The 56,398-nt window shown below is 37.3% G+C and overlaps 2 protein-coding genes across 4 annotated transcripts; one reads left to right on the plus strand and one right to left on the minus strand.

The window, feature by feature from the left end:
- Positions 1 to 21,117: 21,117 nt before the first annotated feature.
- Positions 21,118 to 25,470, minus strand: dusp12 (dual specificity phosphatase 12). Of its 3 annotated transcripts, XM_067363364.1 has the most exons (7): positions 25,352 to 25,443; positions 24,937 to 25,205; positions 24,510 to 24,623; positions 24,308 to 24,426; positions 24,065 to 24,152; positions 22,009 to 22,192; positions 21,118 to 21,760 (listed from the first exon to the last, which is right to left on the minus strand). In XM_067363364.1, exons 2-7 carry the CDS (start codon positions 25,197 to 25,199, stop codon positions 21,611 to 21,613), a joined length of 918 nt encoding a protein of 305 aa, XP_067219465.1. In that variant the 5' UTR covers positions 25,200 to 25,205; positions 25,352 to 25,443; the 3' UTR covers positions 21,118 to 21,610. The 3 variants fall into 3 exon arrangements, with proteins under 3 accessions (XP_067219465.1, XP_067219464.1, XP_067219463.1); XM_067363363.1 differs by having other exon boundaries at positions 21,626 to 22,192; positions 25,422 to 25,470; XM_067363362.1 differs by having other exon boundaries at positions 21,626 to 22,192.
- Positions 25,471 to 34,563: 9,093 nt separating this feature from the next.
- On the plus strand, positions 34,564 to 55,839 carry rxrga (retinoid x receptor, gamma a). Its single transcript, XM_067362637.1, has 10 exons — positions 34,564 to 34,717; positions 43,531 to 43,736; positions 48,743 to 48,881; positions 49,011 to 49,190; positions 49,294 to 49,454; positions 51,440 to 51,569; positions 52,386 to 52,518; positions 52,952 to 53,043; positions 55,117 to 55,222; positions 55,383 to 55,839. Exons 1-10 carry the CDS (start codon positions 34,687 to 34,689, stop codon positions 55,528 to 55,530), a joined length of 1,326 nt encoding a protein of 441 aa, XP_067218738.1. The 5' UTR covers positions 34,564 to 34,686; the 3' UTR covers positions 55,531 to 55,839.
- Positions 55,840 to 56,398: the final 559 nt, after the last annotated feature.

Genomic DNA, 56,398 nt, shown 5'->3' on the forward strand with positions numbered 1-56,398 from the left:
TCCTTAGGAGTCCTTTGGGTCAGAGTTGCTATAGGCAGTACACTATGCGTCCCATGCTCCTCTTTTACCACCCTCTCCTATTTGTTTTGGAGTTTAAGTAGGGCTAAGAGCGTTCCACTGCATATTTATTTCCTCAGGGTTGAGGCAAGGCAGATGAGTTATTATGGACAGTCCGTGCAGTGTCCCTCTTTTCATTTGCCTCCGTCCCCAACTGTTGTTTGGTTTTAATTAGGGCTGTGCGCTCCCCTTTGGCTGGGTCACCTGGTAAAGGAGTTGCATTGGACAAAACGTCATGTGTCCCATCTTCTTCCTTTACCACCCTCTCTAATTTCTGGGTTGGAATTGATAGTTAGTATCATGGTGGGCAGTATATATTGTGTCCCTCTACTCCATTTTTCTCCCTCCCCAACTATGGTTGGGGCTTGAAGTAGGGACCTTTATCCCCTTGGGATGGGTGTTATTATCAATGAAGCCTGGTGATAAGGGTTGTCATGAGCAGAACATAAGCATCCCATACTCCTCTTTTACCACCCTCTGCAGTTATATACTGGAGTTTCAAGTAGGGCTAATGACTTCCTTCTCGTCATATTCTTCCTTAGAGGTGATACAAGGCAAATGGAACTGTGTTGGACAGTCTGCAGAGCATCCCTCTATTCCATTTATCTCACTGCCTAACCTTTTTTGGGCTTCAAATAAGGATATAAGCTCCCCCTTTGGATGGGTTGTTTGGTAGTATGACTCATAGTTGGAACACTATGCATCCCTTCCTACCCTTTTCTGCCCTCTTCGATTATTCAGAATTTAATAGGGCTAAAAGCTTCCCTTTTAGAAAAATGCCTCCTTAGGGCCGATATAGGTAGATATCACACTGCACAGCTGTGGTGGATGCAGAAAGTGGATCATGGCTAGGCCTCTAAAAGTGTGGGTGGGCCGGAATAATCCACATCACCCCATGTTTTTCAACCGGCTTAATATGGAAGAAAAAAAATTGATGCACTGGTCCCTGCTTGATACTATAAACGCCCATGACTTAAAGGTGAAGCATGTAATATAAAGATTAAACAGGTCATGAACAAGTCAAAGCAAATGGAGCATTGCATTGCAACGCGCTACAGTGAACGCTACAACATCATCATGAAAGACATGTTCCGGTTTATAAGTTTCATTTGATGTTTCCAGTGTGAACAACCCAAATAGTTGTGGCACATTATGCCAAAAAAATGCTCCCAGTGCAGATAAGTTGGGTGGATTTATTATAAGCGAAATGCTTGCTTTCACTCTAGACAGAGACAGAGTTGCCTACTTAGCTGCTTACACATTACACATAGCAACACAGCTGTGACGAGCAGGGCGGGCGAGAGCCGTGAGGGAACGGCGCGAGGCCGGTGACGCGAGTGATAATGAACGCCACCTGCGAGGCGTGCCGGCCTCGAGTCCCTCACAGAGGAGCTCCGGAGGCATAAAAGGAGGAGCGACTACAGTGAAGGACGAAAGAGGACCAGGCCTGGACTTTATTTTAGGTTTTATTATGTTTGTGTGGCCGGCAGACGTCCGCGAGGGTCTGCCGGCCCGCCTCCTTCTTCCCATATCTACTGACCTCGTTACATTGGGGCCGAAACCCGGGAGGAAGGAGGGACATGCTGTCGGAGAGCCCTCGCTGCTGAGGGGGATCGCGGTGTTGCGGAGTTCGGGCAGCGCGGAAGTGAAGACCGCGAGAGGCTGCCTGAGACGGTACTGGAGCCTAGTGAAAGGTGGGACGGAGACCCGGATGCCGTGCTCCTGGGACGAGGTGGGGTGGCTGCCGTCCAGGAGGGAGTGGAGGAGTCACCGCTGTCCGCTGTGGGCCGGAGCCTGCTGCCGTCCGCCATGAAGGGGAGGAGCAGGGGACGGGGGACTCGCTGCCGGCTGCCCTCAGCCGGAGGAGCCATCGCCGGCCACCAGGAGGCGGTCGAGGTTCGGGCCGTCCACCACGCGTCCAGTGCCATCGCATGTGGCACCGTGAGGAAGAGCCTCTTGGCAGGCTGAGGACCGAGTGGCAGTGTGTCGGGGAACCGGACCAAGATTTTTTTTTTCTCTCTCTCTTTCTTTTTCCTCTCTTCCCTCTCTCGTCCTGTCACTCCCCTTGCTTCCGTCTCCTTTCTCTCGTCTCGTCTGTCCTTACCCCCAGGTGCTGCGGCCGCCGAGACAGGCCCCGGGGGGGGAGTAAGCGCAGTCGCGGGAGTACCCCCCGGCCTGCGAAGGGCGTTGGGGGTATGTGACGAGAGCCGTGAGGGAACGGCATGAGGCCGGTGACGCGAGTGATAATGAGCGTCACCTGCGAGGCGTGCCGGCCTCGAGTCCCTCACAGAGGAGCTCCGGAGGCATAAAAGGAGGAGCGACTACAGTGAAGGACGAGAGAGGACCAGGCCTGGACTTTATTTAATGTTTTATTATGTTTGTGTGGCCAGCAGACGTCCGTGAGGGTCTGCCGGCATTACTTGCGTTTTGTTCTTTGTTTATTTTACATTAAAGTTTGTTTGAACGTTCGCCGGTTCCCGCCTCCTTCTTCCCATATCTACTGACCTCGTTACAACAGCTAAAAGTATTCCTCATATGTTGGACCTTTCATTGTCTTTTAATATAGTCTACTTCTATCTGTTGAGACATGCCTTCTCAACCCACCGTACAAGCTGTGTTTGTGTTGTTTGTTCAGTTGGGAGAGGCTAATGCGCGATGCACGGAAGGGCCATTTGAAAGGTTGCAACATCTCCTTCAGACAAGAGTTGTGTAACTCAGGCAACCTTAATACTCTTGGGCTTCGGCATGTGATGTCATAGACTGCCGTCTGCCAATGGTTACACGTGCTCAGACATCGGTCACGATGAGGGTCTCGTTCTCCTTCTCTGGGAACTGGGTTGCATTCACAACCTGAAACGTTACTGTCCAAAAATAAAGATACTCAAGTCTCTAAATATAATTATATTTATATTATTAGTTGCATTATTATATCTAAAATTTGTAAGTCAGGGCACATATGGGTGCAGCTGAATCAACACATGGTCACTGATCTGCAGAAATCAGGGCTCATCACGTCCAGGATTTCCACCGACATTCCATGACCCTCTCAGGACTCTCCCGTTACACAGAAGAGGGGGATTCTTCTGCCTGTAGCCAGTGCAGAATGATGTGAAGTGAGAACTACAGTGTGTGTAGGGTGATTAATGAAGTCATGGCAGGTGGAGGAAAAGACTCCCATGTAGAGGAGAGGAGGTCTTTGGCTCTGAAGGGCGATAATTCTTCAATCCCAAGATCGTCTGACATAGAAAGCTCTTACAGTCTGTTTAAAATGAGGCAAAATCTATCTGATAGAAGTGAAAGAGTTCTGCGGGCCAGCTGTGTGACACTTCACCGGTATCTACTGCCTGAATGCATGATTTTGCTATATATTATGGTTGCATTCCTGCTGGGGCTCATGGGAATGTTTAGCACGGATAGGAGTGTTTTTCAAGCTTGTCTGAGATTTGAAGAACCACATGTGCATAAGATTTTTCTTTCTCTCCGCTCCTGACCTCGTCCAAAATGCAATGTTTATGCTGATTTACAAAACTCCAGAGAGAAACTCGCCAAGCCTGTGCTTTACAGAGCATTTCATTGAGCTCAATGGGGTGTTACAGTTGAGGACTAAAACTAATATAGCTAATAAAATATTCGTTAAAGTCATTTACAGGATAAACTTCACACCTGTAAACTGTAACTAGGGAATTCAAATTAAATTACACAAATTAATTTCCAACAAATTAGTGGAAAGGCTGGAATGAGGTAAGAAGAATAAATGTCAGATGTGTAATTCACACAACAAAGTTGACATTTCATACAGCTAGAAAAAAAGACAAATGCACGGCTGATGCATTGAGCAGTGGTGCTTTTGGTGCCTACAAAAAATAAAAGAACAAAAATTAATTTTGAGATTCAAGAACAAAAAAGCTAACATTAACATTAAAAGTGCCCTAGAATTAAAAATTGAATTTATCTTGGCATAGTTAAATAACAAGAGTTCAGTACATGGAAATGACATACAGTGAGTCTCAAACTCCAATGTTTCCTCCTTCTTATATAAATCTCATTTGTTTAAAAGACCTCCGACGAACAAGCGAATCTCAACATAACACCGACTGTTACGTAACAGTCGGGGTGTACGCCCCAATATTTGCATATGCCAGCCCATGTCCAAGCCATTAGACAAGGGCAAAACGTCTGGATGTGCACAGCTGAATCATCAGACTAGGTAAGCAAGCAAGAACAACATCGAAAAATGGCAGATGGAGCAATAATAACTGACATGTAACTTGTCTTTCTAAATGTTTCATTAGCATGTTGCTAATGTACTGTTAAATGTGGTTAAAGTTACCATCATTTATTACTGTATTCGCAGAGACAAGAGCCGTCGCTATTTTCATTTTTAAACACTTGCAGTCTGTATAATTCACAACTTCATTCTTTATAAATCTCTCCAACAGTGTAGCATTAGCCGTTAGCCACGGAGCACAGCCTTAAACTCATTCAGAATCAAATGGATGTTTGCATTTGATTCTGAATTCTGAATACTATACTATAATCGATGTATGCATGATGAACACTTTGTAAAGATCCATTTTGAGGGTTATATTAGCTGTGTGAACTTTGTGTTTGCTGTTTAAGGCAGTTGAGAGTTCGCGGGGGCGGGGGGATGGGATATTTAAAGGGGCCGCACGCTTAATCGGTGCATATGTAATAATGGCTCAAAATAGGCAGTTAAAAAATAATAATAAAAAAAAATCTATGGGGTATTTTGAGCTGAAACTTCACAGACATGTTCAGGGGAGAACTTAGACTTATATTACACCTTTTGAAAAGGGATTCTAGGGCACCTTTAAGAGATCATTACTTGCTAAACAATTCCGATAAGAAGTCATGACTATAAACAATAAACTGCGGCTGCAGTTGCATAAACTGCTTAGACTAGTCATGATGGTTATCTGATTTTTTTCCCCTAAGACTGATCATACCATTTTTAATTTAGTTACATAAAAACATAGGTTGAATTTGAACCTTGAAAGGTATAATTACCCCATGGCTAACTGCTAGTTGGTCAGATAAGCTCTTAAGACAGTCTTCACACAGTGGCTGTTTATGCAGCTGGACTTCTTGCACCAAAGTCTACAGTAAATAATAAAAATATAATTTAATTATTGCGGTTCAAAGGTTTTTAGGGATTTTCACTAAGTTAATAAGTGGTTTTGACAGATTAGATTTGTCTATTTATGTCTATTTAACACAAATTAATGGTATTCCTTTTTTTCAATCGCTTAAACTTAGCATAGTGCTATGAGTTTGGAAAAGAACTGCTGTGCTAATGAATATCCACCAAACTTTTTGATTTGTATATAAGGCAGAAAGAGAAGCATAAAAACCAGGCCAAAAGGCTTCTCTGCAGTTCTGAGAACATTGTGTGCTGAGATTAGACTGACAGATGATGTCATTACCCAACAGAGATCTGTTTACTGCTGCTTGACAGTATGCTTATTTATTCACTGGTGTGCAGAGAGCTGCTTACATGCTCTGAACAGTGCTATAAAAACACATCAAAATAATAAAAGGGTTCCTAAGAAAAATGGATCCAAAAGTAAATGGACTGGTATAACCACACTTCTGTATGAGGTTTCTTAAACAATACAGTTAACAGGGAAGATTTACACTGATACCTCTTGCAGCCATTTCCACTGTTAAATTTAGCTCCATAATTGACAAATCAAACAATTGTGGTTTTGAACAATAGATCTCATTGAATAAACAAGAAAGAACTGTTTACCAAAAAAAATTCACTACTAAGCTTAAAGGGTTAGTTCACCCAAAAATGAAAATAATGTCATTTATTACTCACCCTCATGTCGTTCTACAGCCGTAAACTCAAATTAATATATTGTTAATGAAATCCGATGGCTCAGTGAGGCCTCCATAGACAGCAATGCCATTCAAACTCTCAAGGTCCATTAAGGTACTAAAAACATATTTGAAAAAGTTCATGTGACTACAGTCGTTCAATCTTAATATTATAAAGCGACAAGAATACATTTTGTGCACCAAAAGAACAAAATAACGACTTTTTTAACAATATCTATATGGGCCGATTTCAAAACACTGCTTTCGAGCTTTACGAATCAAATCAGTGAATCGGAGCGCCAAACTCACACGATTTTTCAGCAGTTTAGCCATTTGATAGGAGATCCAAATCACTAATTCGAAACAAAATATTCATAAAGCTCAGAAGCTTCATGAAGCGGTGTTTTGAAATCGGCCCATATAGATAATGTTGAAAAGTTGTTACTTTGGGGGTTTTTTGGTGCACAAAAAGTATTCTTGTCACTTTATAATATTAAGATTGAACCACTGAACTCACATAAACTGTTTCAAATATGTTTTTAGTACCTTTATGGACCTTGAGAGTTTGAATGGCATTACTGTCTATGGAGGCCTCACTGAGCCATCGGATTTTATCAACAATATCTTAATTTGTGTTCTGAAGATGAACGAAGGTCTTACGGCTATAGAAAGACATGATGGTGAGTAATAATGACATTATTTTCATTTTTGGGTGAACTAACCCTTTAACCTGAAGCAGTTTGGTGATGAAAAAGAGGAAAAAAGCAACGAGTCAAGGTGACGTTGTGACTTAAAAAATTGCTATCATTGAGATCCCTGTACAGTACGTCTGCCGTAGTTGTGGAGTCATTTTGTGCAGCTCTACAGCAGAAGGGCTGCCAAAACTAGAAAGCTGGGTCATAACTCAGTGAGAGACTCACATTGGTTATATAAGCAGGTCCTGCTTTTAATGTGTTCTGCACACTCCACTTCTCCATCACCCGCGCTCACACAGACCAACTGCATTACAATCTTCATATGTCACCATGATGCTCAGCAAATGCACCCACCGACAGTTAGCACACAGAGATTTACCGAATGTCTCAATGCTGAGAGAAGAAAGGCAAATACTGCTTTAAAATAGGAGATCTTTAAATGGTGTTTGTGAAGTTATTTCATAACAGATTATAGCCTTAAAATGGTGTTAATGACTAATTAAATTGACATTTACAATGTACAAAAATATTAAGAACAACATCTGTTTTCAACATTGATAATAACAAGAAATGAATAGAAAACAGTTATGTTAAATTAAAATCTATCTATCTTACATTTTGATCATATTAACTAAAAGGGTATTTATTGATGTGTAAGCTGTCTATACAGGTGTACCATAAGTCAGGCCCTGTCTGGTGTTTCCTGCTCTGTTTTGAATGAGCGTGAGGTCCAGCAGATGTCTGCTGTTATCCAGACTGTCTATGTCCAGACCATTTGAAGAACTCTTCAATGTGAGGGGTGTAATTTCAGAGAAACCCCACCAGGGAATTGAATGCACAGGCAACACTGACTTTCAACTTATTCAAGTAAAATTCCACATATCCTCATATCCTGTGGAAAAATATGGTTTTAGTCCCAGTTTGTTAAGATAAAGCCAACAGATGAGTGGTAAGGAACAGTACATTAATATAATATTAGTTATATTATTGATGTACAAAAAGGTCCCATTAGCTAGCGTTAGTTGATGCATTAACTAACAATGAACAATACATATGTTTCATCTTTGCTAACATTAAAACAACTGTTCGTTGTTAGTTCATTTTAATTTTAATTTTAATATTAAAATTGAAATTAATATTAAATAAGATTTATAAATGTATTTTTCTATTGTTAGTTTGTGTTAACTAATGTAGTTAATTAATATTAACAAATGGAACCTTATTGTAAATGGAACCCAATTTTCTAAACAATAGGTCTAAATGATAACATTTAAAATGAACTTTGTTTTCTTTTAACATGATAAATCTTACTTTTTAATTTGCTGAAATAAGCCTCTAAATATATCTGCTCATTTAAGTGAAAACAAAAGAACATGTAACAAGATTTTTACACTAGTTTTTTTCAGTGACGAAGTGTTTCACTTAAAGGGTTAGTTCACCCAAAAATGAAAATGATGTCATTAATGACTCACCCTCATGTCGTTAAAAACCCGTAAGACCTCCGTTCATCTTCAGAACACAGTTTAAGATATTTTAGATTCAGTCCGAGAGCTTTCTGTCCCTACGTTGAAAATGTATGTACGGTAGACTGTCCATGTCCAGAAAGGTAATAAAAACATCATCAAAAGTAGTCCATGTGACATCAGTGGGTTAGTTAGAATTTGTTGAAGCATTGAAAATACATTTTGGTCCAAAAAGTAACAAAAACTACAACTTTATTCAGCATTGTCTTCTCTTCCGGGTCTGTTGTCAATCCGCGTTCACAACTCCGCAGTGACGCTGCTGACGTGTTATCTGGTGTGTCCGAGCTTCGTTTACAGTCTGAGCATACTGTAAACAAAACAACCTTCGCAAACATGTCTAAGGATTTCGACATAGAGGAAGACTTGCATTTTTTTGCTCAGCCATATTTATTTGAACCCGAATACACGGACGAAGAACTAAGAGCGATGGAAGAAGCTCCTACAGAGCAGCAAACGCTGTCACAAGCAGCATCACTGCAGAGTCGTGAACGCGGATTGACAACAGACCCGGAAGAGAAGGCAATGCTGAATAAAGTCGTAGTTTTTGTTATTTTTGGACCAAAATGTATTTTCGATGCTTCAACAAATTCTAACTAACCCACTGATGTCACATGGACTACTTTGATGATGTTTTTATTACCTTTCTGGACATGGACAGTCTACCGTACATACATTTTCAATGGAGGGACAGAAAGCTCTCGGACTAAATCTAAAATATCTTAAACTGTGTTCCGAAGATGAACGGAGGTCTTACGGGTTTGGAACGACATGAGAGCGAGTCATTAATGACATAATTTTCATTTTTAGGTGAACTAACCCTTTAACGACCATTTATAAATTAAGAAAAACATGTCTACATGCTTTAGCTAAATGTAATGTGTATGTTCTGTTTTGGTTTAATTCTAGTTCCTGTTTCCTTTGTTCTCATTTTCCCACCCCTAGTTTGTTTCTACTGTATATGGATATGGTTGTTAATTCTCTACACCTGTTCTGTTTCTTCATTGATTACCCTGTTTGTATAAGCCCTGAGTTCTCCCTAGCTCTTTGTCCTGTATTGTCTGAGTTGTGTTTTTTGTTTTCTCATGGTGATTTAATAAAGACTGTTTATTTTTGGATTCTCTATTGTCATGAGCTTCTGACCACCTTTCAGCAATTTTGAAAGACAAGATGCTAGGTTTGCTTTACACAAAGAGCTACACAGTGTTCGGCAAGCTACTTGGAAAATGTAGTGAGCTAAGCTAGCAGTTAATTAAATGAAGCTTTACTACACTGAAGCTACACCCCCTGGGAAATGTAGCAACATGCCAAATGTTGTTTACTACACCAACTTCATTCCAAGTCAATGCTTTCTCAGTTATCAATAAAACTGTCAGTCCAACAGATTTCTCGCGTGTCAGCCCAAGGAAAACACGAAGAAGAAGAAGTCACCATCATACAGAAGTACTACTGTTGGCTACACAGGTTCATGTATGGCGGTGGTGTCACTTACCAATCTTTAGCAGTTGTATTTCCAATTTGAGATTGAGCTTCAGAAATGATTGGGAAAATATAGCTTGTGTGGACACTACCGCACTACTTGATCAACAAAAGAGCTTTGCTACCCTGTTGAAAAAAACAGCATATGCTGGTTAGGTATGTTTTGAAGCATGGCAGCTGGTTTGAGCTGGTTTATGCTAGTCCTTAGTTGGTAATGAGTTGGTCCTGAACTGGTCCTTAGCTGGTCATGAGCTGGTTTAAGCTGGTCAAATGCTGGTCCTAAGCTGGTTCTAAGCTGGTCCTAAGTAACGCCAACTCATGATGACCAACTAAGGACCAGCATAAACCAGCTCAAACCAGCTGCCATGATTCAAAACATACCTTACCAGCATATGCTGTTTTTTTTTTCAACAGGGTACTGAAAAGCTATTTGATTCAGAAAACAGCGACGCTACCACCACGCTATTGAGAAATGTAGTTAAACTAGTAATGTCACTACCTGTAGCAATGCTACTGCCCAACACTGGAGCTAAACAACACCAGAGCACATCTTCTCTAGCTGTACATATTAGTTTCGCATAGCCAGACCTTCAGACTGACGGCAGAAGGTCTGAACTCCATAGCTGACTGATATGTAAAGCAACAATTATTTCCTTTAGCATCGCTGCGTACGAAATCGAATACTTCTTTAGTATAAAATATACGAAAAAAGTGTTTAGTTGATTGTGATAAGCGCTCATTGTCACAGTTGTAAAAACAATGGCTTTCTTCTTTGTCATCACAAAAGCTTTGTGTGCAGGTGGACCATTAAAGAACATGACACGCATGTCTCCCAGAAATCCTAGAGAATTCAACCAGATTCAATTCAGATGACTTCAAAAATCTCAGACGTTCACGTTCGTGGACGTGATGTCTGAAGCTGAGACTATATATACAGAAGTCAAATGACTGAGCTTTGGCTTTGAAGTAATCAAAAACACTCTTCTATTTGCCTGGGGTACTTAGCAAAACTTCTAATGGTAAACTCTGCAAGGTTTTGTTAATAAGCAAATACTTGGCAGGCAACGATGAGAGCCAAACAACAGCACTTGCCGATTAGCAGCACAGCCAGGAAAAGCTTACAGTACATTCGTTCTCTCATTGTAGTTTATTTAACAAACACTGGAGATGGATTGGAATGGAAGTGGTAGCTTGGGCTCGACTGAGCACTTTAGTTCTAGCCCTAGTTGACGTCTCAGCGTTCCGAGAAGCCTCAGCGCCTGGAAAGTCAGAGCAGCCCAGAGCACCGGTGGGCCAAATTTCCAGAGCGTCCATCAAAATCTGTTGTTTCAAAGGTGGCTTTTCCACACATTTGTGAGAAGAAAGAAATGAAAATATGAACTTAACTCAAGCAGTTTGTTCACGGAACAATGAACGACATGCGGCATTGAGCATCTCTCGTTCATTCACATCATGACTGGAGCAGACTCTATCAAGAAACCAAAGTCAGACTTGCTTGGACTTTTTTCAGGGTTTCCACTCTTTCATTCCATTAGCATTAGCATTCCTGGCACAGGACCCCCGGAAATATGCCATTTGAAATCTGCCATATTTGCTCATGGAACTACAGATGTTTTTGATCAAATCACCTGAGATGCCATGTGACCTATCTTTAATGGAGCAACATGAAAATGACATAATGACAATGTTAAGAGGATGACACCATAAGAATGCACAGACTCAAACTCTACACTAGCAACTTTACTGAGCTGTGACACTGTGGCTAACTGTCGGTGGTGCGTTTCACATATTTAACCCTGCAAAGCCCAACATATGAAAAGTCTATTGAAACATTTTAGACAAATTATAAATTTAAAAAATCCCTAAAAAGGTTTTTGCATATGAAATATGCAATTTATAGGGTTAAGGTAAACATACAATTATGTAATTATATTATGTTGTTTGCAAAAAAAAAAAAAAAAAATATATATATATATATATATATATATATATATATATATATATATATATATATATATATTTTTTTTTTTTCATGTCATAAAACAAGGCTTCCTTGCAAACAAATTTTGGAGAATATCAGAGTTAAGCAGGACATTTTAATTATTTCATTTTCCATGATTGTAAAACTGTAACTCTTTTCTCTGGGTCAGGTAGCTCAGTGGCTTGTGAAAGGAGGAAATGTAACACCAGCTCACAATGTTCCACAATGTTCTCTATGTCATCTGGTTGTCAAGCCTCATTACAAACAATCAGGTTGCATTAAAAAGTTTCTGTTTTATTTTAGCTATGAATATTGCATTGGTGACAGAATCTCAAAGGCCATTTACGGTTCGTTTCATCTTGTCAATGTTCTCAGTTAGGGGTCTGTGCTTGATGCAAAAGACTCCTGTTAACTGGTTGATTACAAGAGACTTGAAGAATAAAGCCATGCACACAAATCAAAATCAGCTTGTAATGCAGGAATATGCACAGCAAGTGGGACTGACGGGTGGTTTCGACAATTTCACTGATTACAGAATCTGAGCCTCCTGTATGATATGATGTGTGGCAGCGGACTCAACTCACAACACTCCAAAGCAATCAAACACATGACATTTGCATTTTGAAATTTAAAAAACAACAACAACAAAAAATCGAAGTGGGTTTGAAGTCAAAGTAAGTTGGAAATTTAAGTCATGGTGTCATGGATTTCATGTTGTCATTTTCTATTCCGGCAGATCTCCAGACTGACCCTGAAAACTGTGGCCAGACAGTAGCTAAATGTCATTCAGCTGGTTAATGCAACTGTCTATATTTTGCAATGTCTTTACTTTGCATAGGTGTCAGAATATCAGAGTGAAACCAAAAATTTTGTGACCCAACAAACTACTATCATCCTACTAACATGTGGTATGACAGGTAGCAGTACTGTATATTATAGCCCAACACATGTGCAGTGATTTGTGTTCCAGCTGCTGCCGCCCACTGTACCGCACAGCTGAGAAAAACAACACCTAATAAACAGGTGCAGCTGCAGCAATGGAAAGAATGACATGCAGTCATTAAATATAGCTTAATTACCACAGACTGTCGAAAAATAAGTAAAGTTTCCAGGTATTATAGATGCTAGTCTCAGCCTCTGACGTCACGCCCATGGTCCGTTGGCTGAACGTCTGATGCATACAGCACACTTAACTGGAAACACTTCGAAGTCGTCATCTGGTTGGTTAAATTCTACAGGATGATGTCTGGAAGACTTGTGTGTCGCGTTCTTTAACGGTCCGCCTGGAAACAAATGCTGTGACGCCAAAACCACTCATGGAAGAAGAACGCCGTTGTAACTAAATGCTGGATTTTCAAAAGTATGTAAAGTTCACAGCTCCATTGTTGCAGTAAACTTGCACAACGTTCTTGAATGAATAATTTATTAGATACATGCTGGTTTGTTATCGTAGGGACATCAACATCATGACAACCAGGACAACATCATCAACAAAACAAACTGTGACTGGTTGCTTGACATGTCAGTCAAACGTCCTCTTGGGCGGTCTTTGGCCAATGAAAGCTGCGATAGAGTCCAGACCTTCTGCCGTCAGTCTGAAGGTCTGGCTGGCTTTATTTTTGGTTTATCACACCATATTGTATTGTGTCTAACATTTGAATGAACTGATAAAGGCAGCTGTTAAGAATTTTTGTTGAAGTACAATGTCATTTTGACCATAATAATGTACCAAATCTAACTCGTATAAATATTACAGTTGTATAGAAAAATACTATACATACATTTATAGGTAAAATCGAATTCCTAACCTACTGTACCTATTCTGTGACGTCAAAGAACTTCCCTGTGCAAAGGATCGTGGGGGCCCGAAGTGTCCCTTCAAAATCCTTCATTCTGAAGGGCCCTTTGAAGTGGGCAGTTTTGAGCACTTCGATCGGTTTGAAATGACCCTTCAATATGGCGGCCATGATTATTTTCACTACGAAGTGCCCTTCGGAATACAATATAATCCCGTTTGGAACGCACCATATGCTAACAAGCATTATAGCTGTCATAGACAGAGGTAATTTGATGTATTGCCCAAATGGTTATCTAATACTGTAAAGTGTAGATAGAAGTAGATGGGGGCAGAGAATGTTAATGTGTTCCTGTCATACATGAAAATAACTACACATATAGTAAATATTGGAAATACAATGTAGCTTACCATTCATAATTTTGGGGTTGGTATGATTTATGATTTTAGAAGAAGTCTCTTATGCTCACCAAATCTGCATTTATTTAATCAAAAACACAGTTAAACAGTAACATTGTAAAATATTATGAAAAGAGTTATTTAAAAATAAATATTCATGCATTTTAAAATGACATTTATTCCTGTGTTGACAAAGCTGAATTTTCAGCATAATTACTCCAGTCTTCAGTGTCACATGATCCTTCAGAAATCATTCTAATACGCTGCTCAAAAACATTTATTTTTATTATCAAAGTTGATGAATAGAAAGTTTAAAATAACATTTAATAGAAATCTTTTGAAACAATGCACAAAAAAAACTTTTGAACAGTCATGTACAGTATAGAACTCAATAGAGGCAAATCTGCATGCAAATTTCACTATGGAGTGAACTGGGTTTCTCTCAACAGTGAATGGAGAGCAACAAAGGAATGGGAAATGGAAAACCTAGAGTGAGGAGATTACATAACACTCTGGGAGGGGAGGACAAATTGCTGGTGCTCCATTTTACTTGCATGCTTTTGTGCAGAGGACAAAAAGAAAAGGATTTAAACATTAAATTCTGTCTAAGCACTGGACTAGAAGAATCCATAATTCATATAACTAGTGCTTCAGTGGTCCCCACTGTCCTGTCTATCTCATCACACACATGAAAAAGTCACAAGAGAATGTCCTCAATGTCCTGCTGTAGCAGAAAACCCTCAGTCAGCTCATCTTCAGACCTGCTCTAGGGTCAGTTTGTGTAGGCCATCCAATAGCTTTGGCTTTAAAGCAGTTTAGGTTCCAACCACAATGTTGTATTTGGTTTCCAAAGAAACCTTTTCAAATCTGGGAGCATGGCCATCTGTGAGCTCCGTAGGAAAAAGAAAAAAAAAAAACTTTCTGGAATTGGAATAAAGGACAGATATGTATGAGGAAAAACCCTGAGCGATCGTGCTCGGCAAAAAACCTACCCACTGTCAGTACGGCAAAGATGGAGACAGGAACCTTATTCTTCCGATGATGCTTCTGTAATTACGGAGATTAACAAAATCTATGCTGTCCAAGGCATAATTGCATTTTTAATGCTAATTTGAGGTTGTGCAAGATTGTGGGTCTATTTGTTTCTTCTGTGTTCTGCTTACTGGAGCAAAACTTTTTAAAGAACCAATCCTCAATTGAACATTGCAAATCTCCAATGACCTGAAATGACCAATGACACAAGACAATTTGTACAGGATGTCTCCTTAGCCATTTAAACAAATGCCAGTTAGCTAAATATTTAGACATAACACTTGTTCTTTATAAGGGGGAAACAGTAGACCATCCTAAAGAACCCTTTTTATACATTTTATACGAATATACTGTAGTAGCACAATAACTGAAATGTCATGGCCATGGAGCCAACATTTGTGTCAGAAGAAAATCCATCCTTTAGAAGAGAGATTTATTTCAAGACTTTCACTTCTCCTCAATAACCACAGCAACAAATCTTTGGTTTCAAAGAGTAAGATGCTGTAAATTTGGTCGGGGGTGATCTGAGAGCTTTTTTCACTGACCACATCCTCAATTAAAGATCAAACAGTCCTTAACAAAAACTGCAGACTGGACTACAAGATTATACTATAATACGCCAAGTAAACAAATCCAGTACCAAAGGCAAAAATACACAAAGCCAAAAAGTTTCACTCAAATTACATGAATGAGCATTGGTTTAGAGTTACTGATGAATTTTTATGTAGTATTTGCATACATAAACACCACATTTACACAAAAAAAACTGCTATTTTTGAAAGAAAACCTAGGATGCATTTAATTGAAAAAAAAAAAGATGTAAAAAATGCAGTTCTTTTGAATTTTCTGTGCATCAAAGAATCCTGAACATGTAAATTAATGAAATACTGGCCTGTGATACAACTATATTGCATATCCGCTCATCCACAAAATAGAAGACAAAGAAAGAAGCTTCTCATGGCAGATAATGCTAAAGATAGAGGTGATGGATCAACTGTAAAATATGTGCTTTGATTCAATTTTCTGCAGCTGCTATGTGGCCACTTACAGTATGTGTCTTTTGATGAAAGAGTTGCTGTGACACATCTTAAAGGGAGTATTTGGAGACATGGCACAGAAGAGGTCTATCCCCCTGAAATCAATTAAAACTTGTCCACAGTTGTTTTAGTTCAGACCGTGTCAAATATTTAGACATGCCATGTTTTTAATTCAAACTGCAAAGGAAAGCTGGCTATAGACACGTGGACAAAATGAAATGTGTTAGACATATTTGAGAATCAGCTCTACTATTCTCTAGTTCAGCTGGATAAGCCGATTAGAAAAATCAACATCATAGCATTTAATATGTTAAAGGAATAAACTGTTAAATCAAAATGCAAGTTGGCTCAAAGGAATAATTCACCAAAAAAAAAAAAAAAAAAAAAAATTCTGACATCATTTACTCACCCTAAAGTTGCTCTAAACCTGTATGAGTTTCTTTGTTCTGTTGAACACAAAAGGAGATATTTTGAAGAATCTTGGTAACCAAAGAGTTGCTGGCCCCATTGACTTTCATAGTGTGAAAATAGTACTATGGAAGTCAGTGGGGACCAGAAACTGTTTGGTTACCAAGGTTCTTCAAAATATCTTATTTTGTGTTCAACAGAACAAATAAACTCATACAGGTTTAGAACAACTTGAGGGTGAGTAAATGATGACATTTTTTAAACAAAAATTATTTAAAATAATCTACATCTCTGAAGACGGCCAAAGACGTTGTTTGAGCTGTTAAGTCCATACATGTGATCAACATCTGATCCATAGAAATCTGTGGTTTACTACTGACCGATCTAGATATTAGTAAAACTGGAAACGAGGGTAAAGCTGATATGACAGGAGATGCAATGACACGGTCCGTGTCCTGGTTAAAATCTATCCCTGCATCCCAATATCCATACTATCCATCCTAAATAGTATGTGAAATTAAACTAAGTGTGTCCCAAAGCATAGTATGTTGAAAAGAGTATGTCAAAAGTTCCCGGATAGTCTACTATTTCCGGTAGATTTTCAAAGTGTGGATCCGTGCACACTATAAAGGCTAATATTGCCCACAACCCATTGCGCGTTGGACGAGGATTCAGTTTAGAACTACAAACACGAGTAAAACGTTTTAAAAAAACTACAAAACATGGCGGATATGTGCGATCGACGCTGAGAGGTTTGAGTGACTAATAATCGGTTCAAATTGATAGAAAATATTTATTGTAATCTGTGTTATTTTTCATCTGTAAATACCAATGTGGACTTTTATAAAGATCCGACTGGCAATTAACTTTTAAATGTATCATTATGCATTAATATGAGGAGAGTTCTCCACATGAAAGACCCGCGATTGCAGATCAACATGCTGCATTTCTCTCCGATATGGCAGGAAATTAGCTAAATGAAATGTGGAGGAGGATGTAAGATGATTGACAGGTCAGTTTACAGTGACAGGATGCGACAGAGAGCAAAGACGTGATTGTATGACGTGATAGTATGTCCCAAAGCTTGTGTACTATTTTGCTACACACTCAAAAGTAAGTACTTTTTGTTCATATAAGAGTACATACTTTTAGGGCGTAGTATAAGTAGGCGAAATGGGACGCAGCAAAAGACCATAGAATAACACAAGACGTGTCACTCGTATTATTTTGAATGGGAGAAAATGTAACGCGCAATATGGCGGAATAAGTCCCGCCTTCTAAATAAGAGCCAATCGCCGACTGGTAAAGTCATCGCGTCACTGCAGCAGCCGTTAGAAGCACCGGTTTCTATAGAAACAGTCAGACGCGCGCCTCTGAAACATGGCAGAAGAGATCAGGAAGAGACGCGCATTTAGTTCTGCGCATGCGTATTAGCTTGATCCAGCCTAAAAAATACCGTTTTTTGTCATGATTCGAGCATTTGGATAAAACATTTATAAGACAGCTGTTGTCAGATTTTATTGGTGATTTCAAATTTGAAATGTAATCGTAAGGTTGGCGAACAGTTTTGGAGAATTTGATGTTTCCCCATTCAAAGAGATAGGGCATGATGCCCAGGATGCCCGAGAGGCGTTTCAAAGATGGCCGCCGAGTGAAATGACTTGTCTTAAAGGGACTTTTCGTGTGTCTCAATCAGCTCCCTAGTTCAGTAGCCAGGGCACTGATCAGGGTATCAGCCACATTCACTTTCATTATATAGCTACTGATTCACGACATAGGGAGCTAGGGAGCTGGTTGAGACGCAAGGTTTGTTAAAATTGCTGATTTCTCTGGATTTAAAGGTGCTAAATAGGATGTTTTGTTTTATACATTTTTGCAATATTACTTGAAACTGTCTTTACTAACTGATAAAAGACTATTTATTAGGTGCACTGAAATGAATAATATTAATATACATCATCTTTGCACGAGGTAGGGCCTTAAAAACATCAGCCAATCATCGATCATCGCGTAAACAATTGGCCCTCTGGCTTGTCAATTAGGCCTACTGCTGCGACGTTCCTTGTGAGAGACATGCGCGGCTGTGTGCTCCAGTAACTTTACACACTCCACAGGCGCCGCATGCAATGTTTTTGTCAGGAGACAGGAGTAACAGCTGCAGATTATGAGTTACCTGCGGTGAGTCCGACATAATGAATCCAAAAAACACGACACAGCGAATGCCGGTGGTAAACACTCGTGTTCCAGTACTCTTGCACGAGTTTTGGGAGGCGTTCCCTTGAAATGAGCTGTGAAGGAGGGGGGGTTGTTCTTTCGCATGCGTTCATTTAAAAAACTCAGTAACAGTCTTTGGATTCTCAGTCGACGAAAAAATCCTCTCTATCACCTTTAAACATTGTTGGAAATAACAATACAAGTAGCTACACAAGTCAACAAAATATATAACACTGTTCTAGTGGTTTTTGGATATTTTAATCTAAAAATCTTACATATTGCGCCTTACAGGCATTACATTTACAAGACGCAAGTAAAATTAACATTTTGACTTTGTGATTACTTTTTAAAATGCCAACTAGAAAAAAATGTTCTATTGAATTTAAATCTGTTTAAAAAGAGAGTTTTAACACTGACACACAAAGAAATAAAGACAAACTACACTTTTTCCATTCAGTCTTACACCCAAATAATAGTAATTTTGCAGTTTATAACATTGCCTGTCCCATTTGTAAGAACAGCATCTTTTCTCATTTCCAGATGTATGGCATGTCTGTAAATACTGTTATTTACACTAACTACTCTTGAAAGGAAAGAATAAACAAAAATTGTGTATTTTAGGCCAAATTGCTACTATTGAAAAGGTCAAGACTGTCACACAAAAGTGCTTGATTACAGCTTAAGCGGGTTTCTGAACCAATCAGAAGTCTAGCTTTTCCACACCTCCGTCTAAGCTCTAACCCAGACCATGACTGCGACACCAATAAGAAGCCCACTTGTACCACATGCTCCATTACATTGATATTTAATGTTCCTGGAAAAAGCAAAAACAACTGCACATATTGTGTTAGTGAATATCATTTTGAGGAGTTACATTTAGTTTACTCTTTTCATTCTCAGCTCCTCTATTCCTGAAATCCTGCTCCTCTCTCAACTGATGTCATCTCTCTTGCGCACATACTCAGTGGGCGACTCTTGACACTTCACAGAAAGAGTTCAGGTCATTACATAGAGGATATGACCCCCATAAACACAACAGGATCTCACAACTCAAAGCCATAACCACCCACAGTGGAATGTAGACTCTCTCAATAAACATCATATAAACATCTATGAGCTGGGGGTCAAGAGGAAACTACATGCTCATGAATCTGAATTAGTGCTACATTTCATATAAATACAAAGTACATGATGACAGTTTATGGACCAATTTCTGTGTGGCAAAAAAAATGTAATTTCTGATTTTCTGAGAAGCAGATTTAGCAAGTCAGGAGCTATAAATTTGTTATTCTGACCTCTAGTACTTCTCAGCCAAGTCAAAGTATCTCACATTTGCATTAAAAGCTGATCATCTGTCATCTACAGTGCAGGTGTAGCCAAAGAACTACTTTGTCCTTATTCTCCACTATTTTGAATATCACGCGAAATGTAGTCAATGTAATTGCACAGTACTAGTTATTTGTCGCCCCCTACTGGATAGAAAACCCACTTTTGCAATACATGTAATCCTTATTTATGAATGCAAAAGTTTATCCAAATAAAAATTAACCCTAAATTAAAATATAGTTAAATTAACCATACAAGTCTAACAAAATATATTCTGAATATAAAATTTGTACTTTTATTGAGCAAGGATGTATTAAACTATTCAAAAGTGGCAGTAAAGACATTTATAATGTAAGAAAATAAATAAATTTCTAATAAATTTCGAATTTTCTATTCATCAAAGAATCCTGGACAAAATGTATCACGGTTTCCACGAAAATATGAAGCAGCATAACTGATTTCAACATTGATAATAAAAAGAAATGTTTCTTGAGCAGCAAATCAGCATATTAGAATGATTTCAAAAGAATCGTGTGACACTGAAGACTGAAGTAATGATGCTGAAAAAATTAAGCTTTGCCATCACAGGAATACATTACATTTTAATATACAGTACTGTCCAAAAGTTTGGAACCACTAAGATTTTTATTGTTTTTAAAAGAAGTTTCGTCTGCTCACCAAGGCTACATTTATTTAATTAAAAATACAGTAAAAACAGTAATATTGTGAAATATTATTACAATTTAAAATAACTGTTTTCTATTTGAATATATTTCACAAAGTAATTTATTCCTGTGATGCAAAGCTGAATTTTCAGCATCATTACTCCAGTCTTCAGTGTCACATGATCCTTCAGAAATCATTCTAATATGCTGATCTGCTGCTCAAGAAACATTTAATGTGTACAATTGTACAAAATATTTGTGTACAATATTTTTTTTCAGGTTTATTTGATGAATAGAAAGTTCAAAAGAACAGTGTTTATCTGAAATCTAATCTTTTGTAACATTATAAATGTCTTTACTGCCACTTTTGATTGATTTAATGCATCCTTGCTGAATAAAAGTATTAATTTCTTTAATTTCTTTTCAAAAAAATAAAAATTCTTACTGACCCCAAACTTGTGAATGGTAGTGTATAATGCTACAGAAGCTTTGTATTTCAGATAAATGCTGTTCTTTTGAACTTTCTATTCATCAAGGAATCCTGAAAAAAAAGTACACAACTGTTTTCAACATTGAAAATAATGTTTATTGAGCATCAAATCAGCATATTAGAATGATTTCTGAAGGATCATGTGACACTGAAGACTGGAGTAATGATGCTGAAAATTCAGCTTTGCCATCACAGGAATAAATTACTTTGTCAAATATATTTAAATAGTACACAGTTATTTTAAATTGTAATAATATTTCACAATATTACTGTTTTTAACTGTATTTTTAATTAAATAAATGTAGCCTTGGTGAGCAGACGAAACTTCTTTTAAAAACATTAAAAATCTTAGTGGTTCCAAACTTTTTGACAGTACTGTAGATTAAAATAGAAAATCATTTTAAATTGTAATATTTCACATATATTATATTATTATATTACATTTTTTACTGTATAAAAGTGAGCCTAACATTTTAAAAGTCCCCATATTTTTGAATGGTAGTATAGATAAAATATAACTTACATATCACAACTTTTAAGCAAAGTTACGATCAAAGTGAAGCACAGGGCATTTCACGTGGTATTTCTGTTATTTTTATGTATTATTTCAACTTAACACACTAAGAATCACAAAAATTTCTGAGCATACAATACAGATCTTTATTTGTGGGTCATTTGAGTGCAGATATACTGATGTGTTTGATTTCATCCACTCTGTTCTTGTGCATCTGGAAGGCCGGTGTCACCCAGCGCCCACACGAACACTGTTCACCGTACCAGTTAAACGAGCCCAGCTTTGAGCTGCACTTGGGACACAAAAGCTACAAGAGAGATTTTAACAAAAGCTTTTACTTTGAAATATATTAAAAACACCCACAGAGAAACAAAATGGCACATTTATTGCATAGCCACTACAACCTCTAGCAATTATCAATCTTAAATTTAACCCTTTAACTTTTGCAATAGTTAAAAATACATACTTGTAAAAAGGTAAATGGACATATAGGAACAATGTTATGATAATTCTGTTTAATTGTGTGTCCAGATGTGTGAAGCAGTCAGATACTACCTGTCCATCCATAACACCTAGTAAGGCCTGCTCCATCCATTGCACCGGCTCTATAAAGTAGGATGTGCACTGTTTCTGATCTTCAGCTGCAGGGCTCACTATCCTCGTCTTCTTATGAGAGAACGCAGAGGCTCCTCCTCCCACACAGTGACTGAGAATGCTGGAGTGACGGAAAAGTGTGCGTCTGTCGGGAACGAAAGACAACTGCAGGTTATGACTTCAGTCAGTGAATGTGATTTCACCAAGTACAACATGTTCCTGGATCAACATCTTTGTTGATCCTGGAACAGCATTCCAATCTACCAATCAGATTTGAGGTTTACAGTTTATGTCAAGCTTAGGCTTACAGCCAGGGTTAGGTGCTTCTTCATTAGTGTTATTCATCGGTCATTTCCCTCTGATATTAGGGATAAGTTATGGGTAGAGTTAGGTTTAGGGTTTATGGTTAAAGGTGCCCTACATTCAAAAACTTAATTTACCTCAGCATAGTTGAATAACAAGAGTTCAGTACATGGAAATGACATACAGTGAGTCTCAAACCCCATTGTTTCCTCCTTCTTATATAAATCTCATTTGTTTAAAAGACCTCCGGAGAACAGGCGAATCTCAACATAACACTGACTGTTACATAACAGTCGGGGTGTACGCCCCCAATATTTGCATAACGTCTGGATGAAAGGCATTAGACAAGGGCAGAACGTCTGGATGTGCACAGCTGAATCATCAGACTAGATAAGCAAGCAAGTACAATAGCGAAAAATGGCAGATGGAGCAATAATAACTGACATGATTCATGATAACATGATATTTTTAGTGATATTTGTAAATTGTCTTTCTAAATGTTTCGTTAGCATGTTGCTAATGTACTGTTAAATGTGGTCAAAATTACCATTGTTTCTTACTGTATTCACGGAGATAAGAGCCATTGCTGTTTTCATTATTAAACACTTGCAGTCTGTATAATTCATAAACACAACTTCATTCTTTATAAATCTCTCCAACAGTGTAGCATTAGCCGTTAGCCTCAAAGTCATTCAGAATCAAATGTAAACATCAAAATAAACACTGTACTTACACGATTAGACATGCTGCATGACGAACACTTTGTAAAGATCAATTTTGAGGGTTATATTAGCTGTTTGAACTTTTTTTTATGTTGTTCAAGGCAAGCGCGAGCTCTTGGGGCGTGGAGCACCAGATTTAAAGGGCCAGTAGCCCTGAATCGGCTCATTTCTAATTATGCCCCAAAATAGGCAGTTAAAAAAATGAATTAAAAAAAATCTATGGGGTATTTTGAGCTGAAACTTCAGACACATTCAGGGGACACCTTAGACTTATATTACATCTTTTTAAAAAAAAGTTCTAGGGCACCTTTAAAGGAGTAGTTCACTTTAAAATGAAAATTACCCCAAGATTTACTCACCCTCAAGCCATCCTAGGTGTACAGACTTTCTTCTTTCTGATGAAGACAATCTGAGTTATATTAATAAATATCCTGATGCATCCAAGCTTTATAATGGCAGTGAATGGGACCAATGAGTCTAAAGCTCAAGAAAGTGCATCCATCCATCATACTCCACACAGCTCCAGGGGGTTAATAAAGGCCTTCTGAAGCAAAGTGATGCGTTTTTGTAAGAAAAATAGCCATATTTAGCAAGTTATAAAGTAAAATATCACATCAGTTACACATATTTTGTAAGTTTAATATAGAAGGCGTAGGATGTAGCTTAAGCGCTTTGAACTGCGAGTGTTACACTTTCTTCATAAGTTGAATACGGAAGGCAGTTTGGCGGAAGCAAGGTATTTTACTTCATAACTTGTTAAATATGGATATTTTTCTTACACAAAACACATCGCTTTGGCTCGAGGGTGAGTAAAGCTTGGGGTAATTTTCATTTTAAAGTGAACTAGTCCTTTAAGACTACAATTTTGGACAGGAATGTTGTTCTAGGATCAACTACATATGTTGATCCAGGAATATGTCTTTCTTGGCAAAATCACGGTGACCGACTTCAGCCGATGTATAAAAAATACAGTACATAAAAACATATTTTACCTGCACTTTCTACATCTGTATACAGCTTCTGCATTCTGGGTTTGAGCAGGGTCAACAGCAAAGACATCTTTAGGCACATTCTGGAGCTCTGAATTGATCAAAATACATGACTTTAATATAAGCCCTGGTAAATTTCTTTAAATAGTCTATTAAATAAATATATAGACCATTTAACTATGGATGTATAAAGTTGAAATTAACACTTATTTGCCAAATGTTATGCAAGCTCAAGTATGTACATACCTGGATATTTCTCAGTAATTTTCTTCAATCTAAACTGTTTGTATAAAGGATTTGTGGTGTCTACTTTACAGTCCATTAATTCATAAAGTGCCAGCTGGTCAAGAAACTCTTCATTCATTCTGAGAAAATGAGAGGAACGTCGTTCAATAATAATGCTCTTCACAAATGTGCCGTCACAGAATAAATAATGAAAAACACTCACTTAACATCTGGTTTTAAATTTTGGAGTTTGGAATATGCATCCTGCAAATTCAGGTGTTTTGTTTTCATCAGGTAAGCAGTCACAACAGCAGCACTTCTACTTTGCCCTACATGGCTGCAAAAAATAAATAAAAATCAAGACAAAAAGTTGAATCCCAGTTTCTTAAAATCAAATATAATATATTTCGTAAAAAATATAATATATATTAATTAGATAAGACACTATAACACTTTCTTACAATTTACATATGAATAAACAAACTAATCAGTAGTTGTTCAATTATATATTTAGAAGAGATATAGATGAAAATGCAACATTTTACTTTATTTAGCATCATTAATTTATTACATTTGTGAATATCTGAATGTATATTAACTAATACAGTTATAGTGTTTCTTAATTGTGAACGTTAAATGGTTAAACCTACCAATGCACAAGAACTGCTGGTGATTTGGACTCAGATTGTGTGCTGAAAGCCTCACATATAAAGCTGACACAGTCATCCAGCCTGCTCAGGAGATCTGTGGACGCATCATCCAGAGCTCGGACAAATTTCGTGTGGAATCCAGTCACAGAAGGTTCCTCTGAGTCAACGGTGAGTATGTGCGTTACACCCGCGTCTGTCAGGCTCTGAGCATCCTTCACATCGGACACAGATCCGATGTAGAGTCCAGCCTCCACTCCTATCATGGTTTACTGTGTAAACACAACATCACTTTTTTATTTCAATATGCACGGAGAGTGCAGCTTAGCTACAGGTCTGTTAATAACTGCTACATTTCCAAGGCTAGTATTTAAGTTTTTATATAAATTCATAAGAGAGTATTTGTAGGTGTTATTACTTCAAATGCATTTAGGCCGCAGCTCTTCTAAGGATAACTTTAATGTAAACATCAACGTTACTGAACTCACATGCAACTTGCTGTCAAGAAAGAGGTCCAGTAAAATAAAAAAGTCCGTGGGAAACAAAATGAAATTGTTAGTTCCGGACGGAACGCTATTATATTATGGCTTCACAATACCTCTAGATGGCGTTAATAGGAAATAAATACTTCGTTGAGATTGCAACATTCATTTGTTTAGCTAAGTCTCGTCATTCTTGGCTATGTGATTTATTTTGCTAAATAAAGATTACAGAATTCTGTAGGCTAAGCATATTAAGAAATTCATATTTGCATCTGATTTTGATTTATGATTTTTAAAATAATAAAATGTTTTTGTTTTTTCATTTGAGGATTTCATTTGAGTTTTTAATCAGATGCAGCAAGCTTCTGGGGACAATAGTTAAACATATAGGCCTAAATAATTGACATTAGCAAATCAAATTGAAAAATAAACCCTTAGACACATTCTCACAAACTTACAACTGGCCTACAGTCTGCTCTGTTTTTAGACAGACCTTTCTAATTTTGTAGTATGTATTACCATCAGCAGAAGTTCCTCAAGAACACAGGCTTGATTTATTGTAGAACCGTTACTCAAAACAGCATTCAAGTTGTACAGTATTGCCAGCTCAGGGAACTACACTGCAGATTTTATTTGAGCTTTAAATCTCTTTTGCATACTATCAAGTTCCCATGGTATGTTCTAGACCTGTAGTTCTGCCCTTTTGGAAGGCTTTTGGCTATCCATCATGTGCTTAATGAAAGCCAACACTATGACATTTAAACAGGAGTGAGAGAGTCCAGTCCACTGTACCTAATATCAGACACATGCTGTCTTTTTCACTTACATTAAGAAAATGACTGAGATATTAGACTACAACGGAATTAGAAGTCTTTGGTGAGCATGATGGTGGAGTATTTATTCTCTATGGCATATCATTATCTTGATAAACATAAAAACAAGTCGTTGTACCATTACAGAGCAGATGCCTGTGCTTTAATCTGACTGGCCCTCTCAGGACAAGTCCAACTTAGCCTCATATGGTCCCTCAGAATCCCTGTCCAACCTGTTGCACGTATGTCTTTCCTGGGATGCACAGCATTTGCACATTATCGCATGAAACCCAGATCAGCAGAATTGGTCTATTTTTTTTTTTTTTTTGTCAGCGACTGTCATGGGATGATTAGGGTTATTGATTTTGGTAAGAGCATCAGAAATTTGCACCAGAATCTTCCATTTGTCTAGACCCGCAAAGGCAGATTTAGGATTAAGAGCTTAAAGCAATGTAAGGACTGATGCTTTCTAGAGATGAACATCTGTGTGGACCTTTTCCTAGACTCTTTGTCATTGCTTGAGACATTAAGGGTTACAAAACTTCATTTGCTCTTGCAACAAGACATTGATAGATAGAAATGAAACGTACAGATCATTGTCGAAAGTTCCTCTTTGACTCAGATTTTCCATGAAGGAAATGTCATTTACGCTTAATGATTCTTCTAAAAGGTAAAATGATACATACAAATGCATATTGCATTTACATAAATATACACTACCATTCAAAAGTTTGGAAACATTACTACTTTTAATGTTTCTGAAAGAAGTCTCTTATGCTCATCAAACCTGCATTTATTTGATCAAAAATACAGAAAAAACAGTAACATTGTGAAATATTATTACAATTTAAAATAATGGTTTTCAATTTTAATATACTTTAAAATATATTTTTTTTCTGTAATGCAAAGCTGAATTTTTCATCAGCCATTATTCCAGTCTTTTGTGTCACATAATCCTTCAGAAATCATTCTAATATGCTGATTTGATACTCAGTTATTATCAAAGTTGGAAACAGTTGTGTTGCTTAATATTTTTTGGAAACTGTGATACTTTTTTCAGGATTCATTGATGAATAAATAGTCAAAAAGAACAGGATTTATTCAAAATAGAAATATTTTCTAACAATATAAATCTTTACTATCACTTTTTATCAATTTAACACATCCTTGCTGAAAAAAAGTATTAATTTCTTCCAAAAAAAAAAGAAAGAAAAAAATAATGACCCCCAAACTTTTGAACAGTATTATATATTGTTACAAAAGATTTAATTTAAATAAATGCTGCTCTTTTTAAACTTTATATTCATCAAAGAATCCTGAAAAAAAGTATCACGTTATAAAAATTTTTTAGTAAATCAGCATATTAGAATGATTTCTGAAGGATCATGTGACACTGAAGACTGGATTTAATGATGCTGAAAATTCAGCTTTGCATCACAGACGTAAATTATATTTTAAAGTATATTATAATAGAAAACCATTATTTTAAATTGTAATAATTTTACTGTTTTTTTTCTGTATTTTTGATCAAATAAACACAGGTTTGATGAGTAGAAGAGACTTCTTTCAAAAACATTAAAAATACTAATGTTTCCAAACTTTTGAATGGTAGTGTATATGCATTTAATGTTAGACTTTCTCACATACTAGTATTCATGATAAAATTGGTTTGTGCCAAATTAATTTCTTATTCAAATGGTTAGGCCAAAAGACCAGCTATAGTTTTAGATTTCACATGTTGTCCTTTGTCAGAACTGGTGTTCCTTTTCTCAGAGAAAAACAATTCTGTGAAGAACTGAAGAACTGAAAACTGAGATTTTTGAAATCTGGGCTAGTTCTGATTTCAGCCAAAGATCTCTACCACTCTGTGTTGTAGCTGTAGCTGTGGCTTTCTTGTCAGTTTGACTTTATATGATAAAGTTGCCCCAGAAAATATATAGACACTCAGGAATTTGGTTTGATCCATTGTTTGATCATTTGAAACCCAACAAATATATTTAGGTGAAATGTTTAGCTTAAAAGTGTGCTATTTCTTTAAAATTAGTTATGTAATGCAAAGACTTGTGGCTGAAGTGTCGAGATTTTTGTGGTCACTGTACTGTAAGTGCAACAAAACTTCCTCTCTATAGCCTACACTACTTTTCCTCAAACGCACCTGGCCTTGGCAGCCTGTTTGAATCCTCCCTGCAGAGCTCGTGATTGTTATTCATTCAAATGACTCTAGCAGAGCTGAAGCAGAACTCATCAGAACATTAGTTCTCCTCAGCTGGCAGCCCAAGACGTGTGTGTTCTTAAGGCACAATTGATTTTGCCCTGTTGCTTCCTCTTTAAAGTTCACTCAGGGTAGCCCTACTTCAGCTGTTTCTATTTCAGTGCTTCAAGAAATGAGAGCTTCATTGCCAAGTGTGTTCCTGCATTTGCCTATGTTGATAAAGTAAACCATTGTGTAATATATTTTTTGATTGTTGTTCTTTCCTCTTTTCTATTTATATGCATATTTAGCATAGCGCTGGCGAAAGTGTCCCATGATCATGCTGACAGAACTTTCACTTCACATTTACTATAGGCCGATTACAAAATATTACAGTTATTCTTTCTGTAATTATGTGTCATTCTGTTTCATTATTATTCTCATGTTTTCCATAGTTTGGGGAAAAAAAAAATATATATATATAAAATATTTATGTATCTCTATAGGCTGTGTTAGCTTCAATCAATTCATCCATCGATCAATTTCAATTCAAGTTCAATTTTATTAGAAACCAACAAATTAAAGCCCAAAAACATCAAGACCCTGTGGAGAAACTCATTAGAGGTCGGATACGGACATGCACTTTAAACCTTTAACCTCTATTTTTAAATACCTATTAATTTGCCGGTTTTACAATGGTTTCCCCAAATACACTTCCCTTTATATATATTTCATAGTTACTCCTCCTTTGTGTGCCTTCATGTTGGCTTAAGTTTAGCACCGATGTGTTGATCAGTAAGTCACGGGTCATGTCCCATGAGCCCCTCTGTCATTCGTCTTGAGTAAGATTTATGACGCACATCCTGTGGCGAAAGAGTAGCAAGATGCCACTCGTGAGGTAATGCTGGCCGTCCTTTCTGGAGGTCAACTCCGGCTCTCTTGCTTAAGTCTTTCTCTCACTTGGTTACAAAACATTTGGAGGAAATCTGATATTATATCGCTCTGACATAATACTGTGTAATGACTTTCGATAAAGTTTAATCCAGTTTTCTAGTTTTCGATAATGTCAAATTCATCTAATAACTCAAAATGCTCAAAATGTTTGGCTTTTCTTGTCTTACACTTTCTTGAGTGTATGAATGTGATAATTAATATCCTGTACACAAATAAGATAGTGTGCAACAGAATTAAGGTCCCTCATTAGACACCTGAAGGCCAGAGTTTACCAGTAACAGCAATAAAATCACTGTAAATCACCCTAACGCGCAAAATAATTAATTGGTTTGAGTAGGACAAACTTAAATTGAACAAATTAGTTGTCGAATTAACTTTTATTTAGTATTTAGCACTTTCTTTTTCTTTCCAGTTCACAGAACTGATATATTTTAAGTAAACTGAACTTTTTCATTGTTTTGGGTTTTATGAAAGTATTTAGACAAACTTTAGTTTAACAGAAACTGGGCTGGGATTTCTATTTCCCAGCAAAGAGAGAGCACAAGATTAATGCTAAATTGGAGATTTAGTAGTGGTTAAAGTTTTGTTATGCTAATTTAATAGAGTTTCTGTTAGTGTGGGTTTTTGGAGAATTACCATCATGGTGACATGGTGGCTTGGTTTGGGAGCAATGTTAAATTCTATATATTTCTGCACTCATTCAGCAAGTGCTATACCATGCTATTGTTGACATGTTAGCAAGTTAGCATTTTCTGAATTAGCTTGTTATAGCTAGCTACATTTACAATAATAAAAATGTTTATATTGAGGATAGTATAGCCTACTCAAACATTTCAAGTTAGGAACAATTAAAATCTGCCAGTTCTGCTTACTTAAACTTTGAATTTCTTAACTTAAACATTTTGAGGAAACTGAACTTAATCAGGTTTACAGTGTAGTAATTAATGTTTTCATAGCTGTGAAACAGATTAATTCAAGAAGTTTGCAATTATGGTTTCATGCAGTAGCCTACTGCACACAAAATTTAAAGCTGGTCAACATGCTTTTTTTTTGTGATTTATCGAAATGGTCTGCACCACTGAAATTGCAGCATGTTTTGCCTTTGTGCTTAGAGATTAATGACCTGTGAGATTGATGATACATGGCGTGGCTGATGCCAGTGAGGTTTCACTCGTGTGTGTGTGTGTGTGCGTGTGTGTGTGCGCATGTGTGCGTGTGTGTGTGAATGGGCGTGGTTTGTGTATAGGGACTGATTAAAACATGAGGGGGCTCTGTTAATGAGTGTATGACAGATGGAGAACCACCCCCCAAACACACGCACACACACACACACACACACACACACACACACACACACACACACACACACAATCTATCCGATATGATCAGTCGAGCAAGAGGAAGGTTGTTGCTCAAACAGGTTTTCACTTCACTTGATCAGATAAAAAGCTGAATATTATTAAAAACAGGCAATAGTCTGTTCTCCAGATCTCAGAAACAAAGTTTAAAGGAATATTCCTGGTTCATTGCAAGTTAAGCTCAATTGACAGTACTTGTGACGTAATGTTGATTACCAAATAAATTCATTTTCACTCGTCCTTGCTTTACATCAAAAAGTAAAAATCTGGGTTATAGTGAATGGATGTGATCGTGAATGCTCACTGTTATAATGATCACGGTTTCAAAAGTATAGCTTTATAATATGAAGTGTAAAAAATAGTTTACAAACCATTTCTTTGTAAATTTTCATCTAATATTACAGCTTCATTGTCACAACACAAAAAACAGTACACTCTCATGGCAATTCATAACTAATTTACATTATGTGGCAAATTTGTATGCTTTTTTATAATCTCATTGATTTTTTGTGCAGTCTGCTTATGCCACACTTTGGATTAGGTTTAAAGGTTGGGTTAGGGGTGGACCTTCATGCGTATGTATTTTTCCAAAAAAAAAAAAAAAAAATGCTTTCGTATTAAAATAATCTTATTAATTCATATACATACAAACTCATAAAATACCTCATGTCATTCCAAACCTGTATGTATTTCTTTCTTCTGCTGAACACAAAAGAAGATATTTTGAAAAATGCTGTTAACCAAACTTTGGTTTGGTTTTGGTTTGGTTGTCCATACAGTGGAAGTCAATGGACACGAAATTGTTTAGCTACAAACAATCTTCTAAATATCTTCTCCACAGAAGACAGAAAGCCACAAGAGGTTTGGAATGACATGATGGTGAGTAAATGATGAAAGGCTATACCTTTAAAGGGTTAGTTCACCCAAAAATGAAAATAATGTCATTTATTACTCACCCTCATGTCATTCCACACCCGTAAGACCTTCGTTAATCTTCAGAACACAAATTAAGGTTTTTGTTAAAATCCGATGGCTCAGTGAGGCCTCCAAAGCCAGCAATGACATTTCCTCTCTCAAGATCTATTAATGTAATAAAACATATTTAAATCAGTTCATGTGAGCACAGTGGTTCATAATTAATATTATAAAGCAATGAGTATAATTTTTGTGCGCCAAAAAAACAAAATAATTTTTGTTATGATTCTTCTGTGTCAAATCATGATTCAGATTGCGTGTCAAACCGCCAAACTGCTGAACTCACATGAATTTGGTGCTCCGAACAGCTGATTCGACATGCTGATTCATTAAGCTCCGAAGCTTCCTGAAGCAGTGTTTTGAAATCGGCCATCACTAGATAAATCATTATTTTGTTTTTTTTGGGCACACCAAAAATATTCTCGTCGCTTTATAATATTAATATTGAACCACTGTACTCACATGAACTGATTTAAATATGTTTTTAGTACCTTTATGGATCTTGAGAGAGGACATGTCAATGCTCCCTATGAAGGACTGAGCCATTGGATTTCAACAAAAATATCTTAATTTGCATTCCGAAGATTAACAAAGGTCTTACGGGTGTGGAACGGCATAAGGGTAAGTAATAAATCACAGAATTTTCATTTTTGTGTGAACTAACCCTTTAAGTGCTTTTATAAAACATGTTTTGTTTAGGTTTAGATTTACTTTTATTAGTGTCAATGCACCAGTAGATCACTTTATCAGTCAATAAAAGCGAGTTAGGACTTGATATTCATAAATATTAATCTGAGAGTCAGTGAGACTCTCATGGAAAATAAGCCTGAAGATGCACATTTCAGAAATTTGTGGCACATTAGTCTGGCTAGATGTGTACGTCTCTGTGTGTGTATTTGCCACATGCTGCCCCCAGACACGGGCTGTTGTCTGAGGGAGAGATGACCAGACTGCTCGTTTCTCCCGGCTGGCCTCAGAGCAGTGACTGTTAGGTTAAGGGGTGGGCCGCTCTGCTTTTAACTGGTGATAGATGATTGCAAGGGTGAGGTCTCCGACACTCTGCAACTGAATGGTCCATTGGCAGCCATTGTTGTGGACAAACAGCAGGATAATCCCGCAAGCCTTCCCTCAAATCTGCAGTGATTTAGAGGTTTTCTGGATCTCTCAACCACCTGATCTCTTTTAATTACATAATATTTAAATTAGCCATATTCAAGGCAATTACACCTATTTGCATCGTAAAAAGTTTTTGCCGTTCTCCTTATTAATGAAAGCAACAAGATTGAATACAATCATTACGTCGCTCATGTTCGCACTGAAATCTAATCCTCATTCTTGTTACCCCCTTTTCAGCTCTAATATACTTTGCAGATCAGGGTGATTGTAATGCTCTGGAACATGTGGCTCCATTAGAGGGATAAAAGGGTGGTTGATAAATTGTCCTTTTAGTCCCTTTCTTTGACTCCACAAATTTACATTATCTAACAGGGAACAAATGAAAAGGCCCTGATTAGTGTGGAATGAGTTGGAAGAGAAGCCATTCATCTTTGTTAGCATCCCCCTGTGTTCTTTTATGTTGTGTTTTTACAAGGATGGGAGCCAGTGTGCTTTTCCCATTCGACAGCCCAGCTCATGGACTGACAGAGTGGTCATCACTAACGTTCTCTCTCTCTCTCAGTGTCCCTCTTAAACAGGAGTTCAACACTCTGAATGCTGGTGACTTCTGAATAACCTCCTGAGGTAGTGGGAGCTCACCCTTAAATGACCCCTCACTCTGAAGAGATCTTGGGGGGCGTCGAGGGGTCTTCAGACCCTCTGGTAGCCTTGTGGGGACTGAGCGCTTGGAATTTGGAGAATTTTTTTCCCCTTTCCAAAATCTCAAAGGCCATGGTCAGCAGATCTTGCACTAAGCAGTTTGTGGACACAGAATATTATGATAATCCACCGACCCAGTAAAACTGCAAATAAGAATGCTAATATAAAATAATGACTTGGTGTTGATAGGTTTAATGAAACCTGTTCTGATTATTATTACACATGTTGTAGTATTAAACATTTTAATGTTTAGAAATTATATATTTATTTCATTTATAAACTCCCATTTACATATGCTTGCTTTCAGTCCATATATTTAGCTGAACAAAAACATTTAAATGTGCATTCATTTTAATATCAAAATCGCTTTATCGGCACTATACCAATGTTAAAATTTGAAACTCTTTAGTACATGATCCACCAACACTGTAGTCATGTATGACAATAAAAAAGAAAAAAAATATATGATAATAAAGCTGAAATATTAACATTTTTCAAATCACATTCATTCAAAAAACAAAAAAACAATTATTTCTTATAAAAAAAAAGAAAAGTAGCTAGTATGTGCATACTGTATTATACAAGCTAGCCGTATTGTATATTACCAAAATACCTTGTACAGTCTTAAAAATAATGGTTCTGTATTTGCATTGATTATTCCATAAAGAACCTTTAACATCCGTGGAACCTCTCAAATGCACAAAAGATTCTTTATAGTGGAAAAACTATAAATTTTCTTCACACTAAGAAATAATTGTTGACTAAAATGTTCTTCGGGGACCCCAAAAATGGGTTCTTCCAAAAATTGGCATTGCTGAGAAAATGCATTTTGGAACCTTTATATTTGGTAAAAGTATTTCAGTATTTTTTATTTATTTATTTATTTATTTATTTATTTATTTATTTATTTATTTATTTTGCGTGAATACGTTTTTATAAGAAAAAAAAGCAGTATGTTGTATACTTTTACTTTTGTAAATTATACAGCTTCAGTAGGCTGTCATTGGGAGAGGTCTGGCCCTCGCCACCCCCTCGGTGGGGCCCCAAGTGTGCTCAGCGAATCCTCAGTCAGATCGCGGACAGCAGCGGGGAGATGCTGCCGTCCAGAACGGCAAAACAAGACACTTTACGAGAAAACTGGACAGTTCTTTCATATTCGTCAAAACATGGATAATAACGACACATATCTTCATCTCAGTAAGTGCTTCGCAGTTTTACGTCTTATTTTATTCCCGGAAGTCTGTGTTGTTTTCTTTTCAAGCCTCAGTGTTTGCGTGTCCCCCATGCCGTATGTTATCTGAAGTACGGATTCTTCAGACGGACTTTGTACGATATGCTCATAAATTGTACGTGCGTGAGTTATCGGCGCAGTCGTGTCATGTGTATTGACTTGGAACCAGTGCCAATGTTAAAATCAGGTGATAAAGATTGTGCCTCTCAGTCAGGGTCAGGGGTTGGCACTTTAATTGCGGTTATGTAATTTATAGCTTTCCAGAGCGCCTCTTGTTAAACTGTTTGCTGTCGAGTAGTTATTAATGGCTCTCAGTTGGTATCTGGACAGCAGTGTGTCGAGGGTTATTTATTTATTTAGCAACAGTTTGGCTCTTAGAAGGTGTATCGTATAAAATAACCCAGACAGGATCAACTATTCACGAGTACAGAAGATCAGAACAGATTTTAAATCAACTAGGCTACATGTGGAAAATGTTTATTTTTACACTTCTCATGCAGAATGGATCGCTACATTTGACTCAGTCCTCAAACTAGGCTAAATTTCTGCGGAACATGTCTGACAGATCATTTCATCATTGTGATGAAATTCTTCAAGACTTCACAAGCCTAGCGGTTGTGAAATTAGCCTATTTAGTTCTAGATGAATTAAAAAAATTTTTACTTAGTGACTGTTAAGAGGACATTATTTCAGAGTTTAATTTAGTTAGGAAAAAAATCGGTTTAATTTGATATGAATGAAATGAACTCATTTGTCGTCCTGCTTTTGTTAGGATGACTGATTTAGCGAGTATTAAACTGCTGAAATATTACTTATCACCTGTACAGTCAGTCATTCAAGTCTCTGGGGTGAAAGTAGGGGAGAGTGGGGACAGTTGCAACGTGTGGCAGTTGCAACATTGCTGATTTATCCAATTAGGAATGAGCTAGAGTCATGACATTCCTACTGCACATGCTCAGTATGCCCCTCCTTCTTTCTGGAAGTTAACAGCTACATGCTAAACCTCCTTATAGGAGAACTGAAATTCAAGGCAAAAAAGTAACTTTTTTTACTACTAGATTTTTTGTCATACTGTCTAAACTGTTTAAGTATTGTTTTTTATAGTTTTATAGTTTGAATGTGCATTTTCTTAGCTCTTAACAGACTTGGGTACAATGTGTTCAAGCTAATGTGTTAGGCTAGCATCACTAGTTTTAAGATGGCTGCCAGGGGGTGGGACAGTTGCAACGCATTGTTGCAACTGTCCCCACATGGTGTTGCAATTGTTCCTCATGACAATAATAATGACAATTAGATAAAAATTTATATAAAAGGCAATTCAGTGGTTTGATAAAGAACATATTTCAATAATCAGGTATCTCCTCTTTGTATTTCAGCAAATTGCTTTTTTAAAAGTCAAACTCTGCAGTGTATCCTACATTTTCTGTTCTGTTTTTTTCAGTATGGACAACTTTTTTTTTTTTACAGGAAAAGGACAACAGAAAGGGGTGTCCCTCTACCTATTCTGTCCTTAGCTGCTGCTGTAGTAAGCAATGATGGCAGGACAGTGAGGTCACATAACGATAATTGATATGCTTAGCATTTGTTTGACTACGATATCAAACAGCAAATACTGTGTTGCTAATGTTACACAAAACATGTTCCCATTCACCATCTCAGAAAATCAATATCCTTAGAAATGCTTTGAACAACTTTTAAGATATTAAAGGCATACAGTTCATCATCAGAAAATGCGCATATATACTGCATATTAGAGAAATAGCACATATTGTAGCCAAGCTAGAGGTCTGTGCTTGGATATGTTGTGCATATTTTCTTAGTATTTCTTAGCATTTATTCATTTAGTCTCTTTGCTAAACCATGCATCGCTATTAATATGGCTCATGCATAGTGTCTGTGTTTAGAGCAAACCCCTAACTCACTCTAACTGCCTCAAATTATGCATCTTGTTGAGGAATTTATGCTGTCTCATTGCAAATGATCAGATATATGATATTCAGATTTATGATTTTCAAATTGGCTTTGAAGGAGGGACTAGTAAGTAACAACAACAAAAAATACTTTGCAAATGCATAGCAACACACTGGCAAACACCCACATCATGTGCTGGTGAGTTGTGCACATGCAAACAGCTTGCTCTAGTTTTCTTCTTCCGTCAGAACTGCATGAGTTGATGTTATTAGGCAGAAAATCACATTTGAGTTGGGCCTACATAAATCAGTTTGTGGGATTTTGACAAAGGTGTTACATGGTTGTGTACTTGGTTGTTTTTTACTTTAAAAAGTTAACTCAATGAACTCTGGTCTCAAATAAACTAAAAAAAAAGATTTGAAAAATGATGCAGAAGTATGAGTTTTATTACATCTAAATGACTGTTGCAACTGCCCCTCGGTACTGTTGCAACTGTCCCCATATATGGGGACAGTTGCAACATTTTTCAGGGTCCATTTAAGTACAAATTACTTTCATATTATCACATGTACACATGTTGCAACAGTATGGGCAGGTAGGTGACATATATGGGTTTAATATAAATATTTTTTGTCTTTCTAATACAAACAGTCGCTGAGAAACTGAAGGAATTGTAAAAAGTGTTGCAACCGCCCCCACTCTCCCCTATATGGACATTTCTCACAAAGGGCCCGAACTGCCTGTCACAGCACATAACATCATGCCTGGAGTCATTTTATTGCCTTAATTAACACCCTCCTTGTTGTGTTTATTAATCTCACCCCAGCTACCGTTGTTATTCAGTGGCAAATTGTGGACTATGAAGACTATTTTTAGATTTTCTCAGGCTCTCGATGAGTTGCGCGCGCTCTTGTAATGTCAGTCGCTGCCTCGAGCTGCGCAATTTGCGTTGCGCGCGTGTCGTTTCATGCGGAGAATTTTCGCACTTAGCTACAAGGCCGGGGTCATGGTAAGAAACGTATAGCCTATATAGCTATTTGTTATATATAGCAAAAAAAAATACTGTTCTAAAACCATAGAAATTGGCATGCTATTCGTTTTTTTACACATATCCTATAGCCTAGGCTATATAAGGGAAACAGAAGAAAAACGATCATAAAAGAGGTGTCTGCAAGAGCTGCATAGAATTTCTTCTAATGTCTCCAAATTTGGAATGGACAAATCATATACATCTGATGATTCATGACTTTGTGTATCCTGAAAGAGAGAGACCTTGGCAGGCCCTTTAGCAGTGTTGTAGTCGTGTGTTCAGCTCATGTTCCAGTAAACAGTGAATAGAGTGCATGATGAACACATACAAGGCCAGTGTTGTGTCTTGGGTGTTTAAAGACCCTTTTTCTTCCTTGTGTTTGAGGTGGTCTCTTTAGATAAAGACTGCCGTATCCTATTTCACCTTCACTGTTGCAACTGAATGCAAGTGTTGCCTTTCTCATGTTCTGAAAAGAAACCTGGCAACCATTGGTAAGACTGACCTCTCATCTGTGTGTGTTTGCTATTGAAAAAGTAGTAGATCACCCAAAAATGAAATTTCTGTCATTAAGTACTCACTCTCACGTAAGACCTTCGTTCATCTTCGAAACACAAAGTAAGATATTATTTTATCCTCAATAGAAGCAACGAAATTACCACATTCAAGGTCCAGAGAAGTAGTAAAAACAGTTAAAATAGTCAACGTGACAACAGTGGTTCAACCTTAATGTTATGAAGCGACGAGAATACTTTTTGTGTGCAAAAACAAAACAAAAATAACAACTTTATTCAACAAATTTGTCTCTCCCCTGTCATTCTCCATTCTATTTTCCTTGCAGCGCTTCCAGGTTCTGCGTCAGAACGCCGGCTCAGTATTGGCCGACGCCTGTTCACGTGAGCAGCTCGACGCATGCGTGTGATGCTGACGCAGGAGCCGGCCAATAATGAGTTGGCGTTCGGACGTAAACACGGAAGCCCTGAACTGCATTCACTGCGTACGAGTCTGACGGGAGAGATGAATTTGTTTGTTTTGTTTTTGCGCACAAAAAGTATTCTCGTCATTTCATAAAATTAAGGTTGAACCACTGTAGTCACATTGACTATTTTAACTATGTTTTTACTACTTTTCTGGACCTTGAATGTGGTAATTTCATTGCTTTCTATTGGGGATAAAAAAAAAAAAAAACTCTCAGATTTGATCAAAAATATTTGAATTTGTGTTCCGAAGATGAACAAAGGTCTTACGGGTTACTTAATGACAGAAATTTCATTTTTGGGTAAAGAAGCCCTTTTACGTTTTATTGAATTTTACTACAATAACATAACACACCTTCACTGTTGACCAAATCTGTTGGGATCAGGCTCTGCATGCATTTGTTTGCATTAAACGTAGACTTTAGCTATTCTAGACCTACACAAAAACACTGGAACACAATGCCTGATCCATTAGATAACATTCAGTCGAAAAAGCCCCGCCATCAATGGTGAGCATCTTCAACACAGGCTGGGTTGTTATTCAGCTTCCTAATCTAATTGACGATTTTTCTGCCCCAGTTATGACAGTCTCTCCCAAGGACAGTCTCAGAGAAAAACCATGTTCCAGATCACTCACCCCATGCTCTTGGTTGTGTCACTTCTATTCGAAGGTCATTCCTAGATAGAAATTTATTTCAGTAGCTTCTGTACTTACTCATCTGCATCACTTTCTGTGATATCAATTATCATATTAAATTAAAATCAAGTCCCACATTTTTTCTTGTTCGAGAAGCCATTTCACTCAAATATACATCACAATACGGAAGAAAAGAGTATAGCAAATTTTCGTTTCATGACGACTTTAAGAATTTGAAAAATGTTTGTCTTTGAAATAGTGATCGATAGCCTGTCTATCAAATAGTTTTATTAAACACACTACCACAAAGCCAAATCAGCACACATTCCTTCCCTGACATTTAGAACTAAACCTTATTATCAGATTTTGGGCTTGCATCAATAAACCAGTTCCCCTGTGAGCCACAGGATGATAATCTCTTTAATCTGAGTAGGTAATCCAGCATCAGTCCGCCACACATCCCCAGGGGAATTCTTCCATCCAGCCTCGCCACCTTTATTCATGGATACTTTAGGATATATGTTCTTTAGGATATATCTACAGTCTCATTTTGCTTACACCTAACTGTCATCCTTCGTTTTCTAAAAAAAACAAAACAAAAATTCCATACGAATCACATCATACGAATTCATACAAAACTTTCACCTCATTTGTGACTTTATTCAACAAATTTGCATGATAGAATTGTTCTCTCTTTGAAGTGCCATTCTTGAAATATGTACAAAGCAGTAAGTGCAATCAAATAACCATGATGTTCTACTTCAAGGTCTTACTAAAGAAAACACAGTGTTCTCTAGAGTCGAGGTTTCTTTTCTTTTCTTTTTCAAGCTAGACATCAAGGTGTTAATAGCATTTTTAAAATGCTATTCAGTTGAACTGAGTCCTCTCAGGGTTTGTTTGCAATTTTAACGAGTTCAGTGAATTGTTTTTTGTATTTTACACCATTATAAGTACTCAAAAAGAGTCCTGTTTAAAGGGTTTTTAAAATTAATTCAGTTTCTCATTGCTCCTAAATTATCTAAGTGTCCACAGGGCTACTATAGACAATATATTATAAAGCCATCAGTATAATTGTGCAACGATACACTTCATACACAAATCTCCGCTTTAATATCCTATTGAACCATTAGTAATGACAGCCTTTACATGATGCAGCCATATGGTGTTCTGCTTTGCTAAGCAAGCTTATTGAATTTATTTGGGTGATTGAGTGTCTGTATTGATCTTTCATAATCTCCACTAGAAAGCTAATTTTTGCTGATCATTCTGTCACAGAGATTTGTTGAAAAATCAGCATATAATCACTTCTGAGGATCCTTGACCATATGGATGTGTTAGGATTTTTTTTTTTTTTATGTTTTTTAAGCAAGGCTGCATTTATTTGATCAAAAATAATGTTTCTTAAAATATATTATTTTAATTTGTTGTTTGATGGCAAAACTGAATGTTCAGCAAGCATTACTCCAGTCTTCAGTGTCACATGATCCTTCATAAAGTCATTGGCGGGCTGTAGGTTTAAATCTACTCCCTTTTTCCTTTTTTTCTGACTATAAATATGTTTTATAGTGGAATGTATTTATTTAATATCACGTTCCATCTGATCTCCAACCAGCAAGAGTGAAAGAAAGTTGATGTGCCCTTTGAACATATGCACACCCAGTCATTCCAAGGATAGCTGTTCCTTCAGATCAGAATGTGACATTTAGAGGTCATTAATACCACCAGGACACGAAGACTAACAGGCTTGAATAAGTGTGGGTGCTGAGGATAGCTTTTACATGGTCATTCATGGCATTACAGGGCATGTCACTGTGGCAGAGCCATTTCAGTGTGAGGAGCAGGAGGCATCACAACAAAAGATACAGTTGGAAAACAGCCGCTCTATCATGCCTTTAAAATACAGCGAGAGTGAGTGAAAATGCCTTGCTGGGATGATTTGACTGACTTTGAATTGAGTTTGTGCATGTGGCTGATTGTAGCTTGACTATTAAATCTAAAACATGTATTGTGAAGGTTTTGTGAGGATCTAAACTGCATTTGCTCTTCATTTTGCATGCATGATGGACTCTTTATAATTTAAAAGCCCATGTTTTGGTGTCAGTATTTAATCTGAAATTGCTATTTTAAGATATTTAATTTATCATAAAATAAACATTGCTTGATATGTAGGTTCATACTATTTTAATCTCTCTAAAAAAAGGAGCGTTAACTCTATGAGTCGACCAATCACGTTTTTTAATGACCAATGCTGACATCTAGAGAGCTGATATAATGCTTATATACATTTTACAATTCAATGATGACTATTTTACACATTATTTACTCAAAATTCACTAACAGTGTTTATGTTGATTATCCATTGATAAGGCTATCGGTGGATATCTCAAATGGACAAATACTGGCCGCATAATTATCTGACTGATATTACTTTCATTTGTTAACTTACAGAAAATTCATTTATATGAATTCATATGATGTAGGCCAGGGATGGACAACTCCGGTCCTGGAGGGCCAGTGTCCAGCAGAGTTTAGCTCCAACCCTAATCAAACACACCTGAACCAGCTAATCAAGGTCTTTAGTAGAAAGTTATAGGCAAGTGAGTTTTTATCAGGGATGGAGATAAACTCTGCAGGACACTGGCCCTCCAGGACCTGATGTAGGCTATAAATATTTTATATATATATATATATATATAAATACTATATATAAATATTTTAGCAGCTTTAGTAGTAGCATTTATTTATCTGGGCGTATGTCTGGGCAATAACTTTTTAACTGTGTGTATTCTTAGTTATCTATCTATCTGGGCATTTATCTGGGCAATAACTCATTTTAACTATGTGTACTCTTAGTTATTTATCTGTTCCTAAATGTATAAATCTATTTTTTATTGTGCCGCATACTGGATTGCTCCAAACTGAATTTCACTGTATTAAACATGTAATGACAATAATAAAGACCTTAAGACTTTATTAAGTATGTGTACATTTTGCACTTTTGAGTGAGAGATCTGAAATTTGATGTGTCTGAAATTTGATGTGTGATGATCCATGAGTGCTTGCAGTCACTGCTAGTCACTTTTTTGACCCCTACTACTGTGCAAATGCCACCAACCATTACCCCATCACTGACACGGCCCCCAGATTACTCACAGCATTTCTAGCATGAAAATGTCAAACTGTCACAATACATCTTCTGTATTTATGTAGTAGAAGAATAGAGAAAAGAGAGAAAAATGAACAAGTCAACCGTGTATTCAAATCTTTTTCAAGATGATTAATTATTATTCACATTATGCAAATCGTTATTAATAAATTTATTCAAAAATGTTTTAATTCAATATATATATTTAAAATATTAATACTCAAAAATATGAATTTGCTAACATAATATTAAAATTCTGAGGGGAAAAAAATCTGTTGCATGGCGGATACAGACCCAGCTAACAAAAATATGTTCTAAGAACGTCTTACTAAGTTTTACATTAAGACATGAAAACGTTATTTCTGAATGTTCTCTCAATCTTCAAAATTTTAAAACATTTTTTTCTTGGTTATATGAACATTAAAAGGATAGTTCACCCAAAAATGACAATTCTGTCATCATTCACTCACCCTCAATTTGTTCCAAACCTGTATGAATGTCTTTCTTCAGATGAACACAATAGAAGATATTTTGAAGAATGTGCGTAACCAAACAGTTAACATTGACTCCCATTGTATTTTTTCCCCCATACTTTGGAAGTCAGTGGCTACCTTCTAATGCTTGGTTACCCACATTCTTCTTTGTTCAGTAGAAGAAAGAAAAACATACAGGTTTGGAACAACTTGAGTGTGAATAAATGATGACAGAATTGTCATTTTTGGGTGAACTATCTCTTTAAAGCAACATTCCATTATATCATTTTTAAACAATATAAAAATATTACTTCTGTTCTCTGAACATTCTGAAATTCTGAAACCCTAGTAACATTTAAAAAAATGTTAAATGAGCATCCAACTAAAACATTTCAGGAAAAAAGTTCCATTAACAATGTTTAAATAACGTTTTTGTGCTAATGCTTTGAGAACATTTTTTAAAGACCATATAACTTTGAACGGACATTCTATTAACGTTACTGGAAGAATGTTTGTTCATAACTTTGAACAAACCTTGCCACAGTGTTAGCTGAAGTTCCTAGAATGTTCCCTGTAAGCTGGGGACTAATCACCTCTTTCTGTTCGCAGGTTCTTCTTTGCAGGTAACACACGGTCACCTGAGCTCTCCTCCGTCCCAGCCTCCTCTCAGCTCCATGGTGTCCCACCATCACCCCTCCATCATCAACGGTCTAGGGTCACCATACTCAGTCATCACTTCTTCCTCCCTGGGTTCGCCTTCAGCCACCATGCCCACAACCTCCAGCATGGTTTATGGCGCACTCAACAGTCCACAGGTACAGTCCAGAGAAAGACGCCGTGTCTATGACAGTGGTTCTCAACTAGGGGGTTGTGGAAGCAAACTTCCATGCAGGCCTCAAAATGACTTTAAAATAAGACAAAAGAAGCATTAAAGGTGCAGTAAGCGATTTCTGAAAAAAGCTGTTGAAAGTAGATTGAACTGAGCACCGCAGCACACTTGTAGTCAGTCAGCAGTAGGGGGCGTATACACTCATGATGGGGGAGGAGAGGGAGTCAGCATGAGGGAGATTTGAAGAAAGACTGTAGAAAGAGAGATGGCTGAGAGACATTACAAAGAAGAAAAGGTCAGAGGAATATCACTGGAAAAAGAAGGGTTATGATCAGGCAAGAGCTTTAGGACCCGCGGTAATATTAGAAAAGCTTTCTAGAGCTGGAAAGACCTAAGCGGGAAGGCCTGAAAACAGGCACCAAGGTTGCTTTATTTCTTCTCGATACATGAGTAACATTGGTTTTGCTCAAGCCTGCCGCACAAGTCCTGAAAAGTGAAGCCAAAGCGTCTGTCTTGTGCACTGAGCTCTCTCTCCTCCCCCATCATGAGTGTATACGCCCCTTACTGCTGATTGGCTATAAGTGTGTTTTGGTGCTCGGTCTGATCCACTTTTCAAAGGCGTTTCTCAAAAATCGCTTAATGCACCTTTAAATTAATAAAATCTTAAAACGCAATGGGCATTTCTATAATGAATATATATTTTACTAGTTATGGCAAGCTAGTAAATTCATTGGTTAAAAACGGTGGGAACACTGAATATTCAGCTCCTAAAACTTTTGGAATCCTGAAATTTAATTACTTTAATTTTTATATAGTTATAATTATTGTAGTTACTATTTAAATTTACAGAAACTATAGGCCTTCTCTTAGATCAAAATAAGTTTTGAAGAAAAAACTTGGGCTAGGGAGCCTTTGAATATTGTTGGACAGCTGAGCGCCTTGGAGTCAAAAATCACTAGTTTATGAAACATTGTAATGTTTATTTCATGACAAGGAGCATAAAATCAGATTTTAACATTTAATGATTCATATACTAGCATACTTGTGAAAATTCTCCATAGAGAATACATAGAGTACAATATCCTTTCTAAAAGAGCACAACCCCCACCCAGTTGTTTAATAAGCACAACCTTTTTCTTTTCTTTGCTTTGGATCATTTGTGCTATTTCATGGAAGAGCTAGTAGAACATCCAAGCTTCCAATCAGAGAAACTTTCACTGCAAGAGGCAGCAATGCAAATTCAGAATGCTCTTTTAATGTATCTCTCCTTTCCTCTGCAGGGCCTCCCTCCAGCCCGAGGGAGAACAGCCCATTCAGTTTAGTCTAGCCTAAAAAGAGCTAATGTAGCGTGACGGACAGCCCTAGTATAACCTTGGCTCACATGGAGAGAGATATCATTGCGTCGAGGCTGCGCTACAGCGGGCACAATATGCGACACTTCAAGAAAGCTGTGGAAACCTGCCATTCTATTAGCTGTAAATAGCGTTGTGTGTAAATGTCTCGCTTGAGAGTAGGGACGACTCTATAGAGGAATGCTTCTCGTGAGTGAGGGCCAAGAGCTCTGAATAATATATGGGCTATAGGCAGCAGATTAAAGAGAGCGAATGTGATGGTGGTTGCTGTGCATCACCTTCCCGGCATCTTTCTGCCTCACTGAATGGCTCACCGTTTCAGGATAGCGCTCTTAGAAATGAACATGTTTGTGTGAGTGTGAATGTGTGTGTGCATATCTTGCCTTTACTGTGCGAAACAAAGAAAATAGAAAAAAAGAAAAAAAGGCCAAGCCAAAAATGGCAAAATATTTAGGTCTATAACCATTTTAAACACAAAGCACGGGTCAGGAAATAACAAGAATTGGACAAATACTGTAGAAAAAATAACGCCATTGTTTTCTTTAAATGTTTAAACTGTGTAGGTAAACTTGCAGTCAGCTTTTGACAGGACGAAGAGGCAATGTTGTTCCACTCAATGCTAATGGTTTGAAACTGTTCATGTGTAGTTAAAAAATGTCTCCAATGTTTAATGTGACCAAATATTCATGTATAGGGTTAAAATCTGGACTCTGACCAGGTCAAAACATGAGTCTGATGGACTTGTTCTCAAGCCACTTCTTCGTTCTCAAGCCACTTCTTGGTTGTCTTTGCCATTTGACAGAGCTGGCGCCATTATACACGAACTGAGGGGCATTCATAATTCTTGAAGGGTTCTATATCTATATATCTATATCTATATATCTATATATATATATATATATTCTAGAATATATATATATATATATATTCAAGGGCTCTATATTCTATCTAAGCACCCAGCGTTTGTTTTTTAAGGCGACTGTTATTTTAGATCATTTAGAATGTATGAATTCCTTGGCGACGCATCATGTAGCCACACTATGACATACAGTATCTCACAGAAGTGTACACCCCTCACATTTTTGTAAATATTTTATTATATCTTTTCATGTGACAACACTGAAGAAATGACACTTTGTTACAATGTAAAGTAGTGAGTGTACAGCTTGTATAATAGTGTAAATTTGCTGTCCCCTCAAAATAACTCAACACACAGCCATTAATGTCTAAACCGCTGGCCACAAAAGTGAGTACACCCCTAAGTGAAAATGTCCAAATTGGGCCCAAAGTGTCAATATTTTGTGTGGCCACCATTATTTTCCAGTACTGCCTTAACCCTCTTGGACATGGAGTTCACCAGAGCTTCACAGGTTGCCACTGGAGTCCTCTTCCACTCCTCCATGACGACATCAACTGGTGGATGTTAGAGACCTTGCGCTCCTCCACCTTCCGCTTGAGGATGACCCACAGATGCTCAATAGGGTTTAGGTCTGGAGACATGCTTGGCTAGTCCATCACCTTTACCCTCAGCTTCTTTAGCAAGGCAGTGGTTGTTTTGGAGGTGTGTTTGGGGTCGTTATCTTGTTGGCCCTGCGGCCCAGTCTCTAAAGGAAGGGGATCATGCTCTACTCATTCATGGCTCCCCAGTGCCGGCAGCACTCATGCAGCCCCAGACCATGACACTCCTTGACTGAAGGCAAGACACACTTGTCTTTGTACACGCTTGACACCATCTGAACCAAATAAGTTTATCTTGGTCTCATCAGACCACAGGACATGGTTCCAGTAATCCATGTCCTTAGTTTGCTTGTCTTCAGCAAACTGTTTGCGGGCTTTCTTGTGCATCATCTTTAGAAGTTGCTTCCTTCTGGGATGACAGCCATGCAGACCAATTTGATGCAGTGTGCGGTGTATGGTCTGAGCACTGACAGGCTGACCCCCCCCACCCCTTCAACCTCTGCAGCAATGCTGGCAGCACTCATACGTCTATTTCCCAAACACAACGTGGAAGTGAATGTGTTTAGTCTTTTAAAGACCTTTATAATGATCATGTTAGTTGATGTAACACGCGAAGAGTTTGCACCCCAATTTTAGAGGAACTAGCTCATAATCGGATTTACATCACGTAAATTCATACATTTTTACGAAATACAAAGAAGTGAGTGGGCAGTGAACTGGGAGAAGAATAGAGTAAACTTGATGTAAATAAAATAGACATCAGTGTATGGAATTTGAATTTAACAAAATATAAATGTCTTTTTTTTATATAGTATTGCATTTAAATGTCTATTTTAAATGTCTGAAACCTCAAATAAACATTACATGGTTGAAAACACTGAATATTAGTGGTAAATGAAAGCACTATGCGCATCCGTGAATTCAAAAGCGCAAAAGTACGTTTGAATCTAGCAGTGACACACTGAACGTTTTAATCACACCGGTGCGATCGTACTTGTCAAAGAGTTAAAATCAATCCCGTTTTGGGGGTGGAAGGGGGACAAATTGAAACTGAGGGGGCACAAATCGGATTCGAGGGCGCCAAGGGCGCCGTGCCTACCTTTTGGACCGGAGCATTGTCTTGTTGAAAAATAACATCTGATCATTCTTTGGAATAACAACTTTTCATTTGTAGGAAGCAAGCCATTCTGAAATAGTCTCCGGTACATCAAAGCATTAAATTACTTTTCACAGTGAAGTAGCTTAGCAAAACCAGCAGCTAAAAAGGCTTCCTACACCATGATACATCTTCCTCCATGCTTCACTGTGGTAGAGATGCATTTATTATTATATTTCTTAGCAGATTTTCTCTGAAAGTGCATATTCAGTACAATTAAGCACACTTCTTTTTCACAAGGGTTAACAAGCTCATATTCAAGTGTGACATTATTCTGGTGTGGAACTCCTGCTTTTAACTATCCAGTAAATTCAAATAAAGTCACAAGCATTTTTGTGCAGCAGGAGCTGGTTTGATGTGTATAATGCTTGAAGGCTGAGATTAGTGCACTGAGTTGAAAGCTAAATACTGCTCCTTTGCAAAGTTAGGGGAAAGACAACATTTTATGAAATATGCATTAACAGTTGCACAGCTCCTAGTTTCATTAAAAATGCACATCCTGACATTGTAGTTCATGTTCAGCTTTTTAAGCTATTATTGGTCTATTGACCCGTTGGGGTTTAGTTGGTTTGTTTTCAATTTCCATTCCTTGACCTTTCTCTCTCTCTCTGGGCATGTGTGTCTAATTCTATAACAGCCATCTGATCTGTACTTGACCAGGATCTTGTTTCGCTCATGAAACTTGCCATGTCAAGTATTTGCTGCCCTCTACTGGTCAAGACAAAGTTCCTTTTTTCACTTAGCCAATACTTTGATTGCAATTAATGATTTTTAAGTACAACTTTTAGCTGCAGCACTCTGAAGTTTATATTCCATTGTTGCTTTATTTCACATTTTGACCACATAAACACCTTGAAAAGTGTATCCTATACATGTCTAATAAGGCTCAAAGCTACAGAGGGTGAATGCATAAGTTGTAATGAACGTTCACCTTCAGTCAAAGCAATAACATCACGTGATCCAAAGAGGAACGGGAAACCACTCACACACACAAGCTTACTCCGTTGTTTGTTTCTCTCTTGACAGATGAACTCTCTGAACAGTGTTAGCAGCTCAGAAGACATTAAACCTCCTCCAGGACTGGTGGGATTGGGTAATTACTCCTGCAGCAGCCCGGGGTCCCTCTCCAAACACATCTGTGCCATCTGCGGAGACCGATCCTCAGGTAACGACCCTCATACAGCATCTGCGCACAAGGACATGTTTAGTCATGCTGATATTGTCTTTGACTGGAGCCAGACTGAAATTGTATTTCTGGGTATGCTTAAAGACAAATATATTTCTCTACCTATAGGGAAACATTATGGTGTTTACAGCTGTGAAGGATGCAAGGGCTTCTTCAAGAGAACCATCCGGAAAGACCTCACGTACACGTGTCGAGACAATAAGGATTGCCAGATAGACAAGCGCCAGCGGAACCGCTGCCAGTACTGCCGCTATCAGAAGTGTCTGGCCATGGGCATGAAGAGAGAAGGTGAGTGACACAAATGAAAGAGACCTTCATCAATGACTTGTGTAGGCCATTTGAACAGTGATTATGTGATTATTGTTTATCATGAAGTTTTTTGTCTGTACAGCGGTGCAAGAAGAGAGACAGCGGGGTCGGGAAAAGAGTGATAATGAGGTGGAGTCCAGCAGCAGCTTTAATGAGGAAATGCCAGTGGAGAAGATTCTAGACGCTGAGCTTGCAGTGGAACCCAAGACTGAAGCTTACATGGAGTCCAGCACAGGAAACTCGGTGAGACACCTCATGAAGTCTTTTAAAAAGCAACGTGATGTTCTTCTGAACTGTATTTCATTTTTATGTTTTAACATTATGGAATTCTACGGAAGAGGATTAGGGCCAAGCAATAATAAAAAAATAAACCATCTCGAGATTAAAGTTGTTAAATTACGAGAAAAAACTTGTTAAATTTCGAGAAAAAATCTAGATAAAATGTTGAGAATAAAGTCATTAAATTACGAGAAAAAAGTCGTTAGATTATGAGAACAAATTCGTTAAATTATGAGAAAAAAAGTCGTTAAATTTCGAGAAAAAAAGTCGATAAAATGTTGAGAATAAAGTCATTAAATTACGAGAAAAAAGTCGTTAAATTATGAGAACAAATTTGTAATTTAACGAATTTGTTCTCGAAATTTAATGACATTTTTCTCATAATTTAACGAATTTGTTCTCATAATCTAATGACTTTTTTCTCGTATTTTAATTACTTTATTCTCAACATTTTATCTCAACTTTTTTTTCTCAAAATTTAACGACTTTTTTCTCGTAATTTAATGATTTTATTCTCAACATTTTATCTCGACCTTTTTCTCGAAATTTAACGACTTTTTTCTCGAAATTTAACAACTTTAATCTCGAGATGGTTTTATTTGTTTATTATTGCTTGGCCCTAATCCTCTCCCATAGAATTCTGATCAATATTAAAGAGATTATAAAAAAGATTTGAATGTACACTACTGTTCAAAAGTTTGGGGTCTGTTTTTGTTATTGTTTTTGAAAGAAGTCTCTAATGTTCACCAAGGCTGCATTTATCAAGCACACTTTAACAACAGTAATATTGTGAAACATTACTAAAAAGTAAATAACTGTTTTCTATTTTAATATATTTTAAAATGTAGTTTTTTCCTGTAATGGCAAAGCTGAATTTTCAGCATCATTACTCCAGTCTTCAGTGTCACATGATCCTTCAGAAATCATTCTAATATGCTGATTTGATGCTCAAGAAACATTTCTTAATATTGAAAACAGTTTTGCTGTTGAATATTTTTGTGGAAACTCATTTTTTACAACTCATACATACAATTTTTCAGGAATCTTTGATGAAAAGAAAGTTCAAAAGTACAGCATCTATTTGAAATAGAAATCTTTTGTAACATTATAAACATCATGGCTATATTACTTTTTTTTATCAATTTAATGCATCCTTGCTGAATAAAACAATTAATTTCTCTAAAAAATATATAATTACTCCAGCCAAGAGAAATAATAGCTCTCTTATGAAGTGTCACACTAAAGTGATGACAAATGTATATATTTTTAAACTGTCTGACATTTAATTGCAGACTTTGGCGCACTCCAAAAAAATTTTTATTGATCAATATTTTTTGTCTTGTTTTACAGGAAAAAATATCTAAGAAATCCTTAAAACTAGATAAATTTCAGAAAGAAAAATGTGTATATAAGCAAGACCTTTTTCTTTTACATAGAATATATCTTGAATTAAGTTATTTTAATATTATTTTTATATTAGTATTGTTATTATTTTGTATTTTATTTTGCTATTGTATATTATGTTATATTATATATTTTCTTTTGCTATTATAGCTTCTCAAATAAATTGATCTTGTTTTAAGGATGGGGAAACAAGATATTTTGCAGTGAATTATAAGGGTCTTTTTCAATTAGACAAGCAGGATACTAAATCAGGATACTAAATTCTCCATTTTCTCTAAATCAAATTTTGGTGCTGTCTTAAGAAACTATTGGGATATTTTCAATGGCGATAGCCTTGTGGGCAGCGCACCATTGTGCTTCAGGTTACCCGACTTTGAGTCCTGGCTCATAGACCTTTCCCAATCCCATCCCCTCCCTCTTTGCTTCCTGTCCTATCATAATAAGAAACTATTGGGATATTAGAGAGAGATTTCATTTTAATCCCCCCCCCCTCCCCCATATGGTCAATACTTTAATATGTATATATTTCTGTCTCTGATTCTCAGACAAATGACCCAGTGACCAACATCTGCCAGGCCGCAGATAAGCAGCTCTTCACTCTTGTTGAGTGGGCTAAAAGAATCCCGCACTTCTCTGACCTCCCTCTGGATGACCAGGTCATCCTACTGCGAGCAGGTCAGTATCCCTCTATTCAGATGTTAAAGAGTTAGTTCACCCAAAAATTAAAATTCTGTCATTTATTACTTACCCTCATGCCGTTTCACACCCATAAGACCTTCGTTAATCTTCGGAACACAAATTAAGATATTTTAGTTGAAATCCAATGGCTCCGTGAGGCCTCCATAGGGAGCAATGTCACTTCCTCTCTCAAGATCCATAAAGGTACCAAAAACATATTTAAATCAGTTCATGTGAGTACAGTGGCTCAATATTAATATTATAAAGTGACGAAAATACTTTTGGTGCGGCAAAAAAACAAAATAACGACTTATTTAGTGATGGCCGATTTCAAAACACTGCTTCAGAAAGCACCGGAGCATAAATGAATCATTGTTTCGAATCATGAATCGGATCGCGGGTCAAATCGCCAAACTGCTGAAATCACGTGATTTTGGCGCTCCGAACTGCAGATTCGGCCATCACTAAATAAGTCGCTATTTTGTTTTTTTGCCGCACCAAAAGTATTCTTGTCGCTTTATAATATTAATATTAAACCACTGTACTCACATGAACCGATTTAAATATGTTTTTAGTACCTTTATGGATCTTGACAGAGGAAGTGACATTGCTCCCTATGGAGGCCTCACGGAGCCATCGGATTTCAACTAAAATATCTTAATTTGTGTTCCGAAGATTAACGAAGGTCTTACGGGTGAGGAACGACATGAGGGTAAGTAATAAATGACAGAATTTTCACTTTTGGGCGAACTAACTCTTTAAATGTGGCTGTAGAATGTACCACCCGCTCTCACCGTGTGTGTTTGTGTTTAGGTTGGAACGAGCTGCTCATCGCTTCATTCTCACACCGTTCAGTGACGGTTAAAGACGGGATCCTTTTGGCCACCGGCCTACATGTCCACCGCAGCAGTGCTCACAGCGCAGGGGTGGGCTCGATATTTGACAGGTCAGGTTGCATCATAGAATCTCACCACCTCAAATCCACACTTAAAAATGTGTGAATGCATGTCCTAAAAAAGTATCAAACCAAGTGAAATTCCTTTTCAAGCCGGCATGAAACAGAAGTTGCGATAGTCTTTCCTTCCCTATTGTGACGTACTGTATATCTGAGTGAAACAGCTTCTTGAGGAAAAAGAAAAAATGTTGGGCGGGACTTGATTTTGTCCATCTAGATTGATTAGATGGCTGTGGTTTGCCATTGCTCTGATGTCATGTGAGTGACACGTTGTCCCACCCTGGGGCCAGTAAACATTCATTGATGCCTCTGCATTAGAATAAGTCACTTTCATATGACATTATCCACTATTTGTATCCTTTTCTTTATATTATTGAATCCTTGTATATCCAATGTACTAATCTAAATATAATAATGTTTACAGGGTATTAACAGAGCTGGTGTCTAAGATGAAGGATATGCAGATGGACAAGACAGAGCTGGGCTGTCTAAGAGCTATTGTCCTCTTCAACCCAGGTAAAGATCTGTGCCGAGCCTTCAACTCTCAGAACCACCAGACAATTTCAATAAACCTAATCAGACAGACAGATCTGCCTAAAGTCAAGTAACCTTTATTTAGATGGCATTTATACAATGTTTCAAAGCAACTTTACTGTGATAAACAAGAAAATAATGATTCAGTGATGCAAACAGAATTTAGTTCTGCTGTAAAGCAATAATAGACAGTGATTATTCAGCTGAAATCAGTTCAGTGTTGATTCTGTTCGATTCGACAACTGTGTAAAGTTCATCAGTTATGAAATGAGTTCAATTCATCTGTAAAGCAGCTCTGCAGAAAGAAGTGATGTCATCATAAAGCTCAGATTTTACTGTTACTGAGTTTTTGAAATGAGCGCATGTGTAAGAACAACCCCCCTCCTTTCAAAGGAATGCCTCCCAAAACTTGTGCACGAGTATTAGAACACGAGTGTTTACCACCGGCATTCGCTGTGTCGTGTTAGTGGATTCATTATGTCGGACTCACCACAGGTACCTCATAATCTGCAGTTGTTACTCCTGTCTCCTAACAAAAACATTGCATGCGGCGCCTGTGGAGTGTGGAAAGTTACTGGAGCGCGTAGCCGCACTCGTCTCTCACAAGGAACGTCATGGCAGTGATTGACAAGCCAGAGGGCCAATCGTTTACGTGATGATCGCGTAAACGATTGGCTGATGTTTTTAAGGCCCTACCTCATGCACAGATGATGTATATTAATATTATTCCTTTCAGTGCACCTAATAAATAGTCTTTTATCAGTTAGTAAAGACAGTTTCAAGTAATATTGCGAAAATTTATAAAACAAAACATCCTCTTTAGCACCTTTAATTATAATAAACAATCATAATTTTTTTTTTATATAAATATCCATATTTTTACTAATGAGCCTACTGCGTTTTGAATTATGAGAGGCACTTCCAGTTTCGGTAACTTCCACTCAAAAAAAGGCCGAAATTAATAATTTCAAATCATAAGGTTGCTCTACAAATAATCCTTATCCGTCAGTTTTCCTTCATGTCTTTTTTCAGACATCAGATTTTAATATGATATGGTATCACAAGAATATCTATGGCAAGAGCTCTTTTCAGTTACTGTGTTATTTTTCTCCTGATTATTTCCTTTTTTTTCTTTTTATACCACCGTAATAATATGAAAGAAGACAACTTGTGGTCTGCTCTCTCGATTTAATTTACGAAATATCCCTAGAATAATTCAATAGAGTGCACTGAAAATCTCTAATTTTTCTCCCCAAATCCTCACATCTCTTTCCAGGTTTGTTTTCACACAGATGCTTTAAACTGTTATTGTCTCCCCTTTTTAATTCTAATCCTAACTGTGTTTAATGGAATGTTTCTAAAGCAGGTAAATACCGTATTAGTTATCTGTCAAAATGACAGAAAGCACTTTGAAATATTATCACGCAATGCTAAAGTTAATAAACACTTTTAATTAACGCAACTACTGGATGTTACATAATATATTAGGGCTGGGCGATAAAACGATAACGATATGTATCGCGATAGACAATAAAAACGTTCGATATTTTTTATTCTTCGTCGGAAGAAAACAGATGTTGCGAAGCAAGTTTGGTTGCATTAACAAAGGCACTCGCTCTCTGGTAACCTAGCAACATAGGGAGTGACACGCTAACAGCCAATCATGCAACAGTATCAATTTTGGTTGAGCCATATCGTTGTCTCGTGCTGGATTCCTCTTCAGTAACTGGCGACTGATAAGCAGAAAATGAGTGCCGCAGCGAGCGAGGAAATTGTAAATAAAAGAGGAAATGTGTTCATAGTGACTTTAATTTTTTAAATTTAATTTTAATGTTCAATGGTTGAAGTGTGAGTAGTATAATGTCAGATAACATTGCACCCAGTTTTTGAAAATGCTTATTATTGCATTCATAGAGTGACCTTTCCAAAGACTTTTGGGACTTTAAACTGAATGATTGAAAAAATGAAATGTCTTGTTCAGACAGCAAAATTCATTTTTATCAGGATGATGAAATGCACGTGCTCTTATGTTTTATGTTACTGTCCCTTTTATAGATGCGAAAGGATTGTCAAACCCATCAGAGGTCGAGGCATTACGGGAAAAGGTTTACGCCTCACTGGAGGCCTACACCAAACACAATTACCCCGATCAGCCCGGCAGGTAGTTCCCGCACTGCCACCTTGATATTTTATTGATGAAACAGAAGTGCTGTTCTTCTTTATTTTTAAGACAGACTTTGGCTTTTTATTAGTGTAAACAGATACAGTATGTAGGTTATGCGGGTACAGTTGTGGAGTCTAAGCGTTTTTTCTCTTTTCAGGTTTGCCAAGCTGCTCCTCCGTCTGCCCGCTCTGCGCTCCATAGGACTGAAGTGCCTGGAGCACCTGTTTTTCTTCAAACTCATCGGAGACACACCTATAGACACTTTCCTCATGGAGATGCTGGAAGCACCGCATCAAATCACATGACAAAAGTCTTACTGCATGTAAATACCCCCCAGTGCACACTTAACCCCATTATAACAAAAAGAAGTTCTTATTTTTTACCAAGCACAATGTGAAGAAAAAAAAAAAAAACATACAAAGGATTTGTATTGGTATTTTCAAAGAAAGAGACACTGTTAAAGTAAAATGTAAGAGTACTGTAAACCTTTATTTTGTACATAGATTTTACCAACTGTGATAGCTCCAACAACTAAATGTGAAAATATTTAATTCAATGCAAAACTGTATAAACAGTCACCAGCAATGAGTTTAGAATTCTGTGAAAATAAAAGTCTTTTCAAATGTTTTGCTCTTGCCTTATTTTGAAATAATCTTCAGACAGTTGTGCATACATTTGTGGTCAGACTTTTTGGCACCTTTGGTAAATATGATCAAAGAGAACTGTAAAAATAAATCTGCATTGTTTATCCTTTTGATCTTTAATTCATAAAATTAGCAAAAATCTAACCTTTCATTGAAGGAAAAGAATTGAAAGTGGGGGGAAAATCAGATTATGAAATAAATGTTTTTCTCCAAAACACATTGGCCACAATTATTGGCACCCTTTTATTCAATAGGTTTTGCAACCTCCTTTTGCCCAGATAACAGCTCTGAGTCTTCTCCTATAATGCCTGATGAGTTTGGAGAACACCTGACAAGAGATCAGAGGCCATTCCTTCATACAGAATCTCTCCAGATCCTTCAGATTCCCAGCTCCATGTTGGTGCTTCTTCTCTTCATTTCACTCCACTCATTTTCTTTAAGTTTTAGGTCAGGGGACTGGGATGGTCATGGCAGAAGCTTCATTTTGTGCTCAGTGACACATTTTTGTGTTGATTTTGATGTTTGTTTT

This window comes from Chanodichthys erythropterus, chromosome 16 (genome assembly GCF_024489055.1).
Source record: "Chanodichthys erythropterus isolate Z2021 chromosome 16, ASM2448905v1, whole genome shotgun sequence".
Classification (NCBI taxonomy): domain Eukaryota; kingdom Metazoa; phylum Chordata; class Actinopteri; order Cypriniformes; family Xenocyprididae; genus Chanodichthys; species Chanodichthys erythropterus.

Excerpts from the sequence above, each read along its gene's own strand:
- dusp12 (XM_067363363.1), bottom strand. The coding sequence starts at position 25,199 with ATGATAGGAGTGGAGGCTGGACTCTACATCGGATCTGTGTCCGATGTG. Across the intron at positions 24,624-24,936 it reads CCAGCAGTTCTTGTGCATTG|CCATGTAGGGCAAAGTAGAA; the intron begins GTAGGTTTAACC and ends TATTTTTTGCAG. Across the intron at positions 22,193-24,064 it reads TACAGATGTAGAAAGTGCAG|ACGCACACTTTTCCGTCACT; the intron begins GTAAAATATGTT and ends CGTTCCCGACAG.
- rxrga (XM_067362637.1), top strand. The coding sequence starts at position 34,687 with ATGGATAATAACGACACATATCTTCATCTCA. Across the intron at positions 34,718-43,530 it reads CGACACATATCTTCATCTCA|GTTCTTCTTTGCAGGTAACA; the intron begins GTAAGTGCTTCG and ends TTCTGTTCGCAG. Across the intron at positions 55,223-55,382 it reads TACCCCGATCAGCCCGGCAG|GTTTGCCAAGCTGCTCCTCC; the intron begins GTAGTTCCCGCA and ends TTCTCTTTTCAG.